This window comes from Phaseolus vulgaris, chromosome 6, assembly GCF_051622355.1.
Source record: "Phaseolus vulgaris cultivar YP4 chromosome 6, ASM5162235v1, whole genome shotgun sequence".
NCBI lineage: Eukaryota > Viridiplantae > Streptophyta > Magnoliopsida > Fabales > Fabaceae > Phaseolus > Phaseolus vulgaris.
Window position 1 is genome coordinate 30,185,156 of NC_143503.1, and position 60,623 is coordinate 30,245,778.

General features: G+C 26.6%; 5 protein-coding genes across 6 annotated transcripts; all 5 read right to left on the reverse strand.

Annotated features, from left to right (window-relative positions):
- Positions 1-914: 914 nt before the first annotated feature.
- Positions 915-4,353, reverse strand: LOC137832039 (peroxidase A2). Its single transcript, XM_068640012.2, has 4 exons — positions 3,846-4,353; positions 3,460-3,651; positions 1,545-1,710; positions 915-1,467 (listed from the first exon to the last, which is right to left on the reverse strand). The coding sequence occupies exons 1-4, from the start codon at positions 4,071-4,073 to the stop codon at positions 986-988; spliced, it is 1,068 nt and encodes a 355-aa protein (XP_068496113.1). The 5' UTR covers positions 4,074-4,353; the 3' UTR covers positions 915-985.
- A 5,919-nt stretch (positions 4,354-10,272) lies between these two features.
- LOC137832040 (peroxidase E5) lies at positions 10,273-19,222 on the reverse strand. 2 transcript variants are annotated; one of them, XM_090303077.1, is made up of 4 exons: positions 18,872-19,190; positions 11,370-11,561; positions 11,007-11,172; positions 10,273-10,917 (listed from the first exon to the last, which is right to left on the reverse strand). In XM_090303077.1, the coding sequence occupies exons 1-4, from the start codon at positions 19,079-19,081 to the stop codon at positions 10,439-10,441; spliced, it is 1,047 nt and encodes a 348-aa protein (XP_090159203.1). In that variant the 5' UTR covers positions 19,082-19,190; the 3' UTR covers positions 10,273-10,438. The 2 variants fall into 2 exon arrangements, with proteins under 2 accessions (XP_090159203.1, XP_068496115.1); XM_068640014.2 differs by lacking the exons at positions 10,273-10,917; positions 11,007-11,172; positions 11,370-11,561 and adding exons at positions 16,870-17,541; positions 17,625-17,790; positions 17,995-18,186 and having other exon boundaries at positions 18,872-19,222.
- A 4,025-nt stretch (positions 19,223-23,247) lies between these two features.
- Positions 23,248-25,585, reverse strand: LOC150027346 (peroxidase A2-like). Its single transcript, XM_090303076.1, has 4 exons — positions 25,017-25,585; positions 24,728-24,919; positions 24,034-24,199; positions 23,248-23,918 (listed from the first exon to the last, which is right to left on the reverse strand). The coding sequence occupies exons 1-4, from the start codon at positions 25,260-25,262 to the stop codon at positions 23,437-23,439; spliced, it is 1,086 nt and encodes a 361-aa protein (XP_090159202.1). The 5' UTR covers positions 25,263-25,585; the 3' UTR covers positions 23,248-23,436.
- Positions 25,586-31,516: 5,931 nt separating this feature from the next.
- LOC150027347 (peroxidase 15-like) lies at positions 31,517-33,949 on the reverse strand. The gene is made up of 4 exons (XM_090303148.1): positions 33,440-33,949; positions 33,009-33,200; positions 32,377-32,542; positions 31,517-32,280 (listed from the first exon to the last, which is right to left on the reverse strand). The coding sequence occupies exons 1-4, from the start codon at positions 33,659-33,661 to the stop codon at positions 31,799-31,801; spliced, it is 1,062 nt and encodes a 353-aa protein (XP_090159274.1). The 5' UTR covers positions 33,662-33,949; the 3' UTR covers positions 31,517-31,798.
- Positions 33,950-45,129: 11,180 nt separating this feature from the next.
- Positions 45,130-48,299, reverse strand: LOC137832042 (peroxidase E5). The gene is made up of 4 exons (XM_068640015.1): positions 47,573-48,299; positions 46,439-46,630; positions 45,888-46,053; positions 45,130-45,781 (listed from the first exon to the last, which is right to left on the reverse strand). The coding sequence occupies exons 1-4, from the start codon at positions 47,792-47,794 to the stop codon at positions 45,300-45,302; spliced, it is 1,062 nt and encodes a 353-aa protein (XP_068496116.1). The 5' UTR covers positions 47,795-48,299; the 3' UTR covers positions 45,130-45,299.
- Between the last annotated feature and the right edge of the window lie 12,324 nt (positions 48,300-60,623).

Sequence of the window (60,623 nt, forward strand, 5' to 3'; positions counted from 1 at the left end):
TGTTAGCGAGTTTCCCTATTATCATCTTTATTTGCATGGTAGACACTTTGATAGCTATCATTTTGCTGTCAAATTAATATGATTCAAGCGTAGACCTGTCTAACGCTAGATAGATGATACTATAGAAGTGGTCAGATGACCTCAAGATTAAAGTTATTGAGTGTGAATAAATATATGCTCATCGCACTTTTATAATGAATTTAAAATGGTGTGTGAACTTGGAATGAACACGTGAGTGGTTGATTCCTCTTTTACCTATTGCGTTTATGGGTTTCTCTATTATCGTCTTTATTTGTGTGGTAGACACTTTGTAATAAATTTAAGTGAGTTAATTCCTTAACAAAATGGTGCAGTGAACGTATCATGAACATGCAAGTTGTTGAATCTTGTCTTGTTAGGATTCCATTTATCAAAAGTCTTCTTGACAAAGGATTTCAGGTAAATGTATCCCATTGTGATAAAAATTACAATGTAAGTGAGTTATCGTTGTTATTTGATGGGAAGTACCGATATGTTGGAAACTCGTACTTGAAGGGTAGATTATTAGAATTTCAAGTATGAGTTTGATTCCTCAATGAATAGAAATAAGCCTGAAGAGCAATATAGAAGAAAGAAAACCCACTACTCATTGCCTTATTGTTTTGGGTTGAATGTGACGTGTGACTTTCTTATATAAAATGTTGATGACTCATTGGTGTTAAATCTCCCATCGGAAACCCGACAAAAAACTTGTTGAAAACAATTGATGGATTCCAAATTTACCATGTTAAAAATAGTTCCACTTCCAAATTAGTAGAGCGCAAACAAATCAATTATCATTACTAAATATTACAAAAAAAACAGGTTGGAGCTATCCATAGCCAATACAAAATATAAAGGTTATTACGATCCACCATTAACATATACATGCATGTTCTTGTAAAAGTTTTTATTAGTGATCATTGATGTCACATGCATTTAGTAAAATACTTTTCATTAATTTATTTTACATTGAGCTCACGATACCATCTTCTGAAGATTGTTTGGTGGGTAGAGTAGCCAAACTAGCTGAGTTTCCATTCACAAAGTTACATTGTGCTCGAATCTCTCCCTGTGATCCTGTGAGCACTTGTATGATGCTCATTTTTATCATTGATGCCTTAAAATTTTCGTAGAAAAGAGTCTGATTACTACTGAAACTGTTGACAATTGGAATAGTATCTGCACCACTTGTGGAAAATAACTCTTGATCACTTCGAAGCAAGCCATTTTGAAGTTGAAGATTGGAGTAGTAGTTGGAGTCAAGTTCATCAGGAGTGGTTAGGTCTAAATTGGTGAGATTGGTTCCAGGTCCACCATTGGGGCATATTGCTTGTAGTGATTGTAAAAGGGTTGTGTTAAGAGTTGGATCAGGGTTTCCAGTGCCATTGAAATTGTATAATCGATTATCAAAAAATCTACATTGAGCTCTGCCAATTGTATGAGCACCTGAAAAATGAATCATACGTATGTAATACACATCTCTAACTCTATTAAATGTATTTTTTATAATGTAAAAATTATACCTGAAAGTGCAACTAGATCAGTTGTGTTAAGGTTTTGCCTTTCAAATGCAGATTTGAGTTGATCAAGGGAGAAATTAGGACCAGGAAGATTTTGATTAGCAAGATCAAAACTTGCATTTAAACTGTCTCTTCTTCCTAGAGGAACTTTCCAATCAGGACCATGAGCCTAACAAGTAATAAAACAAACAAGATAAGATAAAAGAAATTTTCCAAAACATCCACAAACTAAAAAAGAAGATGAAATAATCAAATTGACAAAAAAGGAAAGTGATTTCAGAAAAAAAATCGTGTAAATAAATTTTTATTCGTTTAATATTGACTTAATTCCTAAAAATATATTAAAAGATTTTTTTTAAAATATTTAAAAGTAATTCAGTAAAATTTTATCAAAAGAACAAAATTATCTCTAAATTTATATTTTTTTTAACTAAAAACTTAAGGAGATATATTTTGTGTATACTATAAACATAGGACTCTGATATTTTCACCCTGCTTTTCTAAGTTCACCCACTATTTTTTTCCCGTTACGTATCTCAATACTGTTTCCTTTAAGATATACTCCTATCAATATATTTTTCTAAAACTGGGGTGAACTTAGCACAAGCATAATGAGAATAGCAAAGCCTTGAACATATCTAAAACTGTGGGCTTTATATCTACCGACTTGGGCTGAAGGGTCAAAGGTAGTTAATTAGCCAAGCCTAAATAAAGAAGTATCATAATCTTATGACGACTATTTCTTCCTGCACCTCCATACCTTCTTCTCTCACCTCCATAAGTTTTCAAATTTCCAAATATACCCCTTTATAATATTCCGGATTACGTAATCTGAAAGTCATTTTTCAAATTTGTAATTAGTTACCGGATTACATAATCCGAAAGCCATTTTTCAGATGCATGATTATTCTTTGGATTACATAATTCGGAAGTCTTATTTAACTTCTGGATTATGTAATCCAGAAGTCTTTTTTCAAATGAGTTTCCGAATTACATAATCCAGAAACTACTATAGAGGTGAGACAAGAAGGACAAAAATGTATTTTCATCTTATGTATGGAGGTGGCAGAAGAAGATTAGGTGCAGGAAGAAACAGCCTCTTATGACCATTATTTCGTTGGATTCTCCCCTCCCAACAAAAATTTAAGATGAGACCATATTTATAGTATATATAATAAATTTGAATGCTTATTTTGAGATAAATTGTTTATGTTTTATTTTATATTTTCATATTTAATTATATTTATCTTAATTTTTAATGTTTTTATTTTCCTTAATTTCCTTAAAAAACATCGAACTTGCTCGATTAATATTAAATATAATGAGATATTTAAAATCTGGATTCGTTTATTTCCTTCAGTTAAAAGTAACAATAGTTATATAAATTCCTTACAAAAAATAAAAACTAAAAAACCGGTTTGTTACTTTTCTTATAAACAGTTAGATTATATAATATATTTTTTTAATCTTAATAAGCAATTTTTTTTTTCTTTGCCATGAACAATTTCTTAACACTGGGTATATAATGCTTTGCCATGAGTCTTTAAAATATTCAAATAAGAGATCATGTTTTTGTCTATGAAAAGACATAATATTGCAAATCGTGTGGTTAGTTTTTGGCCTGGGCACAAGGCTTCAGTGTATATCTCACATTATTGAGGACTCATCAAAGTTTTGACAATAACTACACAACTAACTGTCCAGATATATATAGCAGCACTATATCACAGTTGAACACTAATTTCTTTCTTTTCTTATAATTATTTTTTCTCTTCCTAAATCAACCCCAAAAATGGGATTGCTTGATTTTACTGCGAGATTTGCATCGTTTATGTATATATTATTTTAATTAAATTATTAATTAATATGAAATCTATATTAGTTAGTATGTTGAATGCAGGAAAATAGGCACAGTTACCAGAACAGAAGATATCTGAGCTGCAAGAGCAAGAATATCAGCACAAGAAACTATGCCAGGGCAAGCATTTTCTACTGCTGTCTTGATCTGATTCACAACATCCAAACCTCTTATGGAGTTGTTATTTGGTGCTGCAGTTTGTTCACTCACAATCGTAGCAGTGTCGTTCAAAAGAATTGATGCATCACACCCCTGATACTCATATAAACACACATCATTTCAATTATGTAGCAGCATAAAACTTGATTAAGACCATTACACTCTAATAGTGTTTATGTTTGACTATTAAAAGTGATTAGTAAGATTTTTCAATAGAGATGATAATGATATCTCTATATAAGGATGGTGAAGAAACCAAGCAAGAATTGAGAATGCTGCAGACTTACCTGAACAAAGCAATCATGGAAATGGAGCCTTATGAGACTGGCGAGAATACGAGGATCAGATTTGGAGACATTTCTGACAACTTCACGCACAAGAGAATGCACCTTTGGACATGTGTCCCTGTAAAAGGAGTTATCAAGCTGTGCATGTGAGAAGGGTGGTGATGCTGCAAGCAAAACCACCACACAGCAAAGTGCTACTTTCACTGAGAAAACACAGAAAGAGGTCATTGTTTCTTGTGTTTTGAACTGTGAATGTGATGCTTTTGTGAGCAAATGCTTAGGGTCTATTTAAGGAGACAGATGAAGAAAAAAGAAAAATGGAACGTGGTCGTTTGCTGGTGGGTTCAGATTTTTCAATCATGCTACCGGTTAATCAGAAAAGTCAAATTTGGCGTTTCAAATTTAATAATAATCGATTCATATATTCACGATGAAGCCTCAGCTTGCTTAAGTGTGTTCTCAGCAGTTATCACAGACACACACTCAATAAGACATGGAGACAGACTCTTTCTCTTTTTTATTATTTTTGTCTTGTTAAAGTAGTACTGAGCAGAGAGATTTTTCACCTTATATTTTTAAAAAATGTTTTTATATTACTGATTCAGAAGAATTTATTTTTTATTTTTATAATTATATCAATTTTTTTTAAAATATTTTGTTTGTTATTTTTTTAAATTATGTTAAAATTATGGTAGAATTATCAAAGATAAAAAAAATATTTTGAGTTACACACTTTACTAATATTATACTAATGCTGGTACCCATAACAGCAATCTCCAATACACCATTTAAGATTTTTATTTTTCGATAATATTTTTTACTATGACTAAACTCGATAATATTTGATCTAGTGAACTCTATTTTTTACCAAAATTTTGATCGAGCTAATATTTATATAATTAAGTTTTAGTGTGAAATTAACCAGAGAAATATTAAATATGTGCGTTAATGGAAATTAGCACTTCCTCCAAGTTTTGTTTATTTTGTAAACATAAATTATTTGTCTCGATATTCACTAAAAGGATGTTTGTTTTATTTCACCGAGAATTGTTTTCAGAGCTGAAAAAAAAAACTCAGCCTGAAGTAATTAGATTATTGTTTTGTTTGAGTTAAAAGAGAGAGTAAAAAAGAAATAAGTTATTTAAAGTGAGAAGAAGAGAGAGAAATAATAGAAAATTTACATTTAATTGAATTAATATCATAAAATTTAAAAAGCTAAATTAATTAGATAATATAATAAATTATCAAAATATCTTTTGTTAAAATATAATAAAAATGAATATGAATAAAAATTGAAAGATGATTAATTATAAAGTAATTACTTTATGAAGTAAAAAGTAATATTAAAAATTAAAACTTAATTTATTTAAATAAATAATTGCCAGTAATATATAATTTTTTTCACATACCAATTTTTAAAAAATTTAAATATAATAAAATTAGTTTACAAATTAATTAATTAAATTTAAACTTTTTCATAAAATTAATTATTAATTATTGAAATAATTTACTTCATAAAACATTAAATTTTTTATTTTTTATTTTTTTATAATACTCTTATTTTAATTATTTATTATCTTCCAGTGAAAATAAATATTTATTAAGTTTTATTTATACTTAATCACTAATAAATTATGTTTTCGTTTTGTTTATAAGAAAAATTACAATTTGAGAGGGACGATTAGAAATACAAATATGAGTTGAAACTAAGGCTTTTCATGAGTACTCAACATAATACTTCTCTCCCATTCTATTCACTCTTCAAATTAAAATTAAAAAAGTAATATCAATTTATCACTTACCATAGTTAATCACAAGTATCTTATATACAAGTTAAAAATAACACATAGTTAATCACATAAATAAATTAATACATCCTTATTATCATTATTATCTAATAATATAGAAACCAAATAAATAAATAAATTATTTACAAGAACTATAATCAATATTCATAGAAAAATATTTCACTCTTAATTTAAATAAACTTAACGATCATCTACAAGTATGGTTAAATAAAACTTACATGTTATACCTATTACTATTTTATTCAACGTTGAATCAAGACTATGGTGAGAGAATAAATTTATGTGTTCTATATACTTACGAGTGCATAAATTATTAATATATAATTGTGTTTAATATTATTTTAATAAGGAGCATATTTCGATTGGTACGTCTACAAAGAAGAAAAAGGAAAAAGACGCTATTTTTACTTTATTTCAAATGTAAAGATTATTGAAGTAGCTTTAATATATTATCAATGTGTTTGAACTTTTTATATGATAGTGCATGGTGTCACAATTGACATTTTTAATATTATATGTATTGCAATTTTATATTTTATCTTTTATAAAAGTTTCATTTATTTAAAATATTCACGCTTAACAAAAAAAAAAAGATAGCAGTTTTATTTCATAAAAAAAAAACAAAATGACGAAAACATATTTAACTAACAAAATTATATATTAATCTAAACCCTATCCATAAAACTTTAACCCTAATGTTAAATCATAATTTTAAACTCTAAACACTAAATCTAGAGCCTGAATCCTAAAATATACTTATAACAACGGTTCTCTTTGAAATTATCTTTACAAGTTTTTTATAAGCACTTATAACGACGGTTTTATAATTATCGTTTTAAACAATTGATTTATAACGATATTTGCAATAATAAAAATTCGGAAACCATCTTTATATAATTTTTTTAACTATCGTTAATAAGCTATTTTGTACTAGTGATTAAAAATGATACATCTCTATATGAATTGTTTTGTATATTGTTATTGAATCTAAATCTTTTTAATTAAATATTAACTCTCTTTTCAAATCTAAATATTAAAAAATAGTATCATAATTGTTCTTGTATGAAGGAATTTAGAGGAATTTTTAATGCTTAAACTATTAGTTCCTTCACTTCGATCGTTTGTCATTATCTTTCTTCGTTCTTTACCTTATTGACTCCTTTGTTTCAGTCGAATTTCTCTTCTTTCCTCCACTCCTTGCTCTATACTTTTAGCTCTTAGTTGTGAGGACACCTACAAAAAATGCTTTGGTGCAACAAATATGCAATAATGATATACATTTGCCTTGGTTGTTGTACCTATTTATTCAGTTGTGATGGTTATGAGTTCGGTTACTGTTGGATCGAAATTAGTATATGAATAATAATAAAGAACGTATTACCTAACTTTTTTACGTTTAATTTTGTTAATTATCCTTTGATCTTAATGCATCTAAACATTTCAGTCGGTTGGTACCGGATACTAAAAAATCCTGAAACCATCTGGTCCAACCAGTACAATAATATTTTATATAGTTTCCTCAAAATTTATTGATGTTGAATTATTTTAATAAATCCTTTCAAAAGATCCACAATGTAATTACATTTTGAAGTAAATATATTAAATGTAGATAGTTCAAAATCTTAAGTTGTTGAATATCTAATAAACCTGACTAATAATTTTAAAATGATTTTTCACTACAAGAAAATCATGAAATAGAAACCAATTTTTAGAAACAAAAAATAATTAGTTATAATAATAACTAAATTAGAGACCATTTTAGAAACTAAATAAAAAATTGGTTTCTAAATTAATTTCTATTATTGTTAAATAGTTTCTTGGTATTTAATTAGCAACCAAACTTTTAACTACCAATTATTTAATTTCTAAATTTGATTTCTAAAACCTTGATTACTAATTAGATACCAATTTAAAAACTATTTAACAATAATACAAACTAATTTAAAAACCAATTTTTTTTAGTTTCTAAAATTTAATTTAATTACTATTACAACTAATTATTTTGATTTCTAAAAATTAATTTTTATTTTAATAATACTGTAAAATAAATAAAAAATTAGACTTGAATCTTGTCCCTGACATATTTTTGTATTGGACAAAAGATAAGGTCAGCCATTATTAAACCTTAAAAGTAAAGGTGTATGCCAACTACCATGCTTTTGAAAGGACGAGTGATGAAACAGTAACATGTAAACGTGGGACCTTCTCAATTCTGAATACATTGGTTTTCCAAACATTGTTTTTTCAATGCTCCTTTTGGTCAATAAAATCATCCCATGCCCCTTCTAGTAACTTCTCTCTACTTTTGCTTTTACCAAACCATTTTAACATTTATACATCAATCTCCATTTTTTTATTTAATTACAATTTGACCACTTTTTCATTTTATTCACAAAATACACTAATAATGGTTTCATGTGACAGTTTTTCTACTTTCTAAACAAGATCCCACCAACACTGGATATTACTAATATCATATTAGTCATCACGTGATAAAGTTTATTTGACCACCATCCATCTTCTTTATTGATTAAAATTACTTAAATATTGTTGGGTAACGTTACTTTAATTTCTTTAATATGAACAAATATTTTGTATTTTTTTTTTAAATTTTAAAGATATCAAGTTGATTAGAGATAATAATATTTTATAATATATAATTAATATAAATTTCATTTTATAAGTTGATTTTATAAAATAAGTTAAAATGATCCAATTATCTATTATCGTATCATATAAAATCATAAATGTGTTGATTTGATGATACCACTCATTATTGATATAGTCTCATTCATAAATGTGCTAATGTTTTGCGTATTTGGAGTTGGGTTCAACACATTTTTCATACTTATCATTTCTCTAATAAGGATGATCTTCTTTCTTTTATTAAGAGTGATGGTAGTCCGTTGGTTAAATTAATTAAGCTAGCTGTGATAACTTTTTCTATTTGGATGATATGGCGTATGAGAAATTATGCTCGTTTTCAGGATAAGATTGAGATTTCTAGGGCTATTTTGGTTATTAAAGACTTAACTTGTCTAGTGGGTAATTCGTCTAAAGCTTCAATGAAGAATGACATGTTTGATTTCAATGTGCTAAAGTTTTTTGGTATTAACACTCGTACTGGTAAAGTTCTACGTCCTCTTCCTGTTAGATGAGAGTTTCCTTCACCAGCCTGAGTTAAAATTAACATTGATGGGGCTGCTAGGGGATATCCTGGTCTTGCTACTTGCGGAGGTATTTTTCGTGGGAGTATGGAGGAATTTATTGGAGCTTTTTCTGCGTTTCTTGAAGTTCAGACTGCTCTGGTTGCTGAGTTTTATGGGGTTATACATGCTATGGAGGAAGCTCAAAAGATGGGGCTTACTAATGTCTGGCTGGAATGTGATTCTGCTTTGGTTTGTGCTGCGTTTACTGTTAGGACAAATGTTCCTTGGATGCTTTGTAATCGATGGAATGTTTGTCTTAATTACTGTGGAAAAATTAGGTTTACGGTTACTCATACTTTTCGTGAAGGAAATGCGTGTGCTGATAAGTTGGCTAATTTAGGATTTTTTCATAGAGAATCTTTTCTTTGGTATAATAGGCTTCCACCTTGTCTGTTCTTAGAATTCTTTATGAATAGGTATAGTCTACCTATGTATCATTTTTGTTAACATATGAGTTTTGGTCTAGTCCTCCCGTATTTTTGTATTTTTTCTTTTTCTTTTTTCTTTTGTTTAATAATACTTTTTTCAGGTGATGGTAAATGATTGTTGTTACTTGAGGTGTCAGTCTAGCTGAGATCTTAAGTGGCATAGTGATGCCTAACATGAAAACTATTATTTAAAAATAAATAAATTAAGATGGATTAGAAAATCTGACCTAAATCAATTATTGTATCTGTATCTATATTAGTTGTCCCCTCAGTAACCTAGTTTTGTGGGTACAACTTATTTAAATAACTTTATGATTTCTAAGTAAACCATATAATTATTAAATCAAAGTCATTGAACGAGCATTGGAGAATGAAATAAATAAATGAACCCTAATTTTGTGGGTCTTGTTTGTGTGCATGCACAGTTGGTACAAATTGGGATTCTAGAAACATCGTGCTACAACCACACTTTGATTTGATTATTAATTAATATAGATTTATCTAACTTTCAGTTAGGATTTCAACCTAAACCCCTAGACATTTTTGCTTGGATTTTTCCGCAGATGTATTTTATTTCATTTTAGTCAAATAATCTAAAATCAAAAGTATTTCATTAATGTACTTTATCTATTCAAGAGCAACGTGTAATAAACACAAGCATTATTAATTCACACTCCTTGCTTCGATTATAATTAATTTGCAAATAGTTATTAGGCAATTTTATATTTCTATCTATAATTAACTACTCCCACCCTTGTTCTGTTTTCTAGCGTGTGTCTATCTTAACAAAGTTCTGTATTCTTTTATTTGGCTTTTGAAATAACTTTTTATGAACTTGATTCCACTTTATGAAAATACATAGTTTATAACAACTTAACACAAATGTAAAGAGAAAAAAGAATTATAATTGAGTATATAAAATTGATAAAATGTTTATTTTTGTTGTTGTTTTTGGACGGTTACGTTATTTTTGAAAACAAGGTAAGAGATAAAAAGAGAGGAATTGATATTAAGAACACAACATGGTTCAAAATGCCACAAAGACAAAGATGATACATGGCAGAACGAAATAGAGTTAGCTGCGGCACTTTATGCTAATAAAGTGGCTAATAATACATGAAGTTTATACATAACTCGTTCTAGTTCATCTATATTGATCCAACCAAACCCTCCTCTGATTCAGATGTCACACTACCCATATAAAGTTCAACAGATTCAGCGTTAGTCCAATTACAGTGTTTTCTTATTTCTCCTTCCTTCCCGGTGAGAACACCAATGTTTCCCATTTTTATCATTGAAGTGGCAAAGCTATTAAAGAGAGAGTTTTGGTTGCTACTGAAGTTGTTGACAATGTTGATGGTGTCAGCACCAGGTGTTGAGAACAACACTTGGTCACTCTGAAGCAAGCCCATCTTATTCTGAAGATTGTAGTAAAAGTTTAGATCGAATTTATCAGGATTGGTTGGTTCAAAATTCACCAAATTGTTCGGTCCACCTTGAGGGCATATTTTTCGCAATTCTTGTAAGTAAGCAGTGTCAAGAGTTGGATCAGGTTTGCCAGTAAAATTGAAGTTGTACAAGCGATCAAGGATTAAAGAGCAGTGAGCTCTGCCAAATGTATGAGCACCTGAAATTGAATCACATAAGATAAAATTGTTCCAAAGTAATTAAAGATGGTGAATTTTGAAGAGTTTTTCCATTTATTATTGTCATTACCTGAGAGTGCAACTAGATCAGTAGTGTCCAGACCTTGAACAGCAAATGCTTCTTTAAGTCGAGTGAGGGTGGAGGAAGGAGAAGGAAGGTTTTGATTGGCAAGTGTTGTGCTTGCTGTCAAACTATCCCTTCTTCCCAATGGAATTTTCAAGGAAGGCCCACCAGCCTAACAATATCAAATCATATAAACTTTTGTATAAGATGGTTAAAACAAAGTGTTGTTGACCAAAATAATAAGAACATTCAAAGAACTTCATCATGAATAGTTACTGAATCTTTATGTGGCTAAATTTCTACATGTTACTGTTTCATGGACAACTTGAATTTGGTGGAAAGAAGTTTGGTGTGAGTTATGAGGCGTACCAGAATAGTAGAGACTTCAGCTGCAAGGGCAATAATATCTGCACAAGAAACCACTTTGGGACAAACCTTCTCCACTGTTGTCTTGATGTCACTCACCACATCCAAACCTCTTATTGAGTTGTTGTTTGGCAGAGCTTGTTGCTCACTCTCTCTCGTCGCAGTGTTGTTCAACAAAATCGATGCATCGCACCCCTGCATGCCACAACCAGCAACAGCATAATCGCTTTATTCTTGTTCATTCTTCAAAATATCAGGTGTTGCCTTTTAATTAAATGCTTTTTTTTAACATGAAAACAAAATCAAATCTTAGAAGAAATTTAATGGAAGATTTTAAAAAAGTCAAACATAATTCTAAATAGAATTTATTTAAAACATAACGGGATTAAAATAAAAATTTTAAAAAATATGAGTTTCTTGTAATAATTTAAAATTTCTTCGTATAAGAGAAAAATTGAGTATTATTTTCTAAAAAATAATGTTACATTGAGACAATTATACGAAATTGCAAATACTAAAAATAAGTGATTTAGAATTTTTTTAAGAAATTCCTATTAAAGATATGCTTAGAAAAGTTTATCTTAATTATATATATATATTATTATTACGTTCATCATCCGTGTAACATCTAACTTAACTCAAAATTAAACAATAAAATATTATCATTACAAAAAATAATGATGATAGAGTCTCTAAAAGAGCGATACAAAGAGCAAAAAAGAGACTATACATAGGATTAGTCTGAGCTTAGCGGTCCAATAGAAATGGAAGCTAATGTTTTGGTGACTATGCATTAGAGATGACCTCTAATGGGACACAAATTTACAAGGTAGTGTTGGTTAAGCTTACATAAAGAAAAATATATTATTTAACTATAATGTAGGTTTATGGGACACTAAAATGACTATAAAATTAAATAATTATTAAGAAGTGGACTTTAAGTCTTTCTGCCTACTTATATACTATGAAATGGTCTTAATCTATAGTCGATGTGAGATCTCCAACAACACACGATAGTAGGTGACCTGATAAGCCCAACAAATAATTGCTAGGCTTGAGATGACTCTGATATCATATTAAGAAGTGGACTTTAAGCATAAGTCAACCTTATAAAACCAACTTATAAGGTGAGGTTTACACCCACTTATATGAAATGTCCTAATATCTAATAGATGTGGGATCTCCAACAATAATTAAACTTAGTGTCACCATTGGAACACTACGTGAGAAAGCAAATGTGAGTAAATTGTGGTTATTGGAGACACTACCCGGGAAACAAATATTAGTGTCGTCTAAACCTACGCTAAATTTAATAAAATATTAACTTACATCAATTTTTTGTCCCCATTTTCGACGCAGTATCATTCTGCAACTTACTTTTTTATTGCATCACTTTGTGTCCACATTCTAGACACTAACTTATTATTATTTTAATAATTTTTAACTTACATCCATTTTGTGTCCATATTCTAGACTCAATATTATTCTGTCATTTTTTTTTTCATTGTATTTACTTTGTGTCTTCAGTCTAGATGTTAACTTATTATTATTATTTTAATAATTTTTAGTGTGAGTTAAAGATATCCATTGTGGACACAATGTTTGACATTTACTTTTTTGTCTAACTTGAATAGACTTCAGCCTTGCTAGTAGCTTCTTTTTTATAGCCCTCACTTTTTGTTGGAAGCTAAAGTGGATTTTTCTTGTAGTATCTTGTGATTGTGATAGTATCTTGTGATAAGAAAAAATTTCTTACCAAGTACTTAAATAAAATTTAGGAAATTTTTAAAATTTATATCTAAATCTAACTTGACTCAGAATTTTAAAATGAGAGTTACTATGAAACAAGCAGCTGTCTTTCTCTCTCTATAATTTTGAACTAAAAATGGAATAATTTTGGACACGTTTTTTATTTTAGTGTATCATAGAATTTCTCAAAAGTGTAAAATCCTTATATTATACAAATTTTGATAACAAAAAATACCTTGACACGAAAAGAAGTAAAAACAATGATTTAAACACATAGTTGAAGAATGATCTAAAGTGATAAAGACAGGTTCCGTGGATTTTATTCTCAAGCTCAGGAAGGTTCCCACGTTAAAAAAAAGTAATTATTCCATTTGCTTTTCTATTATTTACTTATTGCTTCGGCAAGTACCCCATCTAGTATCTATTATTCATTTGCTTTTTGAATGGGTAATGATATATTTATTTTTTTATATAATCACATTACAATATACTATTATTTTAATAGTTTTTTATATCCAACTATCATGGTTGTGTATCATTTCTGTTTCTAAATTCCCAACTCCTTCTCTTTCTGCCCAATTCTCTTCCGCGCCTGTTTCTTCCTCCTGGTCCTCATCGGAGCCGTCGTCGACGTCGAAGAAGCCATCTTCATCAAAATCGCTTTCTATCTCGGCATTTGTAGGTGTTGCATGTATCTGTACAACCAGGTTATGCTTGAATGTATGGCTCAATGACTTAGATGAAAGGTTAGGAAGGTAGTTTTCCTTTTCAGGGAAAGAAGGCTTATCGCAAGCCAAAGATACAGGGGTGACTTTGAAAGAGGAGGACAAGGCAGTATCCTACGTAGGAATGAAGGGACTGGTGTTCCAGCAGTAGACGTTAGGCTCTGGGCAGCACCATGATGGCATAAGGGTGTGAAGGTGTGATGGGTCAGGCTGCGAAAACAGATTGGACGAAAAGTGAATAGGAGGAGGTGCATACAACAGAACTATGCAGGCAAAATAAAGTAGGACCACGATGTGAAGGTTTCCACCACTGTGGTAAGAATCTATTACGAGGCCATGCAACTATACAAAGGGAAGAAAGTGATTGCGTCAGTGGGTGATGATACAGAGGTCTGCATGTGATACAGAGTGTTTGTAGGGTTTTTTAGAAGAGAGGAACACACAGGAAGAAACTAGGGTTTAAGAGTGTTTGTGCTTTGTATATTAGGTACATGTGCCAAATATGTTTACTACATTTACTCTAAAAGGGATGACAGTAATTACTATGATTAAACAAGATAGGACAATGTTTTCGCATAAGAAATGTTCAAACTTTAAGTTACCAAGCTATCAATAATGTCATAGTGTGTTATATGATCCTAATACCAAGATATCAATAATGTCATAGTGTGTTATATGATTCTAATGTGTTCATGTTCCCACTCAATCTTCACATGATACCACTTATAAATATATCATGATTGTGATAATCTATTAAGATTTAATAAATATAAGATATAAACTCTCCTAAAATGTCATAGTGAAAAATATTAGGGGTATAAGTGTAAATTTATTTTCAGAAATAAACTTAAAGAGTAGTATGTAAAAAAAAAAAAATTAGATATTCATTATTTTAAGATTTTTTGAGTTAGAGATTGTATATTTATTTTTTCTTATATGAAATATTTATGATTTATTGGTGTCAAATCTTCTCGGATTTTTCTTAAAAAAATTTGACAAAGCATGAGATTAAGAAATAAACGATTTTGAATTTGTAAATTATCTTCACTTATTTATTTATATGATGGTTGGAATGTGGATTTTTTTTTTTATCTATTAGTTGTTAATTATTTTATCTATATCTTAGTTGTCCCCTCAGTAAAAAGAGTTATATATGTTGTACCCTAGTTTTGTGGATACAACTTATTGAAATTACTTTATGATTTCTAAATAAAGCATATTGAATTATTAAATCAAAGTTATTGAACTAGCATCGAACTTGGAGAATGAAATAAATAAATGAACCCTAGTTTTGTGGGTCTTGTTTGTGTGATTCTAGGAACATCGTGCTACAACCACACTTTGATTTGATTATTAATTAATATAGTTTTGTCTAACTTTCGGTTAGGATTTGACCTAAACCCCTAGACATTTTTGCTTGGATTTTTCCGCAGATGTATTTTATTTCATTTTAGTCAAATAATCTAAAATCAAAAGTATTTCATTAGTGTACTTTATCTATTCAAGAGCAACGTGTAATAAACACAAGTTTTTTTAAGTTATCGAGATCAGTGCATTTTTTATACTATAGTTTATTTGCATACGAATATTCAATAATAATGTAAATGGAAAAAATGAAAATTTAATTAAAGACAAAAAATTAAGTAATAAATTATTGTTATTTTAAATAAAACATTCATGTACTAAGGAGTACATAATTTAAAAAATAAATTAAATTCTTGGTACAAAATTCGCGAGTGTTCAATTAAGTTGATTAGAGACAATTCAAGTAATAAAGTTGAATTCATTGACTAAGAAACAGTAGATTCAAGATTGCAATTTTTTTTTTTTTGTGGAGAAGTTTATCTTTTAAAATATATATTGAGTTTAGTTAGTAGTTTTATTTGATGTTTGGAAGTTAAGTTATGAAATGGTGGTTTAAGTACTTTCTTATTCGTAATATATTTTTTTTTGGATAATTAGCTTAATAGATTTAAAGATATGTGTGAATTTGAGACACTTTTGAAAATTTTGAAGAATTTTATAGTGGGTTTCTAAACGAAACTTTAACTTTATTATTTGTTTATATGATTTATATATGAATTTGTAATATTAGTTATAAATTCCTTTATAATAAAAATATACAGTGAATGATTAATATAATTTGATTACTTGTAGCGATATTTATGTTGTGAAATTTGAAATTTGTATTGATTTAATATAATTAAATAGTAATCCAAGGACAAGGCTTGGTGAATTATTCTATTCTATCAAATATATACCACATATGTAGAAACATAATTTCACACTCCTTTCTAAGATTATATCTAACATAATTAATTTCCAAATAGTTGTTAAGCAATTTTATACTTGTACCTATAATTAACCACTCCCACCCTTTCTCTGTTTTCTATCGCGTGTCTATCTTAACAAAGTCCTGTATTCTTTTATTTTTTACTTTTGATATAACTTTTTATGAAATTGATTCCAGTTTATGAAAATACATAGTTTATAATTTGAGTGAGTTAACTTTCCATTATTTCTATAAATTCCTTGGTGAAACTTATGGATTTTACATTCAGAATATAAAATTGATAATATTTTAATGGTCCTGATAGATAATACTAATAAATCATCTAGTAGTCTCACTTGTTTTCTTTTGATAATGATAAACTTTGTTTTTAGATCGTCTAATTAATTTTATTATTATCATCTATCTCGTGTTTCGTTGAATGGTCTATTCTTCATTGTGTCTCAGTCGTTTTCTTTTAGGCTTCTCTATTTTGTTTTTACCTCTCTTTTCTCTTTTTAATTTTTACCTTTTGTAATTCAATACACTTATAATGAATAGTTTTTTCTTCTTCAAAAACCATCTATTTATTTTTTCTTTCTATCATTCAAGATTATAGCGTTCTTTTCTTACTGTTGTGGTTTTCATATCATAAATAGTTTTACACGAGAGCAAGTGGTGAGTGATAGATAGATGTTACAAAAACGACTAACCAAATTATCTGAATTTGAAAATGGAAGAAGAGAAGCAATAGAGAAGGTACGAGATAAAAAGAGATGAATTGATATTAAGAACACAACATGGTTCAAAATACGACAAAGACAAAGATGATAGATGGCAGAACGAAATAGAGATATCTGCGGGAACTTTATGCTAATAAAGTGGCTATAGCTCTTTATTAGTGACCATGAATCACACCATTTGAAGTTTATACATAACTCGTTCTAGTTCCTCTATATTGATCCAACCAAACCCTCCTCTGATTCAGATGTCACACTACCCATATCAAGTTCAACAGATTTAGCGTTAATAAAATTACACTGGTTTCTTATTTCTCCTTTCTTCCCTGTGAGAACACCAATGTTTCCCATTTTTATCATTGAAGTGGCAAAGCTATTAAAGAAAGCGTTTTGGCTGCTACTGAACCTGTTGACAATGCTGATGGTGTCAGCACCGGGTGTTGAGAACAACAATTGGTCACTCTGAAGCAAGCCCTTCTTAACCTGAAGATTGGAGTAATAGTTTTTATCCAATATATCAGGAGTGGTTGGGTCAAAATTCACCAAATTGTTAGGTCCACCTTGAGGGCATATTCTTCGCAATTCTTGTAAGTAAGTAGTGTCAAGAGTTGGATCGGGTCTGCCAGTACCACTGAAGTTGTACAATCGGCCAAGAATGAAAAAGCAGTGAGCTCTGCCAAATGTATGAGCACCTGAAATTGAACCACATAAATAAATTCTTCCAAAGTAAAGATGGTGAGTTTTGAAGAGTTTTTCCATTTGTTATTTTCATTACCTGAGAGTGCAACTAGATCAGTAGTGTCAAGACCTTGAACAGCAAATGCATCTTTAAGTTGAGTGAGGGTGGAGAAAGGAGAAGGAAGGTTTTGATTGGCAAGGGTTCTGTTTGCTGTCAAACTATCCCTTCTTCCCAATGGAAATTTCAAGAAAGGCCCACCAGCCTAACAATATTAAATCATATAAACTTTTGTATAAGATGGTTAAAACAAAGTATTGTTGACCAAAATAATAAGAACATTCAAAGAACTTCATCATGAATAGTTACTGAATCTTTATGTGGCTAAATTTCTACATGTTACTGTTTCATGGACAACTTGAATTTGGTGGAAAGAAGTTTGGTGTGTGAGTTATGATATGAGACGTACCAGAACTGAAGAGACTTCAGCTGCAAGGGTAAGAATATCTGCACAAGAAACCACTTTGGGACAAACCTTCTCCACTGCTGTCTTGATGTCATTCACCACATCCAAACCTCTTAAGGAGTTGTTGTTTGGCAGAGCTTGTTGCTCACTCACTATCGTCGCAGTGTTGTTCAACAAAACCGATGCATCACACCCCTGCATGCCACAACCATCAACATCATAAACACTTTATTTCTTGTTCATTTTTAAAAATATCAGTTTTTTAACATGAAAAAAAAAATCTTAGAAGAAATTTAATGGGAGATTTAAAAAAAGTCAAACATAAAGATAAAAAATGAGTATTATTTTCTTACAAATAATGTTACATTGAGACAATTATACAAAATTGCAAAAAGTAAAGAAAAGTGATTTAGATTTTTTTTAAAAATTCCTATTAAAGATATGCTTAGAAAAAGTATATGTATATATATATTATTTTTATATATCATAAGTAACATCTAACTTAACTCAAAGTTAAACAATAAAATATTATTAAGTGATCAGACAAATTTCTTACCAAGTACTTAATAAAATTTCGGACGCTGTTAAAATTTATATTTAAATCTAACTTGACTCGAAGAATTTTAAAACGAGAGTTACTATGAAACAAGCAGCTGTCTTTCTCTCTCTATAATTTTGAACTAAAAATGGAATAATTTTGGACACACTTTTTATTTTAGTGTATCATAGAATTTCTCAAAACTGTAAAATCCTTATATTATACAAATTTTGATAACAAAAAAATGTTGACTGAAAAAAAAGTAAAAACATTGATTTAAACACATAGTTGAAGAATGATCTGAAGTGATGCAAAGAAGGGTGAATAAGAAAGTTTACATACTTGAACAAAACAGTCATGAAAGAAAAGCCTGATGAGACTTGCAGGCATACGATGATCCCTTTTTGAAACCTTCTCTACCACTTTAAACACAACACGATGCACATGTGGACAACTATGCCTGTAGAAGAAGGGGTCTAATTGTGCCTCTGAGGAGAAGGGTAACCCTCCAAGCATCACCATTGCTATCACCACAACACAAAGAAACCTCATTTTGATGCCTCAGATGCTAACCCCTTAAGTGTGTTTTTGCGTGTTCTTGTATTATGAGACACACCATAATGCTACACCCTTTATTTATAGTTACAAATGCACATGCCCTTGCTCCTCAACTGTGATATGAAACAACACGTTATCTGGTACAAAACCTATGTATTTTTAAACATAAGATTCACACAAATTATTTCTTTATTTCCAGATGATGATTTAACTATTTTTCATACATTATGTTAAGAGCCACTTGCCCAAGTGCAATGCTGGTGCTTACCGTGTTGCAATTCTTAATCAACTCATTTATTGCCGAGTCAACTCTTGTCGATTACTGCAAAAAATTATATATATAAAAGTGTTGCATTTTGTAATTTTAATTTTCATGTTTTGTACTGTAATTTTTCTTTACTGTTAAATTTTTAAAGATGATCTTAAACATGACTTCTCAGTCATTCATTTTTTAATTATATTTTAAAGTAAATGTTGGATAAATATATCTAAAATAAATTTTACACCCTTTTTATAGTTAAATTAAATTATTTTACTATCATGCAGACTGCTAATGTTTATTGCCAATTTCATTCATTAAACATGGATTTTATCAAATAAAAAATAATCTAAGTACTTAGCATTTTTTTATTTTGAGAAGCGAATAAATATAATTTTTAGCATCTTCTTTGTTATTAGTTAAATTTTTTTAAAATAGTGAAATTACGATAAAAATAAATAAAAATTAGACTTGAAAATAATTTAAATATGTTTTCCCGGAAATATATACATATTATTCTTTTGGTCCTTAATTTTTTTTCTCTTTTCTTTTGTTTTAGTTCTTCAAATGTTGACTTCTTTTGGTTCTTATAATATTTTGTTCATTTTGAATAAGTCTTATTAGAAAATATTAAACAATTAGAGACATATTTAAACTCTATAAAAAAATTATGATTTCTAATAAATCTAACATAGTTGTAGTGAAACATTTAAAAGAGTATGATGAATATTGTTTTTATATGCTTGAGTTTATAGTGTGTTGGACAATCTAAATCCTTTAGGTATTTGGGTGTAATTGTTTTAGATTAAAAAAGTGGTCCATATATAATTTGAGTTGAACATTCTAACATAAATGTTACGTGATCTCTATAATAGTATTATTTTGCAAATATTCAAACTCGCCACACTCCATTTTGGGTTGTTATTAACTATTTATTGTATTTAATTATTAGTATAGTGGCCTAGTGTAACTATTTTATTCAACATTCAACCCTAATTTGTCTTGCACGTAGCATCATCGTTTATAGACTTCACCCACAAATGTTGAGTAGGAATGCAAACAATTTTCTATTTTCTGTTTATATATATATTTTGGAGTATTTGCATTTAGAAGGATGGAATCATTATTATGTTTTGATCTCAACTTCTCAACAACTAAAGTATGTGTTTTAATTATTTTGGAATTCGAAGTTTTGTCATTAAGTTTATTAAAATAATATTATTATAATTAATTATTATATATGAGATATTGTTATTTTAGAACTCAGAATTTTATTATAATTTTATCTTTAAAAAAATGATTTAAAAATTAAAAAATATATATATATATAAATTATTCTTCACTCGACTCCTATATAAGACTATTAAACTTATCAAAATAATATTTTTTAGTATTATTTATCGTTCACGTTTTTTTATCTTCTTATCCATAATTTATTTTATTATCTCCTTCATATATAGTTGTTGAAACCTAAAGTGAGATAGACTTTCACTAGATCACACCCACGTGATTGTTTTAATAAATTAGGCATTTAAATATGAAAGAGTTGTTACATATACTATTATTTATAATATGTACCAAAATTCTATCACATGTACCACTTTTTAATTGGCTAATTTCCTCATTATTTATGTTTGGATTTAACAAATGGACAAAGCCTAATTTGAGCTCCAGATATATTTGTGATAATAATTTATTATTCAGTTTTACTAGTTAATTCTTAAATACCAAACCTTTTCATGAATATATATTCAAGGAGTATTTGGTATCCGGATATTTTTTTAGAATTTCAAATTAAATATATATACATACACATATATAATATAAAAAAGTAAAATATATTTCCTTTCTCCATCTAAAATATAAAATATATAAAGTTCGATTTTATTCCTTTAACTTTTTTTATCATTTAATACACGAAATATTATCTAAATTACTTTTTTCCCTTCATAAAAAAAATGTTTTTTTTCTATACATAAGTCTTTATTGTGGAAAATAAACTGTCACTTGATTTGTGAAGTAAGTTTTTCTATAATTGATTATGTTTAAATAAATAAAATACTTATTTAAAAATATAATATAATAAAAAATTAAAAAATAACATTATAATCATAAATAAAAAGAATTTTAATTTTCATATTTTTTTTTTAATGTTTAATGAAAAAAATTTATAGTATCTTCTGATCTCATCCCAAACAAGGAAGAAATTAGCTTTTAACTTTTCATGAATTCTCACCAAATTAAATTGGGAATGAAACCATAATTTCAGAAAGCTTTTAATTAAATACCAGGTCAACAAGCAATGATCTCAACCCAAAGTTTTAATAATCATTATATCAAGATATTGAGACAACTAGCTAAATAAAATGACTCAAATCGTATACAGTCTATGATGATAAAATAAAACAGAAAATTCCGATGCAAAAGCTCTGATATAACCTACTAAAATGAAAAATGAAAGCTCATGCCAAAAACATGAACACACAAACTCAGTTATGCTATCTTAATTATTATTAGAAAAAGTTCATGCCAAAAAACATGCACACACAAACGAGTTATGCAATCTTAATTATTATTAAAATTTACAAAATTGATTTAAGGTGAAATTTGTCCTATATAAATTAGTCTAAATTATAATGAACGTAGAATATTTAACATCTTCGGTGAGACACATTCATTTCATGTATTAAACTAGATATTTGTGAGTAATTTATTAAATAACAAATGATATGATGATAAGTTCAATAAATTTTATTAAAATAGACTCTAATATTATATTAAAAGTTTTAAGATTAATTTATCTTTACAAAACTGATTTATAATATATATATATATAGATAAATTTATTTAATTTTTAATTCACGTAAAATCTTCAACAATTATATAATTACATTATAATAAGTAGATCAAAATATAATATATAAAGAAAGTTGAATTATTTAAATTTGATGTCTTGATTCTTATTAATTAACATGATTGTGATATAAATAAAAACTTTAACTTTAATTATGAGGGAATTTTTATATTAATTGAAAATAAGATTTTATAATATATAAATAGGTGTAAATATTATCTTACTATTTTTTTAAATTAAATTTAATTTAAAATTTAATTCTTAATATGATATCAATTTTATCATAATAAAGTTTGTTGAACTTATTGTACCATCTAATAGCAAGTTTAAGATATCTAATTCTCAATGTGTTAAATATATTATCTGATTCCAATTAAATGAATGATAAATATATAGTTTTATATTCAATATATTTCATTATAAACATAAAATGGTGTAATGAAAAATAAAATAAAATGATAATATATAAATATTTAAAAACCTTATCTTAGAAATTAATTTTATAAGAATAAATTAAAAACTACACATTCTAAAAATAATGTTAATACTAGTGAGGACATAGGAAATACATCTTGAATGCCCCACAATAATGAAAAAAAATTGGTTGCATCGTTCTATTTTTTGTCCTAAGTGAAGTAGTTGCTAGAATCCAAACCTTTCCCAATCGCATTCAATATTTGGAGTGACGAAATTTTCCACTATAGCCTTGGAATTTGGAAACACGATTAATTGTTCATTTCCCTTGTTTCTTTCATACCAACACACAACCTATACTCTTAACTCACCTTCGTTAACACCTGTTCAAATTGAAAGCACAGTTCATGCTTCTGACATTATGAATAAATTAATTAATATCATAAATTTAAATTTTATTTAAAAGATACTGGTAAAACTATAAATAATAATTCTTAATGACACTATTTATAATTCTAAAATAAATTTTTGTCAATAAAAATGGCATTAATAGACTTATATTAAATTTAAATGCGAAAAACGACAATTAATAGACTTAAAAGTGATACTATGTTTTTTTTAACATAATTAAGATGAAAAAAAAGTGTGATTTATTTCACCTTCAAAAGACTGCAGGTAGTGTAGTTTGTTCACATATATAGAGCTATAAAAAGTAGAATACAGAGTAGAGTGTAAATGATTCAGCACAAGCTGCATACACATAAAACTCTTTATTGATACCTTTAATCTCAACATTTTCCACAGTAATATTTCTCCATTTATTTAGACTGAGCTAACCATTCCATTTTGTGATGATTCTCTGGTGGTGAAAGTAGCAAATGCAGAAGAATTTGCATTCACAAAATTGCACTGCGTTCGAATTTCTCCCTCTGGTTTTTTTAACACTCCAATGTTGCCCATTTTTATCATTGACGCTATGAAATGTTCAAAGAAAAGAGTTTGATTGTCAATGTAACTGTTGACAATAGGAATGGTTTCTGCATCAGCTGTGCTAAACAACACTTGATCACTCCCAAGCAAGCCATTTTGAAGTTGTAGGTTGGAATAGTACTTGGAATCGAATGTGTGAGGAGTAGTTAAGTCCAAATCAGTGAGATTTGTTCCTACTCCTCCACTGGGACAAATTGCTCGCAATGATTCTAAGAGAGTTGTGTTCAGAGTAGGATCTGGGTTGTCACTGACGTTAAAATTGTATAATCGATCAACAAAAGAATTGCAGTGAGCCTTACCAATTGTATGAGCACCTAAAAATCAAATACTTTCACCATGAATACCTTTTCTATTAAAGGACTTTAGTATTTTTCCACTGTGTAAACCACAGAAAACATTTTTTTTATTAAATGTTAAAAATATTCATACCTGATAGTGCAACTAGATCAGTGACAGTGAGGTTCTGATTAGCAAATGCGTCAATAAGTTGATCAAGTGTAAAAACAGGACTAGGAAGGTTTTGATCAGCAAGGGTTTTATTTGCTGTCAAACTATCCCTTCTTCCCAATGGAACTTCCCAACTAGGACCCTTAGCCTGCAAAATATCAAAACTTTAACAAAAGTTCTTCACAGTGATTTGTTTAATCTCATGCTTATTTTCTTTATTCATGTTAAATAATGATCCAATATGTATGAGCATAGTCATAATTTAAATGTTGCCACCAAATTGGCCTAAAAACTAAACAGCATAAGCTCTTTTTAGTATTTTTCACACATATACTTCGCATAAACTTTAACAGTATAGCAAATACTTATATACAGAAAATTCCTCTATACGTACCCTTTTGTTTTTCTATATATCACATTTAAAACTTTTCTCAATGAGGAAAAGTGTGAAGTGAATTCGAATAAAGTCATTGCAGAATGTTTGAATTTAGGTTCACCAACATTTAATTATAATGAAAGAAGAAAAAGACATCTTCCTCCATGCAACACTACTTCATATAACTTAAACTTACACCATATTTTAAATTAGAAATAAATTCTGATTTGTTTAAAGTTTAGTCTTTGGTATTATACACATAATGTGATAAAGTGTAAAAGAAAATGATTATGCAGATACCAGAACAGAAGATGTCTGAGCTGCAAGAGCAAGAATATCAGCACAAGAAACTATGCCAGGGCAAGCATTTTCTACTGCTGTCTTGATCTGATTCACAACATCCAAGCCTCTTAGGCTGTTGTTATTTGGTGCTGCAGTTTGTTCACTCACAATCGTAGCAGTGTCGTTCAAAAGAATTGATGCATCACACCCCTGTTAGTCATATAAATATATATACAATTCAAGGATTTTCTTAAAAATAAAAAGAAGAAAGAGTTGGGTATAAAGATATGAAGAAGAATAGAGTTACTTGAACAAAACAGTCGTGAAAATGGACCCTGATGAGACTTGCAAGCATGCGGGGATCAGATTCGGAAACATTTGAGAGCACATCAGATACAATTGAATGCACATTTGGACAAGTGACATTGTAAAACGATGAATCTAGTTGTGCATACGAGCAGTGTAGTGTTCCAAGCACAACCACAACACACCATAAAGTAGTGAGACCAAGGGAATTCATTTTTTCTTTCTGATGTTGTTGCTGCAAGAACATGCAGATCAGGTGCTTCTATTTATAGATAATCTTTAACAAGGTTTTAAGCATCATGTGAATGAAAAAGAGAAATTCAAAGAAAAACACCTCTAAGAATAATAAGTCTGATTTTTCGATAGAGATTACCTATCAACAAAACTGATAGATATATTTGGTATAAATAATATAATTAAAAAATAAAATTAGGTGAAATAAGACTTGAGTTTGAGTTTTGAATAAATTACATAGGTTAAATGATGAAAATGAAAGTTTTATAGCATTTGTAAAGATTGAATAAGATTATCTTGGATACGAAATAAAATTCAAACCACCAACGAAGAACCATGAAATAAGAACATCATGTATTTCTAATGTTGTCATGAGGAAAATCTCTGGCGTGTTAATGGATAAGTGAAATTCGGTTAAATATTAGAACCATTACTGTGTGTAACATAAAACGCTAATAATCACTCTTTCATTGCATTACAAATAAAAGGAACATTTCCACTCATGAACATTATCAAAGTTTACAATATTAATATTTTTTTTATTAAAAATCAATGATACAACAAATTCTAACTTTAATAAATTATAAATGATTATGATATTATAGAGTAAATTTTAAGTCTAACTAAATTTATTTATAATTAATGTAGGATATCCAACAAAATTAAACTGATACGCTTATTAACCAAATAAATATATATCGAATGAAAAACTTATTTTTTTTAGCAATTAATTGTACAAAATTATGCATGAAAAACTTATTTTTTTAGCAATTAATTGTAGAGTTAAGTAAAAAAATAATGTAAAACAAACCTTGTAATTACATCATACCAAATATGTTTCTATATAAGTATCCTTAAATTATAAGCCGTGATCATCAATAAAGTTTGCTCGGAGGTGATACTCAAAATATTGACTCTAATATATATTTTTGCAACATAAAAAAACCATTTGTAAATTAATACAAGCCATATTTAGTAATAAAGTTTATTTTCAAAACTTAAAACCAAATTTTACTTTTTATGAAGTTTTATCTGTAAACACATCAATTTAAGTTTGTTATTTTCAATATACTTTAAATTAAAAGCATGTTTTTATATGCAATATGCAGTATGGATATGTATTTTTTGTGAGAATATAAATTTGTTTTTTGTTTATCTTGATTGAAATGTAAATTAAAGTTTATATAGAAAGTAAAAAAGAAAAAAACTTTTTACTTTTGTGGTGTTGGAGAGGGTATACATCGTATTCAATCACATAAAAGTTATGTTTTTCTGCGCATTGCAAGGTTCTTTAGTTGGTAAATTATATATTTTTTGTTAGTACCATTGAAATGTAGGAAATGTGTCACTGTTTAAGAAATTACTTTTGACTAAAAATAGAAAGCAATAATGTTAGTAAGAATGAAGAAAAAACGTTGAACCTTCCATAAAACACGTTTTCAGAGGCAACTAAAAACTTCTAAAATGCACTTCTTTTTATTTTCCACGCGTCCCTGTCTCTGTATGGACTACTTTTGGAAAATTTGGTGCAGAGGGTCTAGAAGAAATAAAAAAGGGAAATTAAAGTAATTTTTTTTTTTAATTTTAAGACTAAGTTCCTAGCAGATTCAACGATCAATGATAGGTTTTTCAATAATTTGTTTACATAGATGAATTTTTGAAATTTTTTCATAAAAAATAAATTCTTTTATTAATAGAACTCTTAATAAAAATCAGTATCAATAATGAAATACTTTGGTGGCATATTTCTTGTTTCTAAGTAGTTGATAGGTGCATTTTAAATTTGTTTTTCAAAGAACTATCCATGTATCTAAATTATTGTCATTCTTTGTTCATTAAATTTGGGAACATGACAACATTAAATACACTCTCAATATTTCTTTATGAAAAGTAAAATAAATGGAAAAAATGTGTTAGATTTTTATTTTTCGGTTTATGAGAGAAAATTATTATCATCTAATTCGATAACGGGTGATCTGATAAATTTTATAATTTTTTTTTTAAAATAGACTTTAAATTTACTTGATTTTAAAATAATATTAAAAAATAGATTTTAACCGTAAATTCTATAAAATTAAATCATAATTTAATATTTATATTATATATTATGAAATATTTTGAAGAGATTTGATTGTATTATTTCTATTGGCTAAAGTGAAACATAGTGTAAAATGAAATTATTGTGACTTGAATCATGAATAAGATAATTAAAATTTGCAACATTTTTATTATTGAATTTTCAAATTTGTGTTTTTAAATATAATAATTGTTAGATTAAATATTTATTATTAAATTAAAAATTAATAACTCAAATACTATTATTTAATTTTAATTTCACTCATCTAGTCTTAGGAGACAACTAATACAGCATGTAACCGAAATCTTATTATTGGAAAGATTTAAATGCATTATATAGACTTAGTCAAGAATTAAATAATATGTTTGATAGGTCGAGTTTTGTATTGAAATTTTTATTTTTTAATATTTTTATTTCTACATTTCGTGAATATGTTAATTGGGTCCTCATATGTACTATTACACTTTTAAATATATTTAAATATTAAATATAGTTAAGAAGTGACAATGACTTTAATTATGACATAGAATGAATTATCAAAGTCTCCAATCAAAACCTATTCCTTTTCCAAAGTGCATATTTCCATTTCACACTTCTAACTACAAAGTAAAATTACATAATACAATACAAATATTACTACTAAAACAATCATTCAATAAAAATCAATTTTATAAAAAATTTAATTACTATATTAACTAAATTAAATATTATTTTAAATATTAAAATTATTATTAATTTTTAAATTATTTCTAATAAATAATTTATAAATTGATGTCTAAACTTTATATTATTTTAAAAATTATTTATTAATAATAAAAATTAATGTAAAAAATAAGAATATTCTTAGTCTTTATAATAATATATAATTTAATCAATATAATAACTAACTATATTTTATTTTTAAAATTAATTTTTATTTAATAATTTTTAAGTGGTATATTATTTTAAATATAATTATTGTAATTCTTAAAAAGCATACACCAACAATTTAGGACTTCATTATTATACTCTTCTAATTCTACTTCTGAGGGAGAGATTTTCCCTTCCTAGTTACTGATTTGTTTCTCAAGGAATTTATGCTTTTTCTTCTATTATTTTCTTAATTAGTTATTTCGTATTACATTTGAATTAAAAAATATTTATAAATTAATAATGCTTAAAAAAAATCTATCTGATTTTTTTTATTATTGTGTATTTTTTACATAATATGTGTGCAATTACTTTAAGAAAAAGTTAGTGTGACTATATTATCTGACAATATATATAACCTCTCCATTAATATATTTGTCAGATATAGGTGTATTGCACTTTATGCTTTTGCCCATTAATATTTTTTTTCTTACCTAAAGTGATGTTAGTGATATGAACACCCAGAGAAAGAGAAAGATATGACTTACACAAATGCAGCAAACAATATCAGAACAACACAATTTGCCTTGATCTTTCCACATTTATGTTAGACTTTATTCATTACGTAACGTGTGGAATCTCAACTCTCATAAATTGGAATCATTGGATCTGTCAAATTTCTCCATTTTAAATTTTCAAAATTTGACTATGAAATTTAAAACCAACTTAGTTTTTATCTTGACAATCTTTACGAGTACAACTCTAAAAAAAGTTGTTAAGAATTTGAGAATCAAATATTGCTTTTACTTGAAACCCACTTCATATTGATTTAGGTTCCCAACTCAAATTCAAATATGTTGAAATATTATTATTAGTATCAATAGTTGAATATTAGCTATTGTTCACTTTTTTTCTTTCTACTTTTACAAACAATATTAATATTTTAATCTTAAGTAGATAGCATTATTAATATTAATTGTCACATTCAAAATACTGTTTATCACAGTTTTGTTTTTAAAAAAATCTCAATAAATTAAATTAAGGAGAGAAAGATGTATATAAATTTATTCTTAGCCTAAACTCTTTACTAAGATTATTGAATATACTTAAAATAATTTAAAATGAAAAATAATAGAAACTAAAACTTACACATTACAAGAAAGTTTTTCTTATAACTTTATATTAATTTAATAAACGTCTTGTCTTGGAGTGGTGGTAAAAGAATGAACCCAGCTTTATGGGTTTGGTTTGTCCTTCAAAACTGGTGACCTTTAGCGAGACAGTAAGACACATAATTTTTGGTATGATTGAATCATTATTCTAAAATTGTCTGCTGATTTGTTTGGATATGAAGAATATCTAGAACCACATGGGGTACGGCATGCGTCACGTTTTTTATAATATTAAAATAGATAAACAGTTTAATTCTAGAATCACACTGGAGATTAGATCTTACTTTTTTTATGTTACTGTCAAAAAATAATAATAATTTAGGTACGACAAATCTCATTATCTATTTCATTATTCGTTAAGTATTCATAACAAAATATCAGCAAATTCTTTTATATTCCTTCTAAAAAAAATGAATTTAAATGAGTTGAAGTATAAGTTTAAAAACAAAATATTTTTTAAATAATTTCAATTTCATAATTTTAAATAAAAATAAAAATATATAAAATTAAATTTTAAACGAATTAAATATCATAATGCTTGTACCCATCTTATCAGTGATAATTAAAATACTCATTATTTATTATCGATAAATATCAATTAAAAATATTTATTAAAATGCAGATTCTTTTACTATTCCTGCACCTTGAAGATATTTATTTCTTAATTGGAAAGATATGTATTAAAGATTTTACATTGATAATTAATATATAGATGTATGTTTGGAAATCTTGATAAGAATAGGTCCTGCTATTAATAAAATATTGTAAATAATATTGTATTAGAAACTTGTACTGACGAACAAAATAACCAAATTTATATATAAAATAGATATAAAGGGATGAATGACATCGTTCTGATTTAACTTCAGTAAACTTTCTAAAATAAAATCACTGCTGAAAATAACTTTTCAATTTATGCAAGCATTTTCAAGTTTCTAACTTCAATTTTTTTTTCAATTGTAATTAAAATTGTAACATCATCATTTACTATTTTTTTTTCAATTAGAACAGAACAGACATTGCATATTGAAGAAAAATAATAAATAACTATTAATTAAATAAATAATAATATAGCAGCCACATGAGAGTATATTTAATATACATTTCAAGAAAAATAGAACTTAGTTACTCATAATTATGGAGGAAGATTCCTCAGAGAAAAAAAAAAGTTTTACGGTCTTAAAGTATGCAACTTTATCTAAGTGTATGAAAATAAGTTTTAGAGAGAGACGCTAACTTATTTAAGAATGATTCGCTTAAACGCTCACAATTTTATTTTTTTCATTATTATAGGTAGATTTAAAGGTTAATTAAAATTATCATTTACATTGAGCTACGTATATCAGAACAAATATAACGAAAGAAGACTACTAAAAAAAATTATTAAATAAAAATTAATTTTATAGATAAAAATTAATTAATTATTATATTAACTAAAGTAGATATTATTTTAAAAAAAATTATTTATATTTAAATTGATAAGTTAAAATTTATAAACTAGTTTCTGAATTAATAACTAAAACGTGAGATATCAATTATTCTGATTATGTAATTCTAAAAATACAACAATATGAAAATACTTCAAACTTTTTTACAAAATTTGTGAGAGTGCGCAAGAATCTATGGGTGCAGGATGAAGCAGCCTTAGGACTAACCCAAGGGATATAAAATTTTATTGGATCAGGCCCAAATATTTTTTATAAAAACCTATCAACATCTCAACATATTTTAATTAATAATGTATATGTTCTTAGATTTATTTCGACCAATGTATAAACGAAAGGATTATCAATAGAATATGTTCACATATCTGAAACTACAAATTTCAAAACATTAAGTTTTCAAGAAATTTATTTGTTTGAGTAATTTTATAATTTTCTATGATATTTTTATGAATAAAGTTAAGTAAGTAAGATTGGTTTGGATCATAGTGAATCAATTTTCAAAATTAGATTTAAAATTTGATCCATTTTGAATAGTTCTTTTAAGATCGGCCACCATTGAGTTGATCTTATACCAAACAATTCAACAAATTTATGCCAATATAACTTTTTGTATGTTATGTGAAAACAATTAAAATAGGTACAAGGCATACCCTTAAAACTTATCTGAATGTACTCTTTTTAGAGCATATATTTGTTTCCAAAATCTGTCTGCAAAAATATTAGATTTAAAATAGAAATTTTAACCCTGCTTCATTAATCATGAAGACTATAAGCAAATAGATGATAATACACAGAAGGGTACAAAAGTATGAAATACCCTCACATGTTTATCACCTCGACATCACCAGAATTCTCATAACATAGGAAACAACATCATGAAAATACAGTGACAGGTGACCATGATCCACCGCAGGCACAAGTCCTGTATGTGATTATTGAACTCTTTATTAAGTAACTTTTAATATCTCTGCATTTTCAAACTATAGTTTTGGTTTTGGTAATTTATTTAGATTGAGCTAACTAAGCCATCTTCTGATGATTCTTTGGTGGCCAAAGTAGCCAATCCAGCAGAGTTCCCATTAACAAAATTACATTGTTTTCTAATCTCTCCTTGAGATCCCGTTAGCACTCCAATGTTGCCCATTTTTATCATTGCTGCCTTGAAACTCTCAAAGAAAAGAGTTTGGTTGCTACTGAACCTATTAACAATGTCAATGGTGTCAGCACCAATTGTGGAAAACAGCTCTTGATCACTCTGAAGCAAGCCCTTGTGAACCTGAAGATTGGAGTAGTAGTTTTTGTCAAATTTGTCTGGTGTAGTTGGGTCGAAGTTGGTGAGGTTAGTGCCCCCTCCACCATTGGGGCATACTGCACGAAGTGTTTGTAAATAAGTTGTGTTAAGTGTTGGATCAGGGTTGCCAGTGTTGCTGAAATTGTATAATCTGTTAACAAATGTACTGCACTGAGCTCGGCCAAATGTATGAGCACCTGAAAAATGAAGGGTCAAAATGTTCTATCATTTATTATAACTAGTCATATGAATTTTCTGAATTGTGAAATATATATATATACACACACACATACCTGAGAGTGCCACTAAATCAGTAGTGTTGAGGCCTTGAACAGCAAAGGCAGCTTTAAGTAGAGTAAGGTTGAAGAATGGAGCTGGAAGATTTTGATTAGCAAGTGTTCTGTTTGCTGTTAAACTATCCTTTCTCCCCAATGGAACTTTCCAGTCTGGACCCTGAGCCTGTGGAAGGTTGTAAATTTCATAAGGGATAAAGTAAAAGCAAAAGTCATATACTTATCAACTTAGACTTTGGTTAACACTTTGCTAATGATTTGTCTTAGCTAATTTGCTTACCAATCTTCATTTTCTTCTCTGTTTTCTCTCCTTAAATTGTTAGTGAGCCTTAGTTAAAGGAGACCACCACTTAAAATATATGAACAATTATGCAGAAGTCATTCTCAAGAAGCAGAACCTCCTTACTTATGTCAGTTAAACATTAAAAAGTCGACACATTCAAAAAACTAAGAAAAAAATTGGTAAACTATTAAGGTTTCATAATATGCACATAGAAAACCCACTAACACATGGAGAATGTCTAAAGTTATAAGGTTTGTGTTAACTCCATCTATTACTTTATATAAAGGGGAAAGTGATGGTATTCAACATATTAGAAGAAATCAATAGAAAACATAGAAGCGGGACATACCAGAACAGAAGATATTTCAGCTGCAAGGGTAAGAATATCAGCACAAGAAACTACACCAGGACAAGCATTTTCCACTGCAGTCTTGATCTGGTTCACAACATCCAAACCTCTTATTGAGTTGATATTTGGCAAAGCTTCTTGCTCGCTCACTATCGTGTCTGTGTTGTTCAACAAAATTGATGCGTCACACCCCTGCATGCATCAGGAAAATCATAATAAACTTATTTTGTTAAGACTAAATTATGATACCATGCTCTTTAAGCTATAAAATTTGAATGAGATCTTGATTTAAAAAACTAATTTTAATCTTGGGTTTCATTGTGAATGAACATACTTGAAAGTAGTCATGACATTAAACTGATGAATGTAACAAAAGAGATTTGTCAATGACATTAAACTAAGGAAACTTGACGACCAAACATGAAACATACTTGAACGAAGCAGTCATGAAAGTGGAGCCTGATGAGACTAGCAAGCATTCTGGGGTCTGATTTAGAAACATTTCTGATGACTTCACGAACAATAGAATGCACAGAGGGACATGTGTTCCTATAGAAGGAAGGGTCTAGTTGTGCATCAGAAGAGAATGGTAAAGCTCCAAGCACAACCACCACACAACACAAAAGTGTTACTTCCATACGAAGGGGACCCATTTCTCTATTATTTGTGCTAATTAGTATTGAACCTGTTGGCTATGTGAGACCCTTTGGATGAGAAAACAGCTATTTATAGTGATACATGGCCTTTTAATCAATGCAATGTCCCTGCATTTCGTACTTCAGTCATTCAAATAATTTTCAATCATGTCACTTCAGAGGAAAACGTGTAAAGTGATGAGAAAGATCTGGAGATTGCATGTGCATGTAGGAAAGTTTCATTTTGATTCAACTTACAATTTGTTTCTCCAAATGATATGAGCTTTTTAAGCCTTGGTATTAGATGAACTTGGATTTACAGAGTTTAATTTTTATATATGTTACTGATTAATCCAATAAGAAATTTTATTAGATCCTTTTATAGTAGTTATTGAAAATGTGAACAAATCTTTTTATGCTTGGATGATAGGTTTTTGTTATTATACATAAAAGAATTTAGTTAAATTTATTAACAAAGTACTACATTGATTTTAATAATGTGGAAGATGATTTAAGATTGAAGAGGAAATTTGTGAGGTGGAGAAAGAGTGAATTTATGAGGTTGGTTGGATTGAGGGATGAGAGTGAATTTATGATGATGGTTTATTAAAATTTGAGAATGATGTGATAGATGAGAGAAAATTTAGAAATTATTTTAAAAATATAAGTTTACAAATTTATCCTTGTTATTAAAAAATATTTGAATAATAAATTATAATATTATTTTTGTGTATGTTTGAATTAATTGAAATTTTCTAATATATAATATCCATAATTACTTTATTTTTTAATAAAAAATAAAAAATATAATAGAAAATATTTTTATGTTAAATTAAAATAATTTTATTAAATATATTAAAAATTATAAAAATAATATTTATTAATATATATTTGTTATTTTATATAACTATGTGTTGTTGATATTATAATTTTATTTTATTATTTTCATTATTTATAAATGTATATTGTTATTAATAATAGTATAATTAAATATTTTTGAAATTGTTCAATAAATTTATGTATTTGTATATTGTATATTATGATAAAATATATGCACAAAGATATTTGGATAAAATATAATAATCTTACTTGAAATCAACACAAATATATTTATTTGTGTGAAAATTGAAAAAACATTTTCACCCTCTTCCTCATCGAGTCCATCACTCTCAAAACCATTGAAACAAACACAAGAAGTATCCTCTCCATTTTCCTTTCTCCCAATTCATGCCTACCTAGAAAGAAACACAAATTCAAATGTCTTTTTATGAAACTAAGTGAATTTAACAAGTGTACATTTTAGATTTGACTGGGAAAAAAAATAAGAAAGTAAAATATTTTTTTTATAAATTTATCAAATAAATATAAAAACTATAATGTTTGAGAAATAAAATTATTTGATATTTTTATTTTATAAAACTATTATACTAGTATTAAAAAATATTTAATTTTAGTTGAGTTTAAAATTGTTAATTTATATTTACTTTATAGTTTAAAAGGAAAAAAAATATATACATTTGTGCTATGTGATGATACCAAAATATTATCCTTACCATTTTAAAATAATTACCTTTTAAATCTTTAAATTAATTATAAAAACTTAGAAATATTAACAAATAATTTCATTTTGTTATATTATAACATTTGTACTAAATAAAACATTTTTTAGTAAAATAATATAATAACATAGTTAAAAACTTATAATATTGAATTAAGAAATGCTAGTAATTTTTATGATTAGATAGAAAGTTTAAATGATTATTAATTTAAAATAGATAAAAAAAAAGTCGTATTCAAATATTATAATAAAATTTAAAGAACAAGTAAAAGTAAACTCACTGCAAGAAAATCATGAAATAAAAACCAATTTTTAGAAATTAAAATAATTAGTTGTAATAGTAACTAAATTAGAGACCACTTTATAAACTAAAAAAAAATTGGTTTCTAAATTAGTTTCTATTATTATTAAATAGTTTCTAAATTAGTATCTAATTAACAACCAAGGTTTTAGAGACCTTTAGAAACTAAATAATTGGTAGTTAAAACTGGTTGCTAATAAGATACCAATTTAGAAACTATTTAACAATAATAGAAACTAATTTAGAAATCAATTTTTTTTTAGTTTCTAAAATGGTCTCTAATTTAATTACTATTGCAACTAATTATTTTGGTTTTTAAAAATTGGTTTCTATTTCATGATTTTTTTTAGTGACTTTAAATAATCAATAACATGATTTATGTCGCATGTGTAGTGGATTTTAAAAATATGGATGCTAATTTTAATTTTTAATTTTTTAAGGCTGATTTTAAATAGTTTTAATTTATTATTAAAGTTTAAATTAATTTTTAATTAAAACGACACTAATATGTTTTTACTTTAAAAAAATTATAATTTAATGTTAACTAAATAACATTAAATAAAATTATTTTTAATATTAATTTAATTTGTGTCGTCATTTAAATATATATATATATATAATTCATCTTCAATAAAAATAAAACACAAACAAGAGAATACACATAAAAAAAATTGAGTAGAAGGATATAAGTATAGATAAAGAGTATGAGTATGAATATAGAGACGGGTGGGTAGGAAGAAATGAGTATAGATGAAATATATAAGAAAAATGAATGAGATAAATGTGAAAAATAAAAATTGTGATAGAAGAGATTTGTCATTTAAAATATAAGCTTAAAAATAATTTACTATTCTTATTTATTGTTGCACCTAGTATATAAATAAAATTAATGTCGCTAATATTAACTTAAATAAATATTAAAAATATATTATACCAAAATTAGTTCAATCAATATTAACTTAAATAAATAAAATACATATTAATCTGAGTGACACTAACTTTAATAAATATAAATATTAAAAATAAATAAGATTAATATCAATTAAATTATCACTAACTTTATTTATTTTTAATATTTTTTTCAATTATTATCGATAATATTTTTATTTTTACATTATTAAAAAGTTAATCTATTATTATAGTCAACGTTTAATTGACATGTATATTTTACATAATATAAAATTTAATTTAAAAATAATTTTATAATTTTTAACTTTTAAAAAAATTTAACCTTATGTGGTTAAAATTAATTTAATCACATCTAATAACGTCGTATTCTAGTACATATTATTATTTCAAGTTAATTAATGTTTTTTTAATAAAATATATTATATACTAAAATGAAGCAATAAAAATAAGATTGGAGGTAATAAAACACAATTATAATAATAAATTAAATAATAATGTATGTACACGTAGAATCAATATTTAAATTATTATATTTTAATAATTAATTTTCTAATAAATTATTTTAATTTTATTTTCTTAAATATACGTTACTTGTTAAAGTCAATAAACAATGGAAAAGAGAGTTTGTTTCTTGTTGCCTATTAAAGGATATGAGATGGAACATTGTCTATAGACTTTTAAAAAGGGAAAAAAAATGAACACCTTCTTAGTGGGTAGTTTTCTCTCCATTATATTATGGAACTCCTTATTGAATTTATCAAATAATTAATCTATATAAGATCAATACTCATGATCTTTGAATTTAGGACACTTCTCTTAAATGGCGTGTCGGTGTTATAGTATCGAACACCGACACTTGTATGATACCTGTAGGACACGTATCCGTGAAGTGTCCAATTCAAAAAGTATTTTTTAAATTTGTGACAATTCTAGTACGTTCTAACACAATTTTAAAAAGAAAAAATACATTAATTTTTTAAAAAATCAAATTTTATTGTATAAATTGTCATTATGATTATAAAAATAAGAAATAAATTCTTGGGAACCAGACAAAAAATAATCTGGAACATACCTATACACATAAATATTTATTGTCAACTTATATAATTCATAATATATAGATTTGTGTCCCCGTGTCCTACATTTTAAAGATTTTACGTATCTCTGTGTCCATGTCCGTGTCGTATCAGTATCCGTAACTGTATCAGTGCTACATAGCTCACAATATTTAATATGTTTAATTAACTCTTCAAGTAGATTAGAATTTTGATAACTAATTATAAGAAATAAAAGATAAAATATGCAAATATTGATTGAATATAACCCTATCAAAGAAATTTATTTTTTATAAACTAAAAGGGTACGAACGGGATAATTGATTGAAGATAAAAAAATAAAATTGGGGGAAATTTACATGAGTTTATAATTATTATTTATCTAGAAAAGAGGCTCAAACAATCCACCACCAAGTGCATATTTTTTTATTCACTTCAAAGAAAAATATCAGCAATACACTTCTTAATATTTTTATTTTATTAAAGATTATATAATTTCGTAAATTCTAAATTGAATTTTATAAATGTCTAATATGGTTTTTATAGTTTCGAAAAAATATAACAATAATGGGGCATAAATTTGAATGACGCTGTTTATATTCCAATTCATGGTTTGCAGCGTCCTTGGAAAGTTAATTTTATGAATAAATAAACCATGAGACAAAATCATCACTGCTTTCTAAGTATTTGAATATAAAATAATAAAATATAATTTCGAGTATCAAACCATGGTTTAAATATATAAAAAAAAAGTGAAAACTTTGTTTTCCAATTATAATCATGACATGTGTATTATGTTAATGAAAAATAAGGAAAAAATAATAAAAAAATATAGATTATTTAAAGATTCGTCTAACTCTGTATAAAATAAAAAATAAAAATTACACACTTTATTAAGTTGGGCCAAACTAGCTTTTGGATTATTTTGGATTAATGGTTATTATTAGAATAATTAAATTGGTAGGAGAGACATATCAGTCAAAATATCTTGCTATAAAGTCAGTGATACCTAACTTAAGCATCCAACAAAAACAATTTGTTATGTTCTAAAGATATTATTCCGTTAACCAATGAAACTCATGATATAAGTCGAAGTGAATATACACATCAAATATCCAAAACATAAACAAACACTAGATTTAAGGGTTGGAATACCTCTACAATATCCTCTTTTAATTAATTTAATTTTTTTGATAAAAAAATAAAAATAAAAAATAAACACTAAATTGAGAAAACTTCTAAGAAACTCATTTACATTTATCTCCATTTCATCACATACTCATAAATACCCTTTTATCATTTATCTCTTTCCTCTAGCAATTCCACCGACAAATTGTCTAAGCTTTAGCCTCTATTTCTCCTAAAGTCCTCTTTAGTTAAAGAATGAACATCTCTTTCTAAAGCAAATGTTTACTCTGGAGACATATTGCTTACCCCTAACCTACAAAAACACACAACTTTCCTCCCTAAAACAAGAAAATAACTATTCAAAACCACTAAAACTAAAATACTACTCATTAACATATTTTATACATACCAATGATTTCATGCATCAAAATTCTGCAAAATTTTCTTTATAACACCACAAAGACCTCTATATAATCAACTCTTTCATTCTTAAATACACTCATATTTCTATATTTCTAAATTTCACCTAAAAATACAATCCACACAATTCCTAAATTCTCAAAGCAACCTAGGACTTTCTTCTTATGACTCTTTAATTTGTTTGGTTTTTGAGGAAGAAGACAAATGCATTATAACACACAAAATCCTGTGCTTGAGATGACAAGGGCACGATTTAGAACCTTTGATTTAAAATTAAATTATTCAATTATCCCTGCATCTTAGAAATTCGAGACTAAATCTTCAAATTAATTATTTTTTATAAAATAATATAAAATATTTTTGAAATATTCCAACAGTATAAAAAACATTATGTATTTGTATAACTCCAAAATTATCAATAACCAATAAAGTCTTTATCTACATATAACTCATAATTATTAATGGCAAACAAATTTTTTTTCTGCATATAATTCGTATAACATCTTTTTACTATCTCTATCCAAAAACATCTAAATTAGAAATTAATTAATTAGTTATTGCTTTAGGCCACTAAAAAATTATGGAGCCTTGAAATCACTGTACCATGATAATTTATGATGGTTTTAAAAGTTCTAAACATATAAAATAGTCATATCAGCAACACTTGATTATTTTTCACCTCAAAATCTTATTTAAAAGTTTTAAATAGTTCAGAAAGGAATTAGTAAGTTAACTTTTATTTATTTCACTTTAACTGTATTATTATTATTATTATTATTATTATTATTATTATTATTATTATTATTATTATTATTATTATTATTATTATTATTATTATTATTATTATTATTATTGTATTGTTAGGCTGAGAGGTCTAACCGGCATAAAAATATATATATATATATATATATATATATAAATTAAATGTAATGTATATATAATAAATATTGTTATTGTAGTAAGGTTAAACATGATAAAGTTCAAGTAGGTTATGAGCTTAATAAGAAAACATTATAAATAGGACGTCAGTCTAAGAAGTAAGTAGGGTGATTTTTATCGGATAATTACTTAAAACTAATCCCGACTTTGGCATAAGCGCCTTGTAGTTACACACAACCAATAGTGAGAGGAGACCGAGAGAAGAAGCTGGAAGTTGCAGTTAATCTAGCCCAACTTAGGAAGCTTGCCAAACTTAGGTTCAATCCGAAAGTCTAACCTAAAGAGCCTAATATGAGAGTTCAACCCGAAAACTCAGTCAATACATTCTGCTTGAAGAGATTTTCTGACCTTTTTGCAAGAACAATTATTATTATTATTATTATATTTGTTGGAATTAAAATGATATAAAGTATGTAAAACTATTATTCATTTTTATAATTTACAGTATGATATTTAGATTTAATTTCAATATACCAGTTTATCGAATGAACAATATGTTAAATTTTGTAATAAGTGATTTAAAAATTATATCTATAAATTATTTCATGTTGACAACATGAAAATAAACCTATAACTATTTTTGAATTTTTCAATGATGCCATTAAAGTTTATCCTCATTAATTTAATGATTTTATTGACTATGGGGAAGGCTAGTGAAGGACAAGGACAATGAATACAGCAAGATAGCGTGTAAGACATAAATGACGAGACCAACTAAGAAGCTCATGCTTAATGATAAAGTTGTTAAAATGGTTTGGTCAATCGATTTTTTTGTGGTCTTAAAATTATTATTTTTTTCGCGGTTTTTTTTGAGTTATATTGTCTCAGTTTCATTCCGAGCTTCAATAATTTATTTTCTCTGATATTTTCTTTTCTATTTTTTTTAGCAGCATTCAAACAAATATATACACACTAAGCCCAGATATTAATATGTAATATTAAACCGACAAGATTATGAAAAAAGGGAGACATATATTTTAGTAACTTACGTTGGAGGAATACGAAAAAGAATCCAAGTGTTGAAGAAATGAAACCTACTTTTGTCAGTCATGTTTGTCTGCTTTAGCTCGTTTTCTTGCTTATCTTCTGCACGAACAAAGAAGATAGTGTCGTGAGAACGTGCTTTGGTTGTGGCACACACACATGCATCTAAACATATGACATAATCCTAACATAAATTTAATCATTTATCACAATTTTTCAAACTTTTCCGTTAGGATCTAATCTATGATATAGACTTTTAGTGATTGCTTCCTAATTTCTAACTCAACTTTTTTAGATTATATACGTGCACAATCTGACGTTGACGTTCTACTTTTTAATTTCTCAAATTTAATTTAAACAAAAATACTTTTTAAACCCAAAATCCCCAGAAGAAATCTTATAACATTTTTGGATAATCATTTATAAAGAAAAATATTTACATAGTATTTAGAGTCTTAAAAGCCTGATATATTATTACATACAGTATTAAAGTATATATGCGTATCTTTAGACAGACATGGATAGAATATGACATAAAGATTTGGGCATTGACCCGTGAACCGTGTTACCTTCTCCAGTTCAATACTCTATACCAATAATAGGTTACTTCAACAACGAAATTTGAAACATGTTTTTTTGACAAAAGAGCAACAACCATCTAAATATTGACATTTTCTTATTAATTGTTGTATACTCAACTTGATAGAGTTAGCGTGTGTAGAGCAAGACATGGGTTAATTAGAAAAAAATAGCGTGTGGTGAGCTAACTCTGCATCACAAAAGAAGATTTTGAATATGTACAAGTTTTGGAGACCACTCAAAGAGTTAACGTCAATGACAAATGACTACAGACAAAACTGGACACGTCACCACCTATCATAAGGTTATGAACTTTCTACACATCTCAACAACAACCTTAATTTCTGCTTAACTTCACTGACTAGGTCATCCATTATTGCAATGCATGATTTCAAACAATTTTGTTCATGCAACGTTTTTTCTCCCTTTATAGGCAGATTATCCATTTTGTATTTTGTACGTTGTGTCTCGTAGACATAAATCGATTAGAAATCTTCTTCACATCATTTATGTTTGTGTGCGAAAATTATAGCCCTTAATGTAAATAAGTTTTTCAACTTTTCTTAACAATCTCCGTGCTAATCAAACACGAATGTATATTTTCAATTTGAATATGTTATTTTGAATATATATATATATATATATATATATATATATATAAATTACAGGTATCAGCACTCTACTTGTAAATAGTTTCAGATGAAAGAAAAAAAAAAGTCGAATAAAAAAACGATACCTTTACAATGTAATAAGAGAAAGAAAGACGAAAGGAAAATAACCTCCCAAAAATGAAATATCACGAAAAAAAAGGAAAAAGAAGGATTTAGTCTCTTTGAAATATATATAATTAAGTTTTAATATTTTTTAAAATATATTGTTTGTAAAATATAAATCCATCCAATTAACAACTCAATAATTAATATTTTAATTATATTTATTTTTTAATTAAAGTATTATTGTATTATTACAAGAGATTCAAGTGAATGTTTTTATTATTGATAATGGCAAACAATATTTTTCAATAAATAAGATGTACTTTTATTATTTTAGATTTCAAATGATAGAGAATATCTTTATTAAAAGAAAAAAAAACAAACTATTTTGACAATTCAGATTGTCTCTTACTTCCATTTAACAATTTTATATATTAATAAAATATTTAATTAAAATATTAATAAAAGTGGTGTAGGATGGTGGTATAAATTTTGATGGAACTGAAATTATTAGGTCTTTATAAAAAAGATAGGAAATGTCATTGGACACCTTCTTTTAATTAATGTTATTTGTTTAAGCTAAAACTTACCGAGTCTCATTAATTTAAAAAGTAAAAATAAAACTCATACAAGTTTTATAGAAGAAAAAAGACAAGATTATAAAAAAATTGTATAAAAAATTAAATATTAAAAAAACATGTTTATTACATTTTCTAAAAACTGGTGCGCAGGTAGTGATAGCGTGTCATGCGTAGACCCGCAAAAGCAAGTCCACCAACCAATGAAATTTATATTCCTCTCTCTCTCTCTCTATTTTTTTCAAAATTATTTTTTATTTTTTTATTTTTCACCTCATTTTTAATCAATTTATATATGTATTATAATGTAAAAATTAAAAGTGTAAATGATTTTTTTTATAAAAAAATATTAAAGTTAAAAAGATTTATTATATTTTTTATTTCTAAAAAAACTTGAAATCATACTTAAAAAGGAGGGAGTATTTATTACATGACATGGTGATGCTTAGGTGACAGAAGGAGGATTTGTTTGAAAAATGAAAAGTATCTTATCTTGAGATTTATTATATTTATAGTAAGTAACATGGTATGGTGCATCGAAATTAGTTTATAATTAGGAATTAAGAAGCATAAGTGTTGCATTAAAGTAAGCCATGCTCTAACATAACACAGATCTCGACCAGTTATCGGTTGTGTATGCATTTTTTAATTATTTCTTTCGTTTTCAGTTTCTGTTTTTGGCATCTACTTTTCACTTTTCTGGGTTTTCCTCTTCCATTATTTGTTTCTTCACCTTCTGCTTACTTTTAAACACACTTTTAATACTGCTTACTTTTCTCGTGCAGGATTAATCCTACTCCAAAGATCCAAATTATTTATTAGATTAAGATAATCTTGGATCTCTTCGGCTACTTATAATAGTAACATAATAAAAGATTCTCTTTACATATAAAAAAACACCTTATCTCTTATTAATTACAGTACTTTCTTTTTATTTGAATATAAGATATTTTTTAATTTTTTTCCTTATTTGTTTGATAACCTTTTTTATTAATTATTTTTAACTACAGCACTTTTAATTATTTTAGCAATGAATAATAAAATATTAATGATTTCTTTCTCTCTTACGAGAATTGAAGAATACGACTGATTCACTGCTATTATTTCTAAAAAATTATTAAATAAAACTATTTTTTTATAAATTAACCATTTAGGTCGAAAGTAAATAAATAGAATGAAGTGATATAGTTAAGAGAAAATTCGAAAATTTGTATTACAATTATAGATATTGCTGCTACTTAATTAACAAACTTTCTTAGTAGACCTGGTACTTTTATATTTAGGAGTGAAAAAAGTGAAAGATAAATGAATGAAAGTAAGTTTGAATTTGACTTTTATTTAAATTAAAAACTTAATTCATTTTAAATTAAGACGTGTTGTTATATTCTTGATGTTTATCTATGATGAATTTTATGAAAATCTTGACTAGTTATATTTAATGGATATTTTTTTCTTAGTCACTTTTTTATTATTAATATTCTTTGTTCTTATAATTCATTAAGAAAAAGGAGGAACATAGAAAGACTAAAGAAAACTTTCTCGATATGTGGTATTTTCTTTTTGCTTCATAATTGTACTTTGACCATTTTAAAATTTGAAAAAAACTTGCACAAGTGGAGCTTGCCAAAAAAACACGTGTAGGCACAAGTGGCCCATGTTTTGTGTCTTATTATCTTTTCCATATTTTTCTTCTTCTTTTTCTAACGATGGATTTAGAATTTTTAAATTCTTTAATTATTATTTAATCAGAAACCAACTAGGAGACAAAGTTACCCCATTCAAATAAAACCCCGAAGATGCAATTACACTTATGTAAATATTTTTTTTTTGGCAAAGAATATAATGAATTAAAAGGAAAAACTTTACATATATGTTACTTATGTAAATATTTAGTGTAATTTTGATATTAGCACAACACCCAATCATGACTCTTTAAGCATATAAAATATTAATAACTATAACAAGTAACATATATTTTTTAAAGCACATGAAGTGAATGGTTAAGGAAATATTTTGGATTAAACGTAAAATAGTTTTTTTAGATAAAATCCTAAGCATATACTTCTATCATTTCCCATATGTAAGAAAAAGAAAGAGTGGCTCCTGAAGATTTCATTTAAACTATTATTTCAATGACAAGTTGATCCATTGGCCAAGTGGACAAACCATAAGCGAATTAAATATAAACAATGGTGGATTATAGTTTAAATGTTTTGTTTAACTTCTATCATCTATTTTTTAACTTAACTTTGTAATTATATAATTATAATTAGCTTCTTCAGGATCTCTTTCAAAAATTAGAAGAAGGACACAAACAACGGGTTAGAGGCACAAAAAGAAATTGGTTTTGAACACTGCATGATTCAAACTACAATGAGAGTAACACACACATTACATAACTTTGTCAGGCACATGCCATGAATGTGCCTAATAACTTCTTTATTGGTGGCCTCAAATCACACCATTTCAAGTAACTAGTCATCCTAATTCATTTAGTATGAGCTAACCATAACCTCTGCAGAAGATTCCTCAGAAGCCACACTAGCAATCTCAAGTTCAGCAGTTCTCTTGTTAACAAAATTACAATGCTTTCTGATTTCTCCTTTTTTCCCAGTGAGCACATCAATATTACCCATTTTAATCATTGAAGCCTCAAATGCGTCAAAGAAAGCCTTTTGATCACTATTGAATTTGACCACAATGGGATTGGTATCACCAGGTGTGGAAAACAACACTTGATCACTCTGAAGCAAGCCCTTCTTAACCTGAAGATTGGAGTAGTAGGCCTTGTCGAATTTATCAGGAGTAGTTACATCAAAATTGACAAGGTTGTTAGGTCCACCTTGGGGGCACTGTGTGCGCAATTGTTGTAAATAAGTTGTGTCCAGAGATGGATCGGGTCTTCCAGTACCACTGAAGTTGTACAATCGGTTAAGAATGAAATTGCAGTGAGCTCTGCCAAACGTATGAGCACCTGAAATGAATCATAAATATATATACTAATTAATGTTTTCTCTATGATATGTTTATCATTGTTTCTTTCAACTCATAATAAATTTGATGTAGACATTTTTCATTACCTGAGAGTGCAACTAGATCAGTAGTGGTAAGACCTTGTTTAAGAAATGCAGCTTTAAGTACACTGACGTTGGAGAAAGGAGATGGAAGGTTTTCATTGGCAAGTGTTTGGTTTGCTGTTAAACTATCTCTTCTTCCCAATGGAACTTTCCAGTCAGGACCACCTCCCTATATTCACATACATACACTTGTCATTTTAGCATAAGCATGTCTAACAATAACATTTAGATTTTGAATCATGTAACAATTAATCAATGCTAAATCATCGTGGACTTCATAGACTTTTGAGTTACTATATTTATGATGAACATAATGCTTTTATGAAAGATCTCTGTATAATTATGATTGAAAGGTTACTCAGAAATCATGTTTTTATGTACTTTGAATATATTGCAACCCTTGTTGTATATACTATATCTGACAATCATTCTATCTATACACAAATCTTAAAATTAAAAAAAATTGATTTTTTATGAACTCGGTCAAACATATAAAATGTAATTTATTATACTGAACACAAGGAAAATAAATTGGAAATAGCATTTATATGTACCAGAACTGAAGATATTTCAGATGCAAGGGTAAGAATATCTGCACAAGAAACCACCCCGGGACAAGCTGCTTCCACTGCTGTCTTGATATCATTCACAACATTCAAACCTCTTAAGGAGTTGTTGTTTGGCAGAGCTTGCTGCTCACTCACTATTGTATCAGTGTTGTTCAATAAAACTGATGCATCACACCCCTGCATGCCACAACCATCAATAACATAATCAATTTATTTCTTTTTCACTAATTTAAGTACATATCACCATATGGTACTATGTGTAATTTACAAAAACGTTTTTTGTTTTGGTCTCTCGTGGTTTATTCACTTGTTTATTGTAAAAAATAGTACGTCAAAATTTTAATGGGAAATGATCAACCGAGAGCTTAATATATAGTAAATAAAAAATGCTACTCTTATAATAATATCCCACAATAATTTCCACATTAAAGATAGAAAAAAGAGTGAGATGGAAAATAAATGATGTGATGAAGCAAGATAGAGAAAGAAATACTGTGAAAAAATATTATAAAACGTGTAAAGAAAGGTATATTTTTGGAATATAACTTGTGAACCTTTTGACATTTCGATTATCTTACCAACACTTCCATTTCTCTTTCATTTATTTATTGCATCGTATTATTAATCATATTTATGTTTTATGTATAATATAACATAATATGTGGATGCTAATCAAACATATTATTATTAAGAATCATAGAGTCATAATGAGATAAGATTGAATCATAGAAAAAGAGGGAGGTTATCATTAGTGAGGGTCATTGGTGCTTAGGACCATGGTCCACCATTCCTACTGCCATAAATTAAAGAAAATGCATTGCTTGTGCTTGACATTATTATACACTTAAAATTAGGATTGGTGAGTGGAGGCTGCCAGAAGACATGTCCCTTAAGGCCAGTCAAATGATATTTTCTCCATATCTCACTGAAACATGTCGCAGAAGTTTGGTTCACACACAAAAATTATGTTCTTGTCTTACGGAAAAGTGTTTCACAAATATATGTAGAAGACCCAAAAAAGTAAGTACAAAAATATATGATTGCTTGAGAAAATAAGAAAACCGAAAGAAAACAAAGTTGTTGAAGTTGAAGTGTATGAATGTATGTGTATATGCGTACTTGAACAAAGCAGTCATGGAAGTGAAGTCTAATGAGACTGGCAAGCATGCGAGGGTCCTTCTTTGAAACCTCCCTCACCACTTCACGAACAATGGAGTGAACCCTGGGACATGTGTTCCTGTAAAACGAAGGATCAAGTTGTGCATCCAGAGAGGGTGTAAACACTCCAAGCACAACCACTACACAGCACAGAACTTTTAGTGTAGCATGAAAACTCCTCATTTTCTCTTTTTTTTTTCTAACTGATAGTGTTCAGCTCTCTGTAGGTGTGCTTTGGTGAGTTATGCAGATAGGAAGCCTTTATTTATAGGGACAAATCGCCATCATCATATGCCAGATTTCAAACCATCATTTTTAACTTTCCCCAACTTTCTCTTTTCCTACTTTCTTATCCCTTCACATAAAAAACTTTAATTTTCATCTTCAAAAATATTTAAGATTTCAAAAATTATTCAAGGCACTTCTACAAAAATAAAAATTGAATTATTAAATATTAAAATATGCACTGAGAAAGTTTTTTGGTGCAGTGCGTACGAAGTGGTAGCGGATGTGTGGGCCCCGTAAAAAATAAAGTCCGCAATGGGTGATTGCCAGAAATTTATGTTCCTATTTTCTTCTATTACAAAATAAAGTGGTCTTGATGATGACACGTGGATGGCACGTGGGCGGCACGACCACGATTTGCTTTATAAAATTTGTAAAATGTAGATTCTCTTGAAATTTACGTGATTAGTTAATTATAGTACTTTAGCAAATGGCAAGGTGGTGGGGAAAATTATTCAACACAAACATAAGTGTTGTAGAGTAGTGTTAAAGTAAGCAATGTTTGCAAGTTCTAACAATAAGTTGTGGTTTTTGTCTCTGGAGTTTTCACTTTTTCCATGTGTTCAGCCATAGCACGATCATTTTGTTCAACTGCTGCATTCATTATTGCCGCCTTTAACACATTAGGTGAACCCGTTTACTATAATTAAATACTACACCATAACCCTCACCATCCTCAAAAGTCAGTTTTTTTTTATATATCATAAAGTATTTAATTTTATCTTTTAAAAAAAGTTAATTTCCATATATAGTATGTTACACAAATATTTATTTTGTAACACTTAAATTTTGAAAAGAATATGTTTCAGAAAAAATATAAATAATCTAAACTAGAACATTCAGTTTAACTTAGAAACACAACAAAATTTAATCGAGTAGTTGATCTGTTTTTCTTCTGATCATACATATCTTTTTTATGTTAAATCTTTTTCTTTAAGTGAGATTTTATACTTAATATTTGCTTTATATTTTGCTTATCCATTTTTGACCCAACAGAACCAAAGAATTAGATGATTGTTTGTCAAAAATAGGAAAGTACAATAGTTATTAGTTAAAGTAAAAGTTTCATTCCTTATGTTTCTTTAATTAATAGATTAAATAATGAAAAGAGTGGTTTAAGATTGTTTAAAATAAAAAAAGGTGAGGGGTCTATCCAAAAACAGCATAAAATATTGAATGAAAAAATGAAAGAAAAAAACAAAGCGTCTCGATATGTGATATTTTTTGTTTGTGTTGGTAAACAATAAAACTTTAAACATTTAAATAGCAGAAATAAGCTTGGGGTGGTGGCTTTCACTAAAACCGTAATAAAGTCTGAGTCTATATATTATTGTTTGGTAGCTAAAAGCAATATTTTCACATATAGCTATTCAATTTTCAAGCACTACTTTATGTTAGCCACCATAAAGAAGGACCTTTCATGCCCCTCAGAGTTAATTTAAAACTATTCCCTTCCCATCTTTTCCAACACTGTTTCTTATGTTCATAATTTTTTACAACTATATTATTAATATATAATATATTCCAACCTTGTTGCTAATTAATTTATGTTAAAGATCTAGATCTCTATCTTTAGAAGAGTTTTTATTTTAATCAAAACGTTTGAACTATACACCTTATGTTATTAAATAAAACTTTTAAAAATAATAAATTTCATGAGTCTCTTTTAAATTGAAAGACACTAAGTGACACCTACCAAATTTTGTACTACAATCTCATCGACATTGTGCAATCAGTCATAACACTTCATTGTTATATATATATATATATATATATATATATATATATATATATATATATATATATATATATATATATATATATATATATATATATATATATATATATATATATATCAGGAGTTGTTGGGTCAAAATCAAGTAATTAATTAATAGTATATTTGGATAAAAAAAATATATAAAACGTGTTTCAACATCTAATAAATATTAAATATATAATAAATGATGATAAATTATTTAGGGGTAAAAATTGTAAGGACCGAGAAAGAGTAGAAGTGGTATAATTAAAATGATGTCTTAATATTTTATTAGTAAATTTAAAAGAGCATATAAATAGAAATTCAGTTATTCAAGTTTTATTTTAAAAGAATCATCATTACTCTAAAAAATTTATTTTCTTTTTCTGTGTCGGAGTCGCCATTGAACTCCTGCCAGTGAACTCTACAAGATTGCCTGATCAAAATCTCTCAGATAGAGTAAGTTCATTCTTGACTCCTTTTCCTTTGAGTTAGTTTTGATCTGGTTAGGTTTGTTTTTAGTTTAAGCTGGCATGTGATGCTTTTATCTTCAGAAATAGTCTATGTTAGTTCAGTATCCTAGTGGTATAGTTAGATTTTTTATCAGGACTCTGTGGTGCAAGGTAGGCTACCCTTGAATTTTTTATAGTTTGGAGCTCTTAGACAGCATCTGCTTAAGTTCAGGTAAGATAAAGCTAGTTTAAATTGTCAATAAAATCCTAGGCTAGAAGATCTGAATCTGGGGGTGACGTGGTCACTAATCTCAAATTTTCTTGCAGGATTTCTTGTTTTTTAGTAGATTGGGATTTGTTTGAAATTGAAATGTGAAAGTGTAGATATAATAGATGTTGTAGAATGTATAGGAGTTTGGAATTGAATGAGTTATTGAATGTATTTGAATAGTTTGTTGAATTAATTCAAATAAAATGTTTGATCAGAATTGGTGGTTTGATTTTAAATGATTTTGGTTTAGAAATTATATATATATATGTATAGATTGACATAATAGTTAATTGAGTCAATGAGAGAGCTTATAATAATGTTGAACAGGAACAATCAATGTAATGTATAGTTTTTATAAAATTATGAGTTAAATGAAATTCTAAGTTTTTGTATGATTTAATTGTGTATTTTTGGATTGTGTAGAAAGTTTAAAATATGATGTGATTAAATGGTGCATTGATGTGTTACACGAGATATGGAAGAGTGTGAAAGTGTGATCAATACATAGTATTTTCAGGAAAGGAAATACGGTGTTGAGTTGTTGTTAATATAGGCCCGTAATGAGACATCCTGACTTTACTGATATAATGGAATCAAATATATGAAGTTATTTAGTTGGTGAGAGTTGATGGAGGTTCATATGACTTTGTCTGCGATTTGGAATATAATCTGGTCTTTAAGGTCATATGAATTTACCCTGTCATACAAGATGATGAGATATTGAGATGTTATGCGCATAGCTGTGTGGATTTCACAGCGAGTAGTATGACAAGTGCAGGTCTTCGGAGGCTAATTTCAATACACGAGTCTTCTAGAGGTAGAGTCAAATGTTTATGTGTTGTGAGTCGGTAGAAGTCTGACATGCATGTGAAAGATAAATTGTGAATTTTAATAGACACTTGGTTTGAGAAATTATATGAGACTTTATGAATTATTTTTATTAATTTGAAATTGAAATTATATAGAAATATTTATATAGCTAGCTTACCCTGTTCTGTGTCTATGTTTTTTTTTTTTATCTGTGATGATCGTGTTTTACATGAGAACAAATGAGGTTGCGGGTAATAGAACTCCTTAGTAAACAACTGGAGGATGAGATAACTTTCATTTGAATATTTTATTTTATTTTAAAAACTTTTGATGTATATATTAAAATCCGTATAATAAAGGATATCTTTTTAAAAATACTTGTACATTTTTATATCTTAATTACAACTTATTTTACTTTTATTTTATTATATATGGATAAAAAAATTAAATTAAGAATGTTACAAAAAATACTATTTTTGTAAAATTCTTGAATTCAGACTAAAAAAAATTACAATTATTTTAACAGTGCAATACATCTAAAAATATAAAAAAAAAACATTTTCATAAAATAAAACTAAAATTCAAAAATAATTATTTTTATTACTGTATTATTCTATAATTTTACTATTTTTAAGATTTTACTATTATTTTAAAATTTCATTACTATTATTTTAAAATAATATATTTGTGAATACTTAAATTATCTCTATTATTATAAATAATTAAATTCAATTTTAATTTTATTAATATTATTATTTTCTATTATAAGTGAATTTATTATTATTATTATCATATAAATTTTAGTTTTTATTATTATAATCAATTATATTATTTAAATTATTTTATAATTTATTTTTATTAATAATATTTGTTAATATTTGTTGTCATCATTTTAATTTATTTTTAATCTTATTTATATTATATTACATAATCGATTATATTAAAATATTATTTATTATGCATAGAGTATAATTGATTATAACTTTTTCGGCAACCTCCTCTATATACAAAGCACCATTTTATTAATAGCATCATAGTTACTCGTGAACGTGAAAACCATAACAGTGAAAGTCATGTACAAAATTTTCATCTTTAAGCTGATGCATACGTGATTCTTCTTCTTTCTTTCTTTCTGCGAGGATGCCAAAATCATTTTTCCCTCTTTTCTACGCTCTTATTTCTACACACAACACTTTAGAGATTTATGAGTGGGATTTAATTATTTAAAATTATAAAATTTTATCCAAAAATATAAGAATTTGAAAATCTTCATAACTATTTCTCTCTCATGTTTATATTTTTCTTCATGTTCCTCTTTTTAATTTGTCTGGATTAGGAGATAGTTGGCTTGATTGAAATTGAGACAATGTATTTTTTTTGTTGTTGATGTTGATAAACATTTATTTTATATTAAAGTCAACGAAAGTTATTTTTTCTTATACATACTAGTACTAGTTTTTAATTTTTTTTAACAAGACTTTTTAATCTCTAATAGATGTGAGACTATATATTATGAGTGATCCGATAACGGGTGACACGATAGATCCAACACAAACACTTATTAGGATAGACTTGAAATGACTCTAATATCATATTACAAAATGGAGTTTAAGCCTAATTCAACCTCATAAAACCGACTCATGGAGTGAGGTTTGCATCCACTTATATACTATGATTTTAATCTCCATTTTATTATCGTTCAACTAATTTAAATTTTCTTATCTATAAATATAATTAAAATTTTAAATAATTTATAATAAAAACAATTCAAATCTAAATATATACTGTAAACTTTTTATTTAAATATATTTTTTCTTATTTTAATATTTTAAATCAGTACACGTTGGCTCATATATTTTTTTAAATAATTTTTATTTTTTCGAAATTTTATGTAAAAAAATCTACCACTCAATTAAAAAATGATAAAAGTGTTTTTTAAGAGACAAGGGTAATACAATAGAAAAGTCTGATATTTATGGCGAGAGCAATTTGATTGGTTTAATTTGAAAAAATACAAATGAATTGGTAGTACTTTAATGTAAGTTGTTGGATGCAATTGAAGAAGCATGTGTACTTATCCTACACGTATGTTACTGTACACATGTACGTTTCTGAAACCGAGTTCTTGAACAAATCATTATCAAAGACAGTGAAGTTGAAGAGTCAAATAAGGAAGCCATGTTGGTTTTAGAAAGTTACCAAAATCTATGCAAGTTTTCATGGTAATTATTCTTTTGTTTTACAATAATTTGATTCATAATTTGGTATTTAAATATTAAGGACAAAGTTTCTGACAAAGCTATTTAAATATATTATATGTACCCCATAACACAACACATAAAAAATTGTAATTTTCTACAACAAATTGCCTTGAAATTATGGAGTAAACGGAATTCTCTATTATTATTATTATTATTATTTATATCATAAATCGTACAGTCTAACCTGACGGCTCACAACTTCATGAATTTGCTCGTACATTTGGATAAAAAAGGAAAGCAAAAGAAAAATATGAAGAAGGATAGATTTTTCTTTTATGTAGAGTGACTTTGATAAAAAAATATATTTGTGAGAGATATAATTAGAGTAAAGATAATCCAAAAAGAGAATGAAAAATAAAATAATACAGCGAAAAAGGTTAGTATTAGAACAATAATATTATTTTAACTTTTATATTTGCAAATATATAAAATAATAAATACAGATTTCTTAATGTAAAGTAATAAATGAACCTAACTCAAGTCAGACTTGAGATTCTAATTCATCTTTTGATCTTTGGGTAAAAAAGGGATCTGATTCAAAGTTAATTCTAATTCGATTGTACACTATTATTGACCATCATCCCACAGGGCCACAGTAACAAGAAGAAATAGGTTCCATCTAAGTGACAGTGACATTTTCTTAATGGGATTATACAATGTGGGTAATTCTAAAACGAAGTTTAGAGTGAATTTTCGGTGAAACCTCTCACCACCTCAATACCTTCTTCAAATTCATGTTAATTATGAAAAATTGTTTTTTTTTTAATTTTAAATGAAACATAAATTTATATTTTTAAATAAATTATATCTTTACACCCAATATCTTTTTTGAGCTACAGACCTCCATTTATGTCATAACACTCCCATTTTTTTAGTCGCATTGTTTGATCGAGTAATTACATAATTTAAGCGTGTGTGAGATGGTTGACGAGGATATTTGTTTTATTTGACATCAATGAAAAGACTTTTTTTTTTAATTTTGTACTCTATTTTTTTTATTTTATTGGATTTTTTTTTAGTTTTGTGACTACAAAACTTATCTCAACCCCAACAGTTCACCACCGCTTGAAAATGAAGAAAAAAATATCACACTTTCCATAATACTTAAAAGAATATTGTTAATTTTTTTTTTTAAAAAAAAAAATAATAAAATAAATATAAAAAATTATATATATAGGGAGGTAATTTGGCAAAACTTTTTAAAAGTTAATATTAATGGACTCTTAATATATATATATATATATATATATATATATATATATATATATATAATCTTTCTTCGATTTGGTTCAGACCCTGATGAAAAAAAAAACGCTAGTTACAGTAAACCAACTTAATTAATAGTAAAAAGTTTTAAAATATTTTACTAATCTCTATAATGGTATGGATTTTTACTTTTTTAGTTTCTATTCTTAAAAATAATTTATTTTAGTTTTTATATATACTATTTTCACAATGGACCAGAGCCCATGAGACCGGAAAGAAAAATCAAAGCACAATAATGGAATTTTACTTTTCATAATCTGTTATTTCTTTCTGCACCCCATTTATTTCAAAATGGTTGCTTTGTCTTTTCCATTTCATAACAATTATGGTTTTCGAAGTATTTTTAAATCGAACAATTTAAAATAGTAATTTGTGTTTCAATATAATCATTAGATTGTACTAGAATACCAAATCTAAAAGTAAAATATAATTAAAGATCATTTTGAAATATAATTCATGCACCCTATTTTAATTAAAAAATATAATTTTAAATTCTGAATCTGACAATCCATTTTTATATATTTTTAAATAAACTTATCTAGATTTTTTTTTTCACTTCCACATATTTAATTAATCAATCCAAAAGGTTTTTTTTTTTTTTTTTTTATCAAATCCTCGTATTATTGTTTATTCATAAGTTTTATGAAAGTGTAAGAAAAAATTATTTTTTTAAAAAATAAAATTCATGTTAGACAACATATTTCATCACATAAAAAATAACATAAAAGTTATAGAAAAAACAATAATATAAAGATTAGACCAAACTCATCAAGAAAAAAAAATTCAAAAAATAACTTAAGCAAAGGAGTTTAAACAAAAATTAAATAAAAATTTAAAAACAAAAAAAATAAATTTCTTTAATAATACGTGGCTCTCCTAAAAACAACAAACAAAAAAGTTACTCATTTCAATTTTTTTTAAGTTTTCCAAAATAGGAAAGGATGGACGATGACATATTTTTAAGTTTTCAAAAGATGGTACTGTGCATCTTTCCAATGAGATAAAAAAAAATGTCTGATATTTTACTGATGGTAACTGGTTTATAAATAATTTACTAATATTTTAATCCAAAACTTCAAAAATATTATTATATATTATACAAACTAAAATTCTTTTAATAGATATTTTTTATTGTATAATCTAAAACATATTTTATTTTAATCACGAATGTTTCTTAGTTTTTATCATCTTAAATTACAAACTCTATCTGAAAAGTAAAGGAAGAATAGCGAGAAAAATAATAATTAAATAGAAATAAAATATTAGGTAGTAAGTATGTATTTTTAAAATTAAAGACTTTAAAATGAAAAGCGAAAAAAATAAATATGAATATAGGTGTCGAAATAAATAATAAAAATATGAAAAGTAGGTAATAAGACATTATTAAAGATCAATTTTATCTACATTTTTTTTAACATTATAAACTCTAAATCAAATGAGAATATATGAGTTGAATGAATAAATTAAATGGAAAAACTCATTTGAGTGGAAAACAAATTCAAATAAGTTTCCTCAAAAAATATAAATTACACTTGGTACGAGAAAAACAATTTTGAAATATTCAAAAGTTATAGACATGTGCCAAACAAAATAATAGATATTTGAATTATATCGTGATTCAAATGATGAAGTGTCAAGAAAAATAAATTTTTGGATATATATAAAGGAAGGTAGATAGTTTTTTTTTACTAATATTATTATATTTTTGTATAAATAAAATTATTCAACCACAAGATAGAAAAAAAAATTATAAATATAATCTATTAACACCAACCATCCAATAAAATTATATATGCATTCTCTTGGTTGGTCACCCAATCAAGACATAAATGTATAAGTTAGACTTTTTCGTATAAGTTTTATTATTTCAAACCTAAATCTTTTGTTGCAAGACAAAATAAATACATTGACACTCTTTGATAGACAAGAGACGTAAGACAAGGATACTCATACAAAATTAAGGGCAAAAAGTATAAGTGTTTTTAAAAGTTATTTTAAACAACATATGGGTCAACAAATATATCATGTCTGGTTACTATGCTTGTCATTTGGGAGAATGTAACTATGTTATTATGTTAATTGTTATTGATGTTTTTATAAATTCCTTATGCTTTTAATAAAATAATATTTATTTTAGATTCAATAATAACTTACACAATATTAACTACACAATCAACTAAATTTTTAGATTCAAACAAAAATATCTAAATTAAATCATCCATATCAAAATCTAACATATTCACGTTTGATTCCAAACAATATATTACATTACTAAAAAACAATCAATCATGTAAATAAAAAAATTTGGAATTGGTGATCACGTTAAACCCACATTCAGATATTCTAACCAACATTAAAGAGTTTTGATAAAAAAATTTAATTATATTACTAAGACACTAAGCTAAAAGAGACTAATTCTGAAGATAAAAGCATAACATGCAAAGTTAATATAAAAACAAACCTAAGCATATAAAAAACTAACTTAAAAGAAAAAAAAGAAGTCAAAATGAACTTATTCTATTTGAGAGATTTTGATTATACAATTTTGTAGAATTTACTATTAGGAGTTCAATACCAGACTCTAATTGTTGATATGATGAACAGGGATGTTAGAATTTTAGAAAAAAAAAGAATAAAACTTTTAGAAAAATTGTGATTCTTTTAAAATAAAACTTAATAACTGAATTTTTTTTTATATATTTTTTTTCCATTTAAATAATAAAATATTTCTATATCATTTAAAATCATATCAATTTTATTATAATTAAAATTTAATTAAACTTAACTAATATTTTAAGAAAACGATATTTGATTAGATTATCACTTCACTAATTCTTTTAAAGATTTCAATAAAAATATTGGCCATTTCTGTATAATTTCAAGTAATTTGTCTCTGTCTCGAATTTATATACAACTGATTCTATATATTTATGGTGGTAACCAGACAAGATCCGAGTAAGATGGAATATTAAATACTATAACAGACAAAATTAATTCGTTGAGAGTAGCATACAGTATTAATATAAGAGGATACTATTAACACTTTCTCTAATATTCTCTTCATCTTTTCAATTAATTGAAATTACTAAAATATAATATAAATTTGATAAGTCCCACTTTTAAGTTTAGAAAAACTATTAAATAAAAAATAAAAATGATTAAAATATACTAGAAAGAGAGTGCCACTTCTTACCACAATATAAAGTGCTGGTCAACATAACACGTATATAATAAGACTGTTGAATACTAAAATTTCATCATGAAATGTTAAAAAAATGGGATAAAATATAGAAGGAAATTAGTGAAATGATCCCAGCTATTTTTAACATTATTTATTCTTGTATTTTTTTTTAACTAATCCCCCTTGGCATTAGATATAGCCAGCTGTTGTCAACTACGTCATATTTGGACCAAGCAGATTTATTCAGTAAATAATTCAAGAGTTAAATATGTTTTTTATTTATATATTTTATTGAAATTATTTTTTTATTTTTAATTCAAATTTTAGATTTTATAAACTATTTTAGTAAAAAATTATTGAAATTAATTTTTATTATTTTTTAAATAATAAAATTTTCAGTGTAAATTAAATTGTTAATTTTTTTTATTAACTAATCATGGATATTATAATATTACGAGACATTCGTTTGTTTTCTTGTTAACTAATCGTTAATATTATAATATATTTTATTTATGTTAAAAATTTATTTATTTATTTTTAAAATTGATAAATACTTATTTAAATAATATTTTTATTATAATTGGTCTAAAATTTGAAAAAAAAAATTGTTTGATAAAAAATATATTTAATACATAAATATTATTAGTGTAAACATGTTTAATAATAATAATAATATGTTTTATTATATTTAATGAAAAATATGATTTTAAAAAATACGCCATCTATTTATATTTAATTGATAATTTTGTTAAATATATTCTTAGTTTTTAGAATTAATTTATTCATTATTTTATTATTAATTATCATTACCTTTTTAATTTAATTCCTAGTTAAGTTACATTTTTATATTTATTGTGATGTAGAAATATTCATTTTTTTTTTGTTTTTCAAAATTCTTTTCTTAATTTATTTTGTCAAAGAAAATAATCTTGCTTGCAGTATTATAAGTGTACTAAAACGAATGCATGATGATTGGTATTACATAAAAAAAGAAGTTATATTGAAAATGTACACATTAAACTCTTTTATTACTACCACTGCAATCCTAACAACCCTAATTATATATTTAAATTCATGTTAATCAATGTAATCCATTCATTGTTCCTACCCTTGAATATTTTGTTTCCTCCCTCTTTTTCCTTGTTATAAGAAATCTTATTTGAAGGGATTTATCAAAATGTTCAACTTCAACAAACCATTAACTAATCTATACAACAACTATATATATATTGCTTATTTGACCCATCTTCATAAATTGGAGAACACCAAATTTATACTTAAATTGTTAATAATAGACTTCTAAATAGGAGTTGAACTCTTAATTAAATAAATAACATAAAAAAGAAAATACAGAAATTTATTATTGTAAAATTTGAAATTGAAAATAATGTGATAATCTCTTACAAACTATTAATAGCATATCCTTTGGGAAGACTCATACGTCTTAACCTATTAAACTTATTTTTTAATTGTAAAAATGTGATGCAGTCTTTTTCAAAATAGTGGTATTTAAAGGACTGACAAGTTCAAAGTCTTTTTCTAGTTCTGATTCCATAATTGGTTTGTCTTTCTTCCATCACGTTCTTCGTTTCTCATGCACTTCTTTTAAACATACTGCTATTTAAAGGACTAACAAAGTCAAAGTCTTTTTTTAGTTCCGATTCCAAATTTTTTTATCTTTCTTCCATGACCTTGTTCGTGACGCTTCGTGCCCACATGCTCAAAAAAATATAGGTTCGATGTAAAAAACAATAAATGTTAGCAGAGCTTTTATGTATTAAACTAGCTTCTTAAGGGAACATTATCTATATTTAGTTATAATGGAAGCTTAATTGTGAATAGAAGTAATGGAGTGACAATGATAAACCTATTTTTTATTTCACCAAAACATATTATAAACTCTTTTACATGTGTTTAATCCCTACACATAAAAATATGATTTCGTGAGAGAGAAAAACAATATATCAACTGTGAAAATTGTTATTAAAGACTATTTTTTTTTAAAACTTTACTCGTTTATATATTACTTGCGCTGCGTTTTAAGAGAAAAAATTAGTTAAAAAATAGTGAAAAAAGTATAAAATAAAAGTTGTTTGGCAGAAAAAACAATGTAAGAACATGTGACTGTTAACTTTTATGTTTTTTTTAACGTGGCTATCGTTTGACTTAGATTTGACAGTTAATTTTTTATATGCTGAAATTTATTTAAAAAGTATTTTTTATAGACTTGAAATCGAATCCCTTATCGCTCAAGAGATAATATTATTTCTCAATCATTATACACCATATTAGTATTTTTCTATGTATTTTAATGACTATAAATGGCAGTAAATAATAGTTTGAAAAATTAGCTTTTGTATTATTTATGGTATATGGCTGATAGAATTGTTATTGACTATTATATATCTAATCTATGGCGTAGTGATGTAGTTTTTGTTATTATATGAATGCATTTACAATAAAAAAATCCATGTTTATTCTTATTAATAATTTCTTCAAATGTCTTATACATTATAGAAATTTCATTATATATATATATATTTGAATTTTATCAAACAAATTTAAAAGGATCAAGATATAATTTTATATCATGGCTTTACCATGACTAATAACGAGATTTCTTTTTTTATCCACAGTCTGGTATTTTTTTTAAGAATAATGAATAATATGTCATACACCAACTAAACCCATCATAATAAATTATTTATAAATTGAAATGATTTGTCTATT

What these genes read in the sequence shown, in the direction of transcription:
- LOC137832042 (XM_068640015.1), bottom strand. Translation starts at nt 47,794, where the DNA reads ATGAGGAGTTTTCATGCTACACTAAAAGTTCTGTGCTGTGTAGTGGTT. An exon ending in TCCATGACTGCTTTGTTCAA is followed by an intron (nt 46,631 to 47,572) that starts GTACGCATATAC and finishes TGTGGCATGCAG; the next exon opens with GGGTGTGATGCATCAGTTTT. An exon ending in CTGAAATATCTTCAGTTCTG is followed by an intron (nt 46,054 to 46,438) that starts GTACATATAAAT and finishes ATGTGAATATAG; the next exon opens with GGAGGTGGTCCTGACTGGAA.
- LOC150027346 (XM_090303076.1), bottom strand. Translation starts at nt 25,262, where the DNA reads ATGTTCTTGCAGCAACAACATCAGAAAGAAAAAATGAATTCCCTTGGT. An exon ending in CTCAGACATCTTCTGTTCTG is followed by an intron (nt 24,200 to 24,727) that starts GTATCTGCATAA and finishes GATATTTTGCAG; the next exon opens with GCTAAGGGTCCTAGTTGGGA. An exon ending in TGATCTAGTTGCACTATCAG is followed by an intron (nt 23,919 to 24,033) that starts GTATGAATATTT and finishes TTTGATTTTTAG; the next exon opens with GTGCTCATACAATTGGTAAG.
- LOC137832040 (XM_090303077.1), bottom strand. Translation starts at nt 19,081, where the DNA reads ATGAGGTTTCTTTGTGTTGTGGTGATAGCAATGGTGATGCTTGGAGGG. An exon ending in TTCATGACTGTTTTGTTCAA is followed by an intron (nt 11,562 to 18,871) that starts GTATGTAAACTT and finishes TGTGGCATGCAG; the next exon opens with GGGTGCGATGCATCGATTTT. An exon ending in CTGAAGTCTCTACTATTCTG is followed by an intron (nt 11,173 to 11,369) that starts GTACGCCTCATA and finishes TGATATTGTTAG; the next exon opens with GCTGGTGGGCCTTCCTTGAA.
- LOC150027347 (XM_090303148.1), bottom strand. Translation starts at nt 33,661, where the DNA reads ATGGGTCCCCTTCGTATGGAAGTAACACTTTTGTGTTGTGTGGTGGTT. An exon ending in TTCATGACTGCTTCGTTCAA is followed by an intron (nt 33,201 to 33,439) that starts GTATGTTTCATG and finishes TGATGCATGCAG; the next exon opens with GGGTGTGACGCATCAATTTT. An exon ending in CTGAAATATCTTCTGTTCTG is followed by an intron (nt 32,543 to 33,008) that starts GTATGTCCCGCT and finishes AACCTTCCACAG; the next exon opens with GCTCAGGGTCCAGACTGGAA.
- LOC137832039 (XM_068640012.2), bottom strand. Translation starts at nt 4,073, where the DNA reads ATGACCTCTTTCTGTGTTTTCTCAGTGAAAGTAGCACTTTGCTGTGTG. An exon ending in TCCATGATTGCTTTGTTCAG is followed by an intron (nt 3,652 to 3,845) that starts GTAAGTCTGCAG and finishes TATGAGTATCAG; the next exon opens with GGGTGTGATGCATCAATTCT. An exon ending in TGATCTAGTTGCACTTTCAG is followed by an intron (nt 1,468 to 1,544) that starts GTATAATTTTTA and finishes TTCATTTTTCAG; the next exon opens with GTGCTCATACAATTGGCAGA.